Genomic DNA, 66,475 nt, shown 5'->3' with positions numbered 1-66,475 from the left:
GTCCATAGATTTATATATTGCTTTTGTTCTTTCAAAATTCATCCTCTTGGTTAATTTAAAGAAAGCTTTTAAACACCTCCCACTCCTCTGCCTGCAGAACTGCAGTTAAAATGTTTCTAATACAATAATTTGGCTGCATCAAGAGGCTACATTTCTTATTCTTATATTTGGCTATAATTATATCTCATGAGATATTTTGGTTTCTTCTATCTTAAAGCATCACAGTTTCCTTACCCTTTATATATTAAAAAGTGTAAGTACAGATCTTGAAATATTTAAATAATTGAATTTTTACAAATCTTGGAAATAAAGGTAACACTGGGGAACAATTTTTTTTTTTTTCATTTTCTGTTGCATGAGGTTTTAGAACTATTTCTATATATTTCTGCATCACTGATTCCAAATCTGAAATCCGTTTTTTGGTGCATGCTCTAGTTTTTATGCAATTTTAATTTCTTTTTGTTACAGTTAATGGCAATCATTGGTTTTTAAATTGGAGTTAAATGGCAACAACTCTTGGATTGAACATAACCACAGGCAATTAATGTTTTACAAACATCACTTTTACATAATTCTAGTTGTTTTTTTGTTTTGTTTTTGTTTTTTGTATTTTTCTGAAGTTGGAAATGGAGGGGGGGAGAGGGGGGGGACATGAGCCCCACCGGGATCCACTCGGTATGCCCACCAGGTGGCGATGCTCTGTCGCAACCAGAGCCATTCTAGCACCTGAGGCAGAAGCCATAGAGCCATCCTCAGTGCTGGGGCCAACTTTGCTCCAATGGAGCCTTGGCTGCAGGAGGGGAAGAGAGAGACAGAGAGGAAGGAGAGGGGGAGGGGTGGAGAAGCAGATGGGCGCCTCTCCTGTGTGCCCTGGCCGAGAATCGAACCTGGGACTCCTGCACACCAGGCCGACGCTCTACCACTGAGCCAACCGGCCAGGGCCTGTAGTTGTTTTTAAATGTAAAAAATTATTATCTGATAAAAACACCCTCTTACTTTGTTTTAAGATTCAATCATGGCTTCTTCGAGTAGGCGTAAATGTAAGTATAGTCCTGACACCTTCTGTTATATATGTGGCTCTTACTTCATCAGAGGCGCAATATTTCATCATTTGTGATATGTGCATATATTGCCTATTTTCAAGTTCCCCTTGGCGATCAAGATAAGAATTGGGCTCTTCATATTGTGTGTCATAATTGTGAGGATATGCTTCGTGACTGGGCGAAAGGAAACCACAAAGGAATGCCTTTTGGTATTCCCATGGTTTGGCGTGAACCTAAGGACCACAGCAGTGACTGTTACTTCTGTCTGATCCATACAAAGGGCATCTGCAAGAAAAAACGGCATATGATCACATATCCTAATATTCCTTCAGCAATATGAGCTATCCCACACTCTGAGACACTCCCGGTTCCAGTTTTCAATGGTTATATTTCTTCTAAGGATGAAGAAAGTGAACATGGTGGTCAAGTGTATTTTGATAAGATGCATAAAGGAAATGGTTGTAGAATCTGAAGGGTCTTCTTCTGATGCCAAGCAGTCGTTAACCCCTCAGCAGTTTAGCCAACCTGAACTGAATGACTTAGTAAGAGATTTGGGCCTGTCAAAGAAAGCAGCTGAGTTATTCGCCTCTAGGCTTCAAGAAAAGAATGTACTTCACCAGTCAGCTACAGCAGTGGTCTCCAACCTGTTTTGGGCCACGGACCGGTTTAATGTCAGAAAATATTTTCACGGACTGGCCTTCAGGGTGGGACGGATAAAAGCACAAAATAAAATTTTGCGACCGGCGTAAAAACTGGTATTTTTAAATATAATTGTCGAACTTACGAGATAAGCATCAAGAGTGAGTCTTAGATGGATGTAACAGAGGAAATCTGGTCATTTTTTAAAAATAAACATCGTTCAGACTTAAATATAAATAAAATGGTAATAATGTAAGTTACTTATTCTTTCTCTGCGGACCAGTACCAAATGGCCCACAGACCAGTACCAGTCCGCGGCCCAGGGGTTGAGGACCACTGAGCTACAGTATCCCATTTCAGGAAGTGTGAACAAATTTTTGTGGACTTTTTGTCCGAAGACAAACACTTTGTTTACTGTCATGATATCAGTAGTCTTCTTAGCCAGCTAGGTGTTACCACTTACAGTCCAACAGAATGGCAGCTATTTCTTGACAGCTCTAAACGGAGTCTGAAATGTGTTCTACACAACGGTAATGTTTATGCTGCGGTTTCAATTGGTTATTCAACTCATCTGCGAGATTATAATGACATAATGACATAAAAATTGTCCTTGACTTTCTGAATATGAGGAGCAGAACTGGATCATTTGTGTGGATTTTTTTTTTTTTTTTTTTTACAGAGACAGAGTCAGAGAGAGGGATAGACAGGGACAGACAGGAACGGAGAGATGACAAGCATCATTAGTTTTTCGTTGCGTGTTGCGACACCTTAGTTGTTCATTGATTGCTCTCTCATATATGCCTTGACTGTGGGCCTTCAGCAGACTGAGTAACCCCCTTGCTCGAGCCAGTAACCTTGGGTCCAAGCTGGTGAGCTTTTGCTCAAACCAGATGGGCCCGCGCTCAAGCTGGTGACCGCGGGTTCTTGAACCTGGGTCCTCCCGCATCCCAGTCCAACGCTCTATTCAATGCGCCACCGCCTGGTCAGGCCATTTGTGTGGATCTTAAAATGGTAAATTTCCGCCCTGGCCGGTTGGCTCAGCTGTAGAGAGTCAGCCTGGCGTGCAGGGGACCCGGGTTCAATTCCCGGCCAGGGCACATAGGAGAAGCACCCATTTGCTTCTCCACCCTACCCCCTCCTTCCTCTCTGTCTCTCTCTTCCCCTCCCGCAGCCAAGGCTCCATTGGAGCAAAGACGGCCTGGGCGCTGGGGATGGCTCCTTGGCCTCTGCCCCAGGCACTAGAGTGGCTCTGGTCACGGCAGAGCGACGCCCCGGAGGGGGCAGAGCATCGCCCCCTGGTGGGCAGAGCATCGCCCCTGGTGGGTGTGCCGGGTGGATCCCGGTCGGGCACATGCGGAAGTCTGTCTGACTGTCTCTCCCCGTTTACAGCTTCAGAAAAATACAAAAAAAAAAAAAAAAGGTAAATTTCCTGGTAGGACAACAGAGAGGTTTCACGAAGTATCCTTGCTTTCTGTGTTTGTTTCTTGCTTTCAGCCAAGCTCGGGAGAAACATTGGACACAGAAGGAGTGGCCGAAACGTGAAGCTCGGGAAGTAGGGATGCAAAATATTGTGAATGAACCTGTAGTTAATCGAGACAGGATCATTTTCCCCCCACTTTACATATATCAAACTTGGCTTAACGAAGCAGTTCAGGCTTTGAATAGAGAAAGTGAATTCTTTCAACATATTATTTCTGCTTTTCCTGCCTTGTCTTTTGAGAAGATAAAAGCAGGTGTATTCAATGGACCTCAAATTCGAACCCTCATACATGACGAAGAATTTGCCAGGAAGATGAATAAGGAGGAGAAAGCAGCACGGCAGTCTTTTGTGGCAGTTACAAAGGACTTCCTTGGCAACAAAAAAGCAGAAAACTATAAACTTCTGGTTCAAAGGATGCTGTTGGCTTTTCGCGACATTGGATGTAACATGAGCGTTAAGATTCACTTCCTGAACAGTCAGTCACCTTAATAAGTTTTCCGAAAATCTTGGAGCTGTTAGTGATGGCAGACTACTGCTGAAGCATCAAGCAAGATTGTCCTCAACAAGTACACAAACACAAATTTTTGCCTGAACAGAATTTAAATAAGTTTTGTGTAAATTTTGGATTAAAATAAGTGTTTTAATATGTTCTATTTTGAAATTGTAGACAAATTCTGATGTAATATCTTTTAGTGTATTAGAGTATTTATTGCATTATATAAATTATATTTTCACAAAGATGATGCCCAAGAGGACATTCTACTTCATTATGTTAAACTAAATGTTGAAATTTTTACAATAAGATGAAAACAAAGTCTTGAATTGCAAAAAAACTGTAGCTTACAGAGAAAAGCTAATGTCACACTTGAGATCAGCACACTTGAAATAGGTAAGAACAAGTGTTTTTGTGTATGCAACAAAAAAGTTTTGAGTATATTAATAAGTACAATTAACTATTTTATTTCACTTATATAAACTAGCCAAATTGGAATTATATATGATTCTTGTCCATTGGTTCTTTCCTGACTAAACTGCTTGTGTCATGCACAAACAGAATAATTATTTCATTAGTCACAAGTTGTGTTCTCATTTGAAAAATCAGTAATTGTCAGCTAGTACTTTACATTGATAGCAAAGATCTGCTTTTGTTTTCTTACCAAATACTTTACTGTTTGCATACTTTTTACTCTTTCCAATAGGAATATTTTATTTTTTCTTTCTCTTTTTTTTTTTTTTTTTTTTGTATTTTTCTGAAGTTGGAAACGGGGAGGCAGTCAGACAGACTCTCTCATGCGCCCGACTGGGATCCACCTGGCATGCCTACCAGGGTGCGATGCTCTGCCCATCTGGGGCATCGCTCTCTTGCAACCAGAGCCATTTTAGTGCCTGAGGCAGAGGCCACAGAGCCATCCTCAGCGCCCGGGCCAACTTTGCTCCAATGGAGCCTTGGCTGCGGGAGTGGAAGAGAGAGACAAAGAGGAAGGAGAGGGGGAGGGGTGGAGAAGCAGATGGGCGCTTCTGTGTGCCCTGGCCAGTAATCAAACCTGGGACTCCTGCACACCAGGCCGACACTCTACCACTGAGCCAACCGGCCAGGGCCCAATAGGAATATTTTCAATAAAATATAGTGTCAACTGACATAGCATATAATCTATTGTATATGAAAGCTTTTGCCTTGAAACCTTTGCTAAGTCTTTTAGCAAGCCAAAATTAAGTGAACAGTGGTAGTCACTAGCTCTTTTACCAAGTGTTTAGCAGCCAACATTTTACCAAATTTCAAGTCTTTGAATACTATTACCGTCATTAATGAACAATTTTAAACCACATGCAAAAATAGGTTTACCATGAGATATGCGTCTGAGGAAGTAAATTTAAATTAATTAAAATTAAGTTGTGCCTGACCAGGTGGTGGCGCAGTGGATAGAGCGTCAGACTGGGATGCGGAAGGACCCAGGTTCGAGACCCCGAGGTCGCCAGCTTGAGCGCGGGCTCATCTGGCTTGAGCAAAGAGCTCATCAGCTTAGACCCAAGGTCGCTGGCTCCAGCAGGGGGTTACTCGGTCTGCTGAAGGCCCGCGGTCAAGGCACATGTGAGAAAGCAATCAATGAACAACTAAAAAGTCGCAACGTGCAACGAGAAACTGATGATTGATGCTTCTCATCTCTCTCCATTCCTGTCTGTCTGTCCCTGTCTATCTCTGCCTCTGTAAAAAAAAAAAAAAAAATTAAGTTGTAGTAGGCACATTGCAAATGCTTAGTAACCACAAGTAACTAGTGACTACCATTTTGAACAGTGCAGATAAAGAATATTTCTATTGTTGCTGAAAGCTCTGTGAAATAGATTAGATCTAGAATATTGGACTGTCAATATTGCAACAATATCAAAAGTTTTATTTCCTTAAAAATGAAGCCATGTAAAGGATAGAAAAGATAATAGAGCCAGGGTGCAAATGATAACTTGTTAATCACCTAAAATGATATGTTGAGTCATAATTTCAAGCCCTGTTCATCTTATTGCTTGACTGCCTTAAAAAACAAAAGGCACAGTGCAGTTCCCTTCCCAACCAGAGGCTGAAATTCTTCCCAAGGTCAAGGGTACAGGGTTATAAAAGCAAAGTCTCAGACATCAATCACTGTTAACTAGTGGTCAGACTACATCTAATTAGGGGGGAAATTACTGACAAAACAGCAAGCATCCATATATAATGATAAAGTAGGATACTTTTTTAAATACTGGTGATTTTATATGAAACAGGACTAGCAAAGGTAAGACAAAATTTAACAAAGGCTAGAGATGGTATATTTACAGAGAATCACAGATTAATGTTGGTTCTTACATGAAGTACACACATACTTTAAATAGTTTGCCTTTATTGAAAAAAACTGGTTGGTTGAGGTAGAAACTTAGAAGCAAGTATGGATTACAAGTGTTGACCTTACCCCACCCTCCTCACTCAAATTTTATCTAAATGGCCTTTAGAAGAAGAACTTCAAACCATGTATTGGAAACAGGGTTTTCTTCCAGATACAATGCTGAAGATATATAGTGTGGTGTAATCTACTATACATCCCGAGAGAGGGCAACTTGATCAGTAAATAAGGATACACTAGCAGAACCTAATTTCTATCCCACATCTTAAAGGGAAGGAGCCATTTGGAGACACACCATTTCTTTTCCTGGCAAAGGATAATCTCAGGATGTCCCTTTATGGAACTTAATTCTTTGGTTTTTCCCTCTTCTTTACTTTTTTCCTCTATATTGACTCATTCACACCAATATTTAAGTGGACTTAAGTTTCTCCCATCTTTGAAAAACTATCAGTCACATATTTACCTCTACCCACTACCATATTTTGCCCTGAATCACCATACTCCAAAGGATTCCCCAAACTTTTCACTTCAAAAGCCTTTCACAGCTCAACTTCACTAAAACTTCCTGAGACTTTTGCTAAATCCTATAGGTACCATGTTTTTGGATTTAGTTTTTGTCTTTTTTTAATTCAGTGAGAGGAGGGGAGGCAGAGACAGACTCCTGCATGCACCCGGAATCCACCTAGCAAGCCCATTAGTGGTTGATGCTCTGCCCATCTGGATCATTGCTCTATTGCTCAGTAACCAAGCCCTTCTTAGTACCAGAGGTGGAGGCCATGGAGCCATCCTCAGCGCCTGGGGCCAACTCGCTGAATCTAGCGATGGCAGCAGAGGGGTAAGAGAGAGAGAAGTGAGAGGGGGAGGAGTGGGGAAGCAGACAGGCGCTTCTCCTGTGTGTCCTGACCAGCAATCGAACCCAGGACATCTGCATGCTGGGCCAACGCTCTGCCACTGAGCCAACCAGCCAGGGCCTAGGGTATTTTTTAAAACATTTTGTTGGCCCTGGCCGGTTGGCTCAGCGGTAGAGCGTCGGCCTAGCGTGCGGAGGACCCGGGTTCGATTCCCGGCCAGGGCACACAGGAGAAGCGCCCATTTGCTTCTCCACCCCTCTGCCGCACTTTCCTCTCTGTCTCTCTCTTCCCCTCCCGCAGCCAAGGCTCCATTGGAGCAAAGATGGCCCGGGCGCTGGGGATGGCTCTGTGGCCTCTGCCCCAGGCGCTAGAGTGGCTCTGGTCGCAATATGGCGACGCCCAGGATGGGCAGAGCATCGCCCCCTGGTGGGCAGAGTGTGGCCCCTGGTGGGCGTGCCGGGTGGATCCCGGTCGGGCGCATGCGGGAGTCTGTCTGACTGTCTCTCCCCGTTTCCAGCTTCAGAAAAATGGAAAAAATAAAAAAATAAAAAAAAATAAAATAAAACATTTTGTTAATTAGAAAATTAAACATTTCTACAGCAATTGAACTATGGATTGTGTTGTGTGCCCATCACTCAAAGTCAAGTCATTTTCCATCACCATATATTGGGGTGTTTCTTTTTTTCACTTCTTTTAACATTTAAAATTAATCACTTTTGTTCCCCTTTAAAAAGCAGCCTTCTGTTAAACTTTTTTGATATCACACTCTCCAGTTTTCCTTCTGTTTTCTGGCCACTGACCAGTCTCCTTTTGGGGCTCTTCCTCTATCTCCAGGCCCTTTTCAGTCCTGAGCTTGCACCAAGCTATCTCATGCACTCGCAGGCTTCAAATGAACATCTCTATTCTGATTATTCCTTTTTCTGTAGCATAGCACCAGCCTAAATCTGAGTTCCAGAAACACATCGAGTTGGCATCTCCTCTTGGTGTTCAAAATGGCACCTCAAAATAGCATGTTCTGATCTGAATGTATCTCTTTCCCCAGAATTTATCTTACATCCTTTATCTTAGCAAATGATATACCATCTACCTAGTTTCAAAAACCAGAAACCTGGATGTTGTTCCTGAGTCTTCTAATCCCTTCATCTCTGCATCCATAAAGCACCACGTTTTTCTAGTTCCACCAACTATTTCTCAAATTTAAGCACTTTCTATCAAACCTATTGATACCATTCTAGTACAGGCCACTGTTATTTCAATCTACATTATTGTATCAGCCTCTTATATTCCCCAGTCAAGTCTCTACTCAAAGTGTTCTCTGAACAAACTCAAATCTGTTCTCTCCCATCCTTAAAGCCTCAAAGGCTTCCTATTGCCTTTGTTTCAGGATAACTGTCACAGTTTACAGGTCTATTCTAGCCTTGTCTCTTCATTTCCACTCCTTGTTCCCTAAGTGGCTGCCATACTTTTAGTTCTCTGCATAGCTCATCCTCACCCTTGCACGTGTAGCCTCCTCTGCCTCCACAATTTCTTCCACCACAAATGTCACCCCATTTCACCTTGCTAATGTCTACTCATCCTTAAGGTCTTGTTTGAACATCATTTCCTTCTGGAAACTTCTCTTGACAAACCTCCCCCTCAAAACCTGTTAGGTACCAGTGTGTAGCCTTCCCCTATCAATGCATGTTCACACTGTTTACTTGTTTGTATCCCTCAGTGGCCAGCAGTCTACTCAAGAGCAGGCATGTCTTTTTCACTGATTAATACTGTGGTACACAGGTGTGCAATAAATGTTAGTGTGAATAATTGCATTAATCATGCCTTTTCATTTACTTTTCTGATACTTTTGACACCTGGTGTCTTGGGAGAGGGCCTTTCAATTGGCATCCTATATCCTGCAACCACCTTCTTTACAGAACTCTCAAAAGCCAGGCAACATTCCTCTGCCCTATTCCAGGGCTAGGTACAAACAACTCTGAACAGCCCCTACTTCCGTAAACCGGCTGAAACTATTCAAACTTGCCAATCATTTAAAGAAAGAGGAAGAAGAGGAGGGGGAGGGGGAGGGGGAAGAGAAGAAACACCTGCTTACCTGCCTCTCCCTTTCCTTCTTGCAAAAGCCACAATGAAGTCTATTACCCATGCTTTCCCCTCGCTCCCGCTGCCTCCTGACCCCTACCCTGCTGCTTCCCCATGTGGACTTAAACTGCTTGTGAATGCTATACTTAGAGTTCGTTTGATAAGAAATATTTTGTGCATGTGGAAAAGAACTGGAAAGAAAAAGGGGGTGGGGGAGGGTGAAAATTTTGTTAGGGTGGTGGGTATATGGGGTTTTCCAGATTTATAATTACATCACTTAGCACCCTTTAATGCCTATCGTAAACACAAAAGCCACAACGAAAATGGAGCTGAAAGTTATTACCAGAGGTAATAACTTACATCTCCTCGGCATCTCGAAACTCTCAGGTGGTCGCATAATTCTAGGCTGGCTTAGCGCAGCCTTACTTCTTTTGAAGCGGAACCTTTGCGAGTAGTTTCGACGTTTTCCAGTCGGTAGTGAAAAGCGCAGTTCCAGCCCTCCCGGAAGTTGCTACACAATCGTTTCCGGGCGGTGTGCGGTATAGGAGCACCCCGAATGGGTCGCAGCCGCAGCCGCTCCCCGAGGAGGGGTGAGTCCAGAAGCAATTCGGAGGGTCTGGGGGTCGGTTGGAGGCGCAGCCCTTCTCTTTTTCCTCCCTCTACTACGAGGGCCTTGTGCTCCTGAGGAGAAGAGCGGGGTGAGGGTAGGGGTGGGGTGGGGATGGGGAAGACCTGGGCCCTCCGGTTTGAAAGCAGATTTTCTCTTCTTCTAAGTTGGGGTTTCGCTGACTCTTTGTCAGCCTCCTATAGTAACTTTTGTTATTCTTGTGACTGGGTAATTTAGAATCAGACCATGTTTCCCTCATTTAATTTCTGAGCGGCCCAGTGCAAATCATCTAACCTAAGTCCGAATTCCCGTAATTAGACATTGTAATATTACCTACCTTTAAAAACTGACGTAAGAATTAATGTCACAGTTCATAACAGTTAGCTTGTGATATATTCCTTGGATCGTAAGTGCTCAATGTTAGGTTCCGCCACAGTTTAGGGGTTCACCTTGTTAAGGTCTTCCTATAAATGAAGGAGTGCGATGTAAATAACACAGGACGTCGATCAGGACCGAGGCCCTCGGTTCTGCCCCCTGGTTAGTTTTTACCACCTCCAACTACTCAAGACTTGATTTTCTTAAAAGTTAAATGAAGCTGCAGTTCACATAGGCTCATGAGCACTTAAGATGTGTTCAGAATTAAGAAGGGCTGTTTTAGTACAAAAAATAAAAATCTCAATGTTTTATATTGAGTATGTATTACAATGATAATAGTTTGGAAACACATATATTTAGTCGAATAACATTCCGTTAAAATCAATTTCTTTTTTTATTTTTGTATTTTTTAACGTGACTACTAGAAATGGCTCGCATTATATTTGTATTGGACAGCGCAGCTCTGAATATTTGAGGTAATTTTCGGCTCTGCAATTCTGTGTGTTTGTATTAGAGCGGAGGCGGTCCCGGTCCACTTCCCGGGAGAGAGAACGGAGGCGCAGAGAAAGATCCAGGTCCCGGGACAGAGATCGGAGAAGGAGCCGCTCCCGATCCCCACACCGGAGACGCTCCAGGTAAGTGCAGAAAATAACCAAAGGTTTTACCACAAGTTCCAATGAAACTGGTCATTGCCCTGAGCTTTGTTTTTTTTTTTTTTTTTAATTTTTATTTATTTATTTTTTTTGTATTTTTCCGAAGCTGGAAACGGGGAGAGACAGTCAGACAGACTCCCGCATGCGCCCGACCGGGATCCACCCGGCACGCCCACCAGGGGCAACGCTCTGCCCACCAGGGGGCGATGCTCTGCCCCTCCGGGGCATCGCTCTGCCGCGACCAGAGCCACTCTAGCGCCTGGGGCAGAGGCCAAGGAGCCATCCCCAGCGCCCGGGCTATCTTTGCTCCAATGGAGCCTTGGCTGCAGGAGGGGAAGAGAGAGACAGAGAGGAAGGAGAGGGGGAGGGGTGGAGAAGCAAATGGGCGCTTCTCCTATGTGCCCTGGCCGGGAATCGGACCCGGGTCCCCCGCACGCCAGGCCGACGCTCTACTGCTGAGCCAACCGGCCAGGGCCACCCTGAGCTTTGTTTTTATCACTTAAAAGACGATTTACAATGTCATGAAATGAGGAACTGAAGCCCACTTTATTCCAAACCTAACATTTCCATTGGTAAATGGGGTTAATAAGTCTCTACTCCCAGTTGCCTTTAAGAGTAAATGAGAAATAATACAGGAAAAGCGCTTATCACAGTACTTGCAAGAGTAAGAAATAAGTGTTTCTTTCTTATTAACTTTTTTGTGATAATGATTTATTCAAGTATATAAATAAAAATGTGAGATCTTAGAAAAACCTTAGAATGGACTCTTGATTCTTAATTATCAATTGCTGCTTATGTCTTTTTGTGTGTTTATGCATAATTGTAGAAACTGTGGTTAACTTTTTTCTGCCTTACAAAAAATGTTTTAGCCCTAGCTGTACTAAAACTATATTTGGGTTTTTTGTTGTTGTTGTTAACAATCAGGGCTTAGGCTGAACCTTCTAACTTACTCTTCTACAGGGAATGTACTTCTTGTTTTTTGGAGCCTGGCTTTTGTTCAGCGGTTAACTTTTCAGGCACTCATGTATATCTGCTGATTGACAGACGTGGCCAGGTGTGTCTCTGTTTCTGACATCTTTATTTATTAAATATTAGATCCCCAAGACGACATAGATCCACATCTCCTTCCCCTTCTCGACTGAAAGAAAGAAGAGATGAGGAAAAGAAAGAAACAAAAGAAACAAAGAGCAAAGAACGTCAGATTACTGGTAATGTCATTAGATAAGTAATGGTGGGAAGAGTAAAGTCTTCTTTAGATAATGTCAGTCATGATAAAATTGTGAAAGTAATTTTTGAACATTGAAATATATCGGGCTTTTTTAGTGTTTCTTTCATATGATTTTGAGCTTTTGTTTTAATTGTACCTAAGTGAATAAATACCTGGTATCTTTGGTGCCCCTGATAAAGGAAGCGTAGTTAAAAATACGAGTATGTTCTGTTTTGAAAGTACCTTCAAAACAAGTGTTTTCTCTGATATTAAAGATAGTTTTCCCTAAAGGCTTCAAGTGTGTTCTTTTAAGCAGTCTCTTCTGATGGAAGGTGGAGAGCACATTCCTTCCTTGCATCTTAAGTTATTTCCTTCCCTAATTGAAGAGGAATTTTTTTGTTTGTTTGTTAGACTCAAGTCTTTACCTAATTGTTTTATATGTTCTCTGCTGGTAGGGTGAAATTACTATTGATCTCTTGCCACCTTTCCTTTTCTATTTATAAAATGATAGTTTTTAATATTATGACTTATTTTTTCAGAGGAAGACTTAGAGGGCAAAACAGAAGAAGAAATAGAAATGATGAAGTTGATGGGATTTGCCTCCTTTGACTCCACAAAAGTAAGTAAAACATGCAGCCTGTTAAGCATTCTGATTTGAATTACATAATCCATTATGACTGACTGTCCCATTTTTTATAGTCTCTTATTGTTGCTTATGTAATTTCTTCCATTGCTACAAGTTTATTCAGTTAAACGACAGTAACTATCTGTGTGAAGAGCTTTGAGAACAAGAGAAGGAAGCAGTGAGGTGCCATTAGAATCTAGGGAATGTTTGTGTGTGATGATGTTAAGTTCAATCTTTTTTTTTTTTTTTAAGTGAGAAGAGAGGAGATAGAGAGACAGACTCTTGCATGTGCCCTGTCTGGGATCCACCTGGTAACCCCATCTGGGACTGAGGCTCAGACCAACCATGCTGTCCTCAGCACTGGGCCATGCTTCAACCTTGAGCCACTGGCTGTGGGAAGAGAAGAGGGAGAAAAGATGGGGGAGAAGATATTCACTTCTCTGTGCCCTGACTGGAAATTGAACCAGGGATGTCCATACTCAGGTCAACACTCTATCCACTGAGCACTGGCCAGGGCCAGTACAAAGAAGAGGAAGACGATCACTTGAAGTAGAAGGAGAAGCTCATGAAAATACCATGTAGGCATGAAGGAGCATAGTGTATTGTGGGAATATCAAATTCAGTGACTGCGAAAAGTATGCTGATGGGCTAGTGACTACAGTGAGGCTGGAAATAGTGGTAGGAAGCAAATCACAGAGGGCTTTTGCTACCCTTAGCCATGCTAAGGAATTCAGAGTTAATTGTTTAGCTGTTGAGCAGAGAAGCAATGATTTTTAAGAAAGGAGTGATAAGATTGTAGGGATGTTTTAGAAAGATGACTCAGGGCAGCATTGGAGCACAGATGGGGAGAACTGCTGAATTGTGCAAATGAAAGATGATGAAGGCCTGAACTGAAAGGAGGGGCCAGAATATTGAGAACCATTCAGGAGCCAGAGTTAGTGGTGGTGGGAAGTGGGAGTGAGAGGTCAGTGATGACTCTGAGGTGACAGGCTGAAAGATTGGGTGGTAGGGTTAACCAAGAAAGGGTTCTGGGAAAGGAAAGTACTGTCAAGCGGAAGAAGGAAATTCAGCTGCCAGATAAAGATGACATTGGGTAGCTGCACACATATCTCATGGCTCAGAGGGTTGGATTGGAGATTGATGCTGTCTGTCATAATACTGTAGAGAATGAGGAAATGGGGAAGAAAAATGGTGGAGAGGGAGATGAAGTCTGGGATTATAAGGAGGGAGCTAGGAGTAAAGTGAGAATAGGGAACGGGGAGTTAGAAGAAGTGGAAAGGGGAGGGGGATAGAGGGAGCTAGTAAGATGGACAGAGGGTGAGTGTGGAGAGAGTATATTTTAAAAACTTTCTTTTCTAGAATTTTAAGTCAGTATAGTTTTGTAAATAGAAATTGAAATTTTTGAGAAAAATAATTTACTTCCCTTAATCTTATATTCTGTTGTGAATGGAGTAGGGTAATTTCACATGCTGTAAGCGTTTCTAACTGATGGGATTGTGTAGGACTCACGTGTTTTTTAAATGGTGACGTATAAATGAAGAGGTGTACTCAGGCATAACTGTTTGAAGTGAGAACATTAAGGAGCTCTTATTCTCACAAATGGTTATGTGAACCTCATTTTGGAATTTGGAATTTAATGCAGTTTATGTATCAGCTTTTTTTCTTGAATATTTGTTTTCCAAAGAGTATTTTATAAATGAAATGATTTTCTAATATATATGTAGAGTAAATAAAAATGTCTCCAAAGTAAAGCAACTATAATTTTATTGTGTTTAGAAGAATAAAGAGGGAACTTACCAGAATTATTGGGGGGTACTCTTGCCCAGTGTTGTTGAAATTCCTGGGAATTAGATGTAAAGGTGAAGTTTAACTTTGCTTTTATTTTATTTTTGGGGGTTTTTTTTTTGTTTGTTTTGTATTTTTCTGAAGTTGGAAACGGGAAGGCAGTCAGACAGACTCCCGCATGCACCCGACCGGGATCCACCCGGCATGTCCACCAGGGGGCGATGCTCTGCCCATCTGGGGTGTTGCTCCGTTGCAACCAGAGCCATTCTAGCGCCTGAGACAGAGGCCATAGAGCCACCCCCAGCGCCCGGGCCACCTTTGCTCCAATGGAGCCCTGGCTGCAGGAGGGGAAGAGAGAGACAGAGAGGAACGAGAGGGGGAGGGGTGGAGAAGCAGATGGGCGCGTCTTCTGTGTTCCCTGGCCGGGAATTGAACCTGGGACTCCTGCACGCCAAGCCAACACTCTACTGAGCCAACCGGCCAGGGCTCACTTTGCTTTTAAATGTAGTCTATGCTGAAGATGGTTGTTTATAAAGGAAAAATTAGATGAAAATTCATAGACCCCATAAAAATTATGGAGTACCATCAGAACAAATGGTGTCAGTTTGTATACAGCTAGCTTCATAGGACTCAGTTAGAAGCTCACTTGTGTTTTGCAGTAATGTGTATCTTGTGTTATTTCTTCATTGATCTGTGATGGGACTTTTTCATATGCCAATATAGTCACTTATTTTCCATTTTAACATTTTAGAAAAATTCAAAGTTTATTTATTTTTTTTATTTTTTTTTTATTTTTCCGAAGCTGGAAACAGGGAGGCAGTCAGACTCCCGCATGCACCTGACGGGGATCCACCCGGCATGCCCACCAGGGGTGATGCTCTGCCCATTTGGGGCGTCGCTCTGCCGCAGTCAGAACCATTCTAGTGCCTGAGGCAGCAGCCACAGAGCCATCCTCAGCGCCCGGGCAAACTTTGCTCCAGTGGAGCCTTGGCTGCGGGAAGGTAAGAGAGAGACAGAGAGGAAGAAGAGAGGGAGGGGTGGAGAAGCAGATGGGCGCCTCTCCTGTGTGCCCTGGCTGGGAATCAAACCCGGGACTCCTGCACGCCAGGCCAATGCTCTACCACTGAGCCAACCGACCATAGTTTATTAATGGATAATTTTCCATTCCATCATGCAAATGAAAATACAGTGTGTCCGTAAAATCATGGTGCACTTTTGACCAGTCACAGGAAAGCAACAAAAGATGATAGAAATGTGAAATCAAATAAAAGGAAAACCCTCCCAGTTTCTGTAGGATGATGTGGCAGCATGTGCGCATGATCAGATGATGATGTAACACCATATATACAGCGGAGCAGCCCACGGCCATGCCAGTCGAGATGGGGACGGTACAGAGGAAAGTTCAGTGTGTTCTGTGGCTCGTTAAATTCGAATTCATGACCAAAGTGCAATGTGAATATCGGCGTGTTTATAATGAAGCGCCACCACATAGGAATAACATTACTTAGTGGGATAAGCAGTTGAAGGAATCTGGCAGTTTGGTGGATAAACCCTGTTCTGGTAGGCCATCAATCAGTGACGAGTCTGTAGAGGCTATACGGGATAGCTACCTAAGGAGCCCTAAAAAAATCTGTGCTTGAGCCTACATTGAACTGCACTGAATAGGTATGAAACTGGGAGAGTTTTCCTTTTATTTGGTGCAGATTTCACATTTCTATCGTCTTTTGTTGCTTTCCTGTGACCGGTCAAAAGTGCACCATGACTTTACGGACACACTGTATGTAGAGCTATTAATATACAACTCCACAAATAGTTTTCAAAAATCATTAAGCCTTGCCCTAGCCCGTTCGCTCAGTGGTAGGGCATCAGCCCCTCATGTGGATGTCCCAGCTTTAATTCCTGGTCAGCGCACACAGGAGAAGCGAAGAAGTGACCATCTGCTTCTCCACCCCTCCCCCTCTCGCTTCTCTCTCTCTCTCTCTCTCTCTCTCTCTCTCTCTCTTTCTCTCTTCCCCTCCTGCAGCCATGGCTAAATTGGAGTGAGTTGGCCCAGGGCACTGAGGATGGTTCCACGGCCTCCACCTCGGACACTAAAAGGAGGTCGGTTGCTGAGCAATGGAGCAATGCCCCAGATAGAGCATCGCCCTCGAGCAGGCTTGCTGGGTGGATCCCAGTTGGGGTGCATGTGGGAGTCTGTCTCTCTGCCTCCCCTCCTCTCACTGAATAAAAAGTACATATCATTAAACCTTTAGGAATTGAACTTAGTAAAAAGATTAGCATTATTTACCTTTTCCCCAAGCCACTTTTTCCAATCATGCCTACCTCCTATTGAGAAGTCAAAAATCATATACCTAATTTACCCAGTATTCTCCCCTCCCCCAAAATATAGTGAAAACAGGAATAGACAAGTAAGACCAGCGTGACCAGGCAGTGGTGCAGTGGATAGTGTCAGACTGGGATGCAGAGGACCCAGATCAAAACCCCAAAGGTCGCTGGCTTGAGCAAGGAGTCACTCGCTCTGCCATAGCCCCGGTCAGGCACATAAGAGAAAGCAGTCAATGAACAACTAAGGTGCTGCAACGAAGAATTGATGCTTCTCATCTCTCTCCCTTCCTGTCTGTCCCTTTTACTGTCTCTCTCTGTCTCTGTCAAAAAAAATAAAAGATCAAATATATTTATTTTTGCTCCACTTCCAGTATGTACTTTATTTGTACATCTCTTTAGGCTAGTTGCCCTGGTCGGCAAACTGTGGCTCGCGAGCCACATGTAGCTCTTTGGCCCCTTGAATGTGGCTCTTTCACAAAATACCACATGTGGGCGCTACCTTGATAATGTACCTACCTGTATAGTTTAAGTTTAAAAAATTTGGCTCTCAAAAGAAATTTCAGTCATTGTATTGTTGATATTTGACTCTGTTGACTAATGAGTTTGCTGACCACTGCGAGAATCCTTTTTTGCCCTAACACAGATGTCCAAGAAGTATGCTACACAGATAGAATACACTCCCATGAGTAATAATAGGAGAAGGTGGATGTTGAATAGTGTGTGTGTGTGCACGTGTGAGAGAGAGAGAGAACGAAAGCAAGTATTAACCCTTGATGTTCATACATTTAACAGTCATTTTCTGAGCACCTACAATTGCAGTGGCCCAGGATGTGAGAACGCAAAGGTAACTCACAGTCAAAGCCCTCCGTCAAGAAGCTTGTAGTCTCATAGGGAAAAGAACATCAAGTGAATACATTATGACAATGCAGGTTGGGTGGAGGGTATTGTAAGGAAAGCCCAGTTAACATTCTATGGGAATTAGAGAAGAGGGCACTTCCTGCCAGCTGGATCACTTGAATTGGGCCTTGAACAATGTATAAAAATCAGATAGTTGGCCCTGGCCGGTTGGCTCAGTGGTAGAGCGTCGGCCTGGCATGCGGGGGACCCGGGTTCGATTCCTGGCCAGGGCACATAGGAGAAGCGCCCCTTTGCTTCTCCACCCCCCTCCCTCCTTCTCTGTCTCTCTCTTCCCCTCCTGCAGCCAAGGCTCCATTGGAGCAAAGATGGCCTGGGCACTGGGGATGGCTCCTTGGCCTCTGTCCCAGGCGCTAGAGTGGCTCTGGTCTCGGCAGAGCAACCCCCCCCCCAGGGGCAGAGCATCGCCCCTGGTGGGCGTGCTGGGTGGATCCCGGTCGGGCGCATGCGGGAGTCTGTCTGACTGTCTCTCCCCGTTTCCAGCTTCAGAAAAATACAAAAAAAAAAAAAAAAAAAAAATCAGTTGATGATTGGGTGGAAGTTAGGACCATAATTCAGGCATGAGGAACAGCAAGGGTTGAGTTAACTTGGCTGAATCAAAAGATCCATGAAGGAATTAATGAAAAAGAGGGTAGATGCCACGTGAGAAAAGGCCAAGATAACAAGTGACATTCAACATTAGCCTCTGTTATTCTATATTCTGATTATTGATTTAAAATCCAAATTGCAAAACTTGTGCAAGAAATTGGATTTAGATGAATGGTGACTGATCCAGCCATGATTTGAGAATGTGAATTTTTCTAGATAAAATATTCTTAACTTATATATGGTTTTAAAGATTTATTTGACCAAGAAAAGCTATTTCCCTGCATGCCTTACACATAATGCAGAAACCGTGAATGATTGTTGGTTTGAATATTGTACTAATTTGCTTATGTGTGACTATAAAAAGGTGAACAGGGTTGTAAATAGGATATTACCAGGATCTGAAAATTTCTCTCATTGAGTTACCTCATTCTTAGATAGATCTTGCCATTTAAGTGTGTCCATAGGATCCGGCTCTGTTGATCAAGGCATTTAATGTATCCTTCCTGCTTTTTATATTTGTTTATTGCTTTTCCCCAGGGAAAAAAGGTGGATGGCTCTGTAAATGCCTATGCCATAAATGTGTCTCAGAAGAGGAAGTACAGGTACACATAACCCCAATTATTATGTTTGTACCAATGATATAAATTATGTGCTTGGGAAAGAATTTATGAAATAATTGTGTTTGTAGGAAATGTAGCAGTTTTCCTTACAGTCCCTTGTTTTAATCTTCCTTGCTTATATTCTGTTGTGTTAATTTCCAATTTACACATGAACTAATAATTATTTTAGAGAAGAGTAGTTGGTTTAAATGTTTCAGGACTGTATAAATAGTTCTTTCTTCAGAGCACCATTTTAAAAAGTCCTTAGGCTTTAATTTTATTATAATTATAGATTTAAAATAGATCCCTCCTAAATTATTTACCTAGATTGATTACCGTATTTCCCCATGTATAAGATGCTTCCATGTATAAGATGAACCTTAATTTGGGGGCCCAAAATTTGGGGAAAAAATGTATTACATCAAGTTATTGAACTCAAGTTTTATTCATCATAAAATTCATACAACTCAAAGAGCATGAAAACGCGGGTAACGCAAGTAAAAAAGTCTACAACCACTGTATAAGATGCACCCAGTTTTTAGACCCCACATTTTTCAGGAAAGGTGCATCTTATACATGGGGAAATACAGTATGTAAGGATTTCAACTATAAATATATTTTGTTAAGTATAGACATTTTATTAATACCACAGACAAACCAATTTATACTTGAAACCCCACTGAATTCCTAATTGATGGAAAAGTTAAGACATCTTCAAACATTGCCTTTCTCTCTGCCTTTATCACTGATAAAAGACTTAACATTCCACTTAATTTAGAATATGAATGTGATTTGAGAATGCTGTGAGTTAAGGAACTAGAGTCATCATTGACATTCCTTTGTCAAGTTACTTTCTTTTTTTCTTTTTTTAATTGAGAGGCAGAGAGGCAGAGACACTCCCGCATGCACACTGGGCAAGCCCCCTACCTGGTGATGCTTGCCCATCTGGGGCCCCTGTTCCATTGCTTGGCAACTGAGCTATTTTAGCGCTGAGGCCATGGAGCCATCCTGGGAGTGGGGGGACAGACATGACAACACTTACTCAAACTGAGTCATGGCTGCAGTAAAAGAAAAGAGAGAGAGAAGGGGGGGGGGGAAGCAGATGGCCACTTCTCCTGTGTGCCTTAACTGGGAATTGAACTGGGATTTCCACACACTGGGTCGATGCTCTACTGCTGAGCCAACTGGCCAGGACAGATTACTTTCAAAATAATATTTCATGGAGAAAACTAGCACAGCATGCAGTTGTATTTACTTGATGAGTACCTATTTTGGAACTCTGCTCTATTTTTTTGAACCTAGGTATTTAATATTACCTAAAATAAATTTGAATTTTTTTTAAATTATTTTTTAGTGAGAGGAGGGAAGGGAGAGAGACAGACTCCCGCATGCACCCAGACCAGGATACACCGGACAAGCCCACTAGGAGGTGATGCTCTGCTCATCTGGAGCCATGCTTACAACAGCAATGTTCTAGTGCCTGAGGTAGAGGCTCCGTGGAGCCATCCCCAGCGCCGGAGGCTAACTTGCTCAAATAGAGCCATGGCTGCAGGAGGGGATGTAAGGGGTAGAGAAACAGATGGGCACTTCTCCTATGTGCCCTGACTGGAATCAAACCCGGGACATCCAGAAGCCAACACTTTACCACAGCCAATCCGCCAGGGCCAAAAATTTGAATTTTCAATTGATTATTTTTTTAAGTCTGGAATCTTCCCAAATAATTTTGGAAGTATATTTTTATACTTCTGTTTGGATTTAACAGAAATCTAAAATGCTTTAGCTTATTTTGAAAGTGAGACTGTGCCATCTTAAATGTGATTAGAACCTCAGGCACTAGAACATTAAATACCTAGTTCAAAAAAATAGAGCAGAGTTCCAAAATAGGTACTCATCAAGTAAATACAAGGTTTAATCTCTGAAGAATGTGAATATTTTTTTATAAGAGGAGTCTGAATTTTTTTTAAATAAACATCAAATTTTTTCTTCTTGTCATAGGCAGTACATGAATCGAAAAGGTGGATTCAACAGACCTTTGGATTTCATTGCATGAGAATTGAAATGTTGAAGAAGGATTCTTTTTCCCTTATCTTGATCAGAAGAATAGATTTTTTATATTTTGTATTTCATATGCATCAAAACAGGATCACAGAACTTTCTCCTTGTAAAGTAAGAAAATTTTATTTATGATGTGTGCAGTTCAATTACCCTGCCTCAAAAGAAGAAAGGTTTTTTTTCTTTTAGGAAATATTATTTGGGGCAATCATCAACCCTTTTAAATTTTTGGTCCTTATTCCTGTGGAAGCTGTTTGTTTTCTTCTTAGATGCTCATTAGGACTTTTTAAAACACATGAAAGTAATTCGGATGTAAATTTCTCAAATAAAGCACTATTTTTACCCCTTTGTATTTGATAAATATTTTATTACTATATAAAGAAGAATGAAAAAGTATAATTGGATTTTCCTATCTTCTGAGGGGTTTTTTCCTTAGTACCTTTTATTACTTTCCTCCCATTTTAAAAGCAATACATGCTTATTATTTAAAGAACTTAGGAGAGACCAAAAAGTAAAATAAAAACTAAAATCACCTATTATCTACCCCCAGGAATAATCAGTGTTAATATTTCTGTAAATGTCTTTCCAGGTTCCTATGGGTATATACTATATTTCTCCCTCCCACCATAAGATTAGAATCCATTTTTTTGTTTAGATTTATTGAGGTTTAATTGACATAAAATTGTAAGGTATTTCAAGTATGCATCGTAGTGATCTGGTGTATGTTGAAACTGACCACTTTGCACTACCTATGCTAACCTTAACCTAAGCCATTGCTCTTGCCTGGACAACTATAATAGCCCCCTGATACCTCTCCTTCCTTCTCTTGCTGCCTCAGTTTATTCTCCATTTAACAGCAGAATTGAACCTTTTAAAATGTGGGTCAAATCACATAGCTTTTGCCTCTACTATTTTTCTGTCATTTAGAATAAAGTCCAGGCCTTACTGTGGTCCACAAGCCTGAACAGCCTAGACCCTGATATCCCACAGCCTCACCCCCTTGCTACTACACACAGCCACACTGCTGGCCTTGCTGTTCCTTGAGAACAGGTATGCATCTACCTTGAGTTTTCCCACTTTCTCTTCCTCCTAGAATGTTCCTCCTCCACCACAAACACCCCCCACTCGCAGTTCTGCATGGGTAGCTTCTTTATGTTGTTCAACTCAGCTCAAAATATGGCAACTCCTACACACCTTATCTAAAATATTAGAAGCCCTTTCCTCTCTGTCCCTTAATCCTGCTTTACCCTCTTTTTTAACATTTAAAAAATTGAGATAAAATTCTCTCATTTATGGTAAATTTATAATTTATCAGTTGATGGGCATTTGGGTTGTTCCATAGTTTGTCTATTATAATAATGCTGCTATGAACATTCATATATAAGTTTTTGTATGAACATATGTTTTTAATTCTCTTGGGTATTTAATGAGTAGTGGAATTGCAGCGGGTCGTATAATTTCTCGTTTAACTTTTTGAGGCACCGTCAAACTTTTCCAGAGCAGCTGCATTTTTTTCCATTCCCACCAGCAATGTATGAGGGTTCCAGTTTTTCCACATGCTCTGTAAAGTTTCCTTTTTCTTATAGCTTATCACTGCCTGACACACTCTATATCCATTTATTACTTTCTGGATCTTCCACTAGACAAGAAGAAATGGGGCTTCTGTCTTGTTTGCTGATGTAGTCTTAGCACCACAGTGCCTAGCACAGAGTAAAGCAGTCAATAAATATCTGTTGATTTTGTGAATATTGTTCAGTGACCTTTTTCACTTAGCCACTTCCCTTGATTTTTATGTTAACTTTTAGTTACCCAAGTAATAAATAGACACATTTTCCCTGTAAAAATTTTAAAACATTATGACAGCTAAATCCCATTTGAACAGTACCCCTCAATCATGGTCCTGTTATTGCCCCTTCTCTGCACTGTATTCTTCCAGATCTTTTTGTCTATGCATGCTTGTAACAGAGTTAGAGTTAGAAATGAAAAATACATTGTTTGGGATTTAAAAATTCAAATAACATGCTGTAGTGATCATTCTACAACTAACTTCCTTGGAAATCTTTCTTTGCCAGTTTAATGTATCCCTACCTTATTTTTAGCTGTTACATTGCTCTGTTTTTAAAATCACAAATACTTGTGGAGTAACTCATTTTTGCAAAGCAGTATTCTTAAAGGTTTTTAAAACTTAATATCATATTAGATGTTGTGATATTGGAGTGTGCAAAGTAGACACAAAGGAAGAGGTTGATATTAATGAAGCAGGAAATTTCGGTCCTGATTTTTACACTTTGAAGAACAAAATCAGTTTCTGAAATTTTTATTGTAAAATATTTAGTGTCACAGTGGTTAGGAAGTATCAAATTCAGTTACAAATAAGATGTTTGGCTTCCAGTTTGGGAACTTTTTATTTTTATTTTTTGTCTTTTTTTTCAAATAGCATTTTATTTATTTATTCATTTATTTTTAGAGAGGAGAGAGAGAGAGACAGACAGAGAGAGAGAAGGGGGAGGAGCTAGAAGCATCAACTCCCATATGTGCCTTGACCAGGCAAGCCCAGGGTTTCGAACCGGCAACCTCAGCATTTCCAGGTCGACGCTTTATCCACTGTGCTACCACAGGTCGGGCCAGTTTGGGAACTTTTTAGACATTTAAGGATTGTTCTCTTTTCCCTGCCACTCTGTGAGGTACCTCTCTGTCAGAACTCCCATAGCATTTAATGAGCCTGCTGCACACTCAGCATTTACATAGTATCCTGTGCCCATCTGGAGTGCATAAGCCCCTCAAGAGCAGAAACCTGAGTCCTGGCTTCCTAAAAGATGCAGTATAGATTATCTGGTGGGTAATATAGTTTATTTCTTTGTGCTTTCCTATTTTCAACATTTTCTTTTTACTTTCCAGTTCTATTAGTTGATCTTAATGCCTGCTCAGAGATATGTATACTATTGCCACCCCATATTTATGGTATCATACATAACCTTATTTAAAAGTCTGGTCATAAAATTCAGGTTCAGCCTGACCTGTGGTGGTGCAGTGGGTAAAGCGCCGACCTGGAATGCTGAGATTGTGGGTTTGAAACCCTGGCTTCCCTGGTTAAGGCACATGTAGGAGTTGATGCTTCCTGCTCCTCCCGCCTTCTCTCTCTTTCTCTCTCTCTTTAAAATCAATAAATAAAATCTTTTAATATATATTTTTAAAAATTCAGGTTAAAACATTCTGTAATTCTCAACTTTTATTTTTGGGGTTGTACTTACCAGTCAATGCTTCTAGGTGCTGGGAGTCACCTCTTCTATTTTATTTTAGTATTTATAGTTTTGTTTTGTTTTTCAAAACCTGCACCTTCAGATTATCTTATTTAACTGGTCATTGTATACATTTGTGTAAAATAATTTCTAGAAAAATAAAACCAAACTTTTGTTTTATACTTACTGCTTGATTTCCAGTAGATGGCACCAAATACTCTTTGAAGTTCTTAATGATACTAGTTCCCAGTTGATGTTGCTGACTTATTTGATTATTTCTTCTGCCACCAGCAGGGAACAGTAATGGTCCATTCTTTGATCTAATTCTCTGATTGTTATATAACTTTGTGTTTTTGTGTGGAGACCTGTTGGTGTTCAAATTATTAATTTGCTATTTCTGACTCAGATTTCAACCTTTTTTATTTTTTATAAGTATGATCTTCAATCAGGGTGATTCTGGAGGAGGGATCAAGATACTGAAATTAAACTGGATTTTTAAAAAAGCTGAGGGTAAGAGAGGAAGAATAAAGAGATATGTTGAATGTTCATAATAAAATCAAAGAGAAAATGTAAAAATACACAAAATCCAAAATTAAGATAGTTAAAATCAAAGCATTCTTTACTATTATCAGTTTTGGCGTGTTAATAGAATTGTATTCATTAGGGTTTACAAATTTGTTTTACAAATAACTTGCAATTTAAAAAAATAGTTCTTGCCCTGACTAGATTGCTTGTTTTAGCACATGATGCCGATACGCCAGGGTTGCGGGTTCAATCCCCAGTCAGGGCACATACAAGAATCATTGAATGCATGAGTAAGTGGAACAACAAATCAGTGTTTCTCTCCCTTTCTCTCTCTCTGAAGTAAAGAAATTAAAAAAAAAAATTTTAATAAAAGCAGTCCTTTTTTTTCAATTAGACAAAAACGGTTTATTCACAAGAAATGTGTTTTTTTTTTATTAGATTTATAGGCATGACATTGGTTAGTAGGATCAATAGATTTCAAGTGTACATTTCTTTGACACATGATCTGTATTGCATTGTGTGCTCACCTCCCGAAGTCAAATCACTTCCATCACCATATATCTGGCTCCCTTTCCCGGCAACCTTCTTTCCTCTGGTAACTGCCATACTATTTTCTGTGTCTATGAGTTTCAGTTTTGTATCCGACACGAGTGAAATCATACAGTTCTTAGCTTTTTCTGACTAACTCATTTCACAACACCAACTAGGAACTAATATCATTAAGAACCTCTATCCTTAGCAGATAATAGTCTTTAAACTTGTTATATCCCCCTTCTCATTTGCAATTTTTTGTGCTTTCTTGAAAATCTTGCCTTCAGAATGAGTATTTACTAGTGTGTTGTTGTTTTTTAATAATCAGCTTCTAGATCAAATGAACCATTAAAGCCAGAAAGTGTGTCCTATATTTTAGGCATGGTTTACATTTATTCTTACTAATTCTATCAAGTTTATTTAATTTTAATAGATTTGTCAACCATTAAAAAGAACCCATTAAAAATTTCTCATCATAATTTCCTTTAAATGGAATTTCTTTTCTCCCAGTGTTTAAGTGTCAGTGTTTTGTGACTCCGTCTAGAAATCTACTTCTTGTCTCATCTTTAGAAGTATCAATGGGAGTATTGGGAGCATGGGCTCTGGGTGATGAAACAGATTAAGGTTCAGTCCATCCCTGGCTAGATGAGGAAAATCATTTAGCTTTTGTGAACCTCATTTTCAAATGTAGATCATTAACCTACCTGATGGTTAAGGATTAGAGATAATGTATATAAACTACTTGACACAAAGTAAGCTATGTTTTCATATATTGGCAACAGTTACAAACTTTATTTTGAAAGCTTTGCAGAATATGTTTATGCTTCACTCATTTCTATATTCAGGTCTCTCAACTTACTAAGTTTTATTTCTACTTTTTAAAATGGAGGTGTCAGCTTGACCTGTGGTGGCGCAGTGGATAAAGCGTCAACCCGGAATGCTGAGGTCGCTGGTTAAAATGGAGATGCCAGGCCTGACCAGGCGGTGGTGCAGTGGATAGAGCATCTGACTGGGATGTGGAGGACCCAGGTTCGAGACCCCAAGGTTTTCAGCTTGAGCGCGAGCTTAACTGGTTTGAGCAAGGCTCACCAGCTTGAGCCCAAGGTCGCTGGCTTGAGCAAGGGGTCACTCAGTCTGCTGTAGCTGATTTTTAATATGAGAAGGCACATATGAGAAAGCAAACAATGAACAACCTAGGAACCGCAATGAAGAATTGATGTTTCTCATCTCTCCCTTCCTGTCTGTCCCTATCTGTCCCTCTCTGACTCTGTCTCTGCCACAAAAAAAAAAAAAAAAAAAAAAAGATGTCAGTGTATTAATAGTGTAATTTGGTTCTCGAAATAACATTCATCTCAGAAATCTTGACAGGCTTATGGAACAATTCTTAATAAACTTTTTAGCTCTATTTATATTGGTACCAACACACACACACACACACACACACACACACACACACACTATAGCCATCTTGAAAAAAAATTTTTTTTAATGTTTTCATCTAGAATCAAAAGGAAAGGGAAACCGTAAAAGAGATTTAGGTCAAAGAATCTCGGGATTCAACATCATTCTGTAGATACTGGAAGTTTCAGAGCTCTTAAACCCCATTCGTGTGAGGGAGGAATTATGCCAGCACTTGGGGTGGTGGAAAGCGCCTTTGGAGAGTTCGGTCAGTGCTGACTACAGCCGCCCGATTCTGGCACTTCCTGAGAGAAGAAAAAACACTAGGAGGCAAGCATTCAACACAACTAAAAGCCAGGCTTTTTCCCTTAAACCCCACAGCGAGGTGGCGCCCGTCGGAACCCTTCGGGCACTTGGGCTGCCAGAGGGATTCACTGAGGGGCCCTCCGCTGCCCAGATCCCGGGAAGCCTTGGAACCTCCGGAACCGCAGCCGCCAGACCCCGAAACCAAGCGGGACAGAATGATTAGGCGAGGCGCGTTTCCAGCCTCTTACTCTAGGGAAGTCTGGCAGGTCCCCGGAACTTTCCCCCTGGGACAGCAGGTCCGGGCAACAGGTCCTAGAAGAGTCCGGGAGGGGTCGAGCTCCGCGACGGGGGCGTGAATCAGCGCCGCCCGGCGCCCGGGTTGCCGTACCAGCAGATGCCAGATCTGGGGAGGAGAAGCGGGGGCCGCTGACCACCAGCCACACAGGGATCGCCCGGCGTGGGGAAGGGTGACATCATCGTTTTGGGGAGGTTTCGGAATGTTTCGCCAATGGGAGACAAGCGAAGTCGCTAGCTTTCTGTAGCTTTGGCCAATACTAGCAAAGTAAAAGGGGGCCCCGGTTGTCGGTATAGAACCAATGGAAAACAGGGAAGGAGCACGAGGCGGAGTTGCAAATCCTGTCACCAATTGAAAAAAGGGGGTGGAGCCTGGGCCTTGTCAAGCATGACCAACCAGTGAAAGGAGCGGACTTCATGGGGCGGAGCCGTAATGCCCTTCCCCAATCCGACAAAGCCAAGGGCGGGGCAGTCTTTGGGGTACCAATGAGGTACGCAGCCGAAGCGGGCCTGTCAAGAGTAGGGTTTGGGGGCGGGGGGATGGTGAGTCTGAGATAAACACTCCGCGGCGGGGGCGGCTACTGCTCTTCGCATTCTGTCACGGTGTTGACGGTGCTCGGCTCACCGGCCCCCTCCCCCTTCCGGCGATCGTGGTGGTCAGAGAGGATCTCTCAACCCTGCTCTGCCGAGTCCACAGCGGGTCGTGGGTGTCCGACGGCGGCGGCGGCGGCGGCGGCGAGCCCGTGGGTAGTGGGGGTTGGTCCCGTGGCTCCGGCCCCCGGTGCAGAATGGCGGCGGCGGTTCGGATGAACATCCAGATGCTGCTGGAAGCGGCTGACTACCTGGAGCGGCGGGAGAGAGGTGCACGGGGACGGAAGGGGTCTGGCCCAAACAGGGGTCGTGGGCTCTGAGGGTCCCCGCTGAGGGTCCGGGCACCTAGCTGCGGCGAGGGTAGTTGGAGCCGCGGAGAGCGCGACCGCGAGCGCTCCCAACCCCTCCAGCTCTCCCTACGCTAGGTCCTCAGGGAGGCCGCCCGCTGCCCCAAATACAATAAATGGGGGTGGAAAGGGGGCCGCTGCACCCCGGGGTCCCGAATGTCGTTCCCTCTCCACACCGTCGTGAATGGGGTGCCGGGGGCCCCTCAGCCAGGCCCTTGGTTTATATACCTCACCGGGGCTTTAACCAGCTGGCCCCCAAGTGGGCTGGGCACCCCGTCTCTTAGCCGGTGGAGCAGCGCCTCCCCTGTCCCCCATACCGGCTCCGGGGTTTGCCCTGCACCTTAGCCTGAGGCTGGCCCCACTTAACACACCTGCTGGACGTTGCGGGTGGCCTGCCCAAGCTCCATGCGCTTAGCGACTTACTGGGTCTTTCTCAACAATGAGCAGCTGGAATGCTCCTTACACCTGCTCCGAACTGAGGATATTCATATATTTAAAAAACAATCATTGTTCTAAGGATTCCTCCTTGCTCCGTTTAATTATTTCCTCAATATTCTTTTAGTGAAAAATAAGTAAATTTTTAAAAGGAAATATTGTGGAGGGGAGAGAGTATTGAATGTTCTAGGCTCATTCATTAACTGGGTCCGCCGGTTTTCTAGAAGCTGAACATGGTTATGCCTCCATGTTACCATACAATAACAAGGACAGAGATGCCTTAAAACGGAGGAACAAATCTAAGAAGAATAACAGCAGTAACAGGTAATTTAGTAAATATTTCTCATTTCCTTTAAGATTATACTATAGATGACACAAATTTGCAGAATGGAAGTTACTGTCGTGATTATAATCCAGTAAATTAAGTGGTGATCATGATTCAGTAATGCACACATGGTCTTAAGCCATTGGGGGAAGCAGCCCTTCTTTTTGGGTGATAGGATTGAAAAGAGAAATGGCCATTATCCATTTCTTTTATTTTTCATTTAAAAAATTGTATAAATATGTTTAACGTATCTGACTTGGCATAGGCAGTCGGATTTCATATATGACATGTAAATTAAATACATGGTTTGTCTGATAATCTAATTTGTCACATCTGTAATGGCAAATTGAAATGAGTGAGATTAAAATCTGCCTTTCTGGCGATGGAGGAACATATAGTATTAAAATATTAATATGCCACAACCCTTTTATCTTAGCCTTATAGTTCTTAATATCTGTGAATCTCAATAGGAAGTATTTGGTTAATGGTCAGTGAAATCACATATTAAAGCCCTGAACATAGTTCCTGGTACATATGAGTACTCCATTAATACTATTGCCCTTTTTTCCCTCTTTGCTCTTAAAATATAAGTAAGCTAGGAAATCTGTTGTATTAGATCCATTCAATTTACCTTTCATTCCAGTAAATTAAAACATTAACATTTTCATCACTGATTTAGAATCTTTATTCCTTTCCCATCCTCATAAATAACCGCCTGCAAGTAACTGTATATTTGGTTAGCCTCTGTGGCATAATACAGACCACTAAAAACCAGAAGATTCCTGCTTAAAGCTAACTCACTTGTTCTTGCTGCCTCTTCTGTCCTTGATTCACCCCATTATCCTTACTGTTGGTAGAACCATAGGCTGTGAGCAGCACACATGTGCTGAATAGGAAGGCATGTGAAGTATGAAGCTGGTAATTAATTACCTGGTGGTTTTTCCTTGCCCATATTCAGCATTCCCTGAAAGTTGTGGCAAAATAGATCTGTGTACAGATGACTTGGATTATGCAATGATATAAAACAACTTAGTTTTTTGCATTTTGTTACAGTATTCTTAAAATTTTGTTTGGAAGAACTTTGAAACCACTTTTGGTTTATTTTTCTGGAAAAAGGTAGTTTATTGCTTTTATTCTTGTCTACTCATGATTTGAGATGAATTGTCCATATGAATAGTCAAGGCTTAATCCTTAGTACTTTATATTTTCTCCTGAGTTTCACAGAGGATGTTCAGTGGTAGGGAGAGGAAAAGAAGAGGATGTTGATGAAGAAAAGTGGCTTGGTCCCAGATGGTGATGAGGAAAGAAAAATAATGATAGTTGAGAATTTCAAACCAAGAAACAGTTGTTCTCTTCTCTTTAATATGAAGCAGTATTCCTAAAAAATGGCTGCAACTCCTGATTTTTGGAAAAGCCCTATTCTATTAATGGGTTTGGTTTGCTTTCCATGATTAGAGATAGGATATCACACTTGCCCATATTCTTGACTAGTAATGAATTAGTGTAATATCTTCAATGCAAGGATCTCTGAGAGGCCATGATTAAACCTAGAGAAGGCACCAAGCAATCATATGAAGCAGGAGCAGGTTGTTTTGTTTAAATGTGATCATTTCCTTCTGTATCATCAGGATTTTGAACTGAGGTAAAGGCTATGGAGAGATTGCTGCTGGTTTACATAACCATTGGATAACAGTTTGTTCTTTTTTTTGTTTTTTGTTTTACAGTTTATTCTTGTTAATTCAGGTTGAGATGCTGTGCTCTTTACAGGTAGAGTCTGGGGGATACTTTTCCTTGGACAATATAAAATAAGATTTAGCCACATATCAAACTTCTTGGGAACTGAAAATGCAGATCTTAAGTTTTTCTAATTGCTTGTTTAAAGAACCAAAGACAAATGAAATTGTGAATATTGATTGTTTTGGAATCATCCAGAGAATTAACTAGAATACAGGGAGATGGAATCTTATTTTCCATTTAACTGATGTTTGAAATCAGTTACTAAAAATTGAAATCCGGAGTTTTTAAAAGTATATTAAATTGGTAAAGCAGGCTTTGGCACTCATTTGAAAGAGGAAGTTCAGGACTTGCCACCCAGTTGTTTTATGAAACTGGCTATCTAGCTGACCTGATATGGTGAGTCTTTTCGAACCAAAGACTTTTCTCATTCTCAAATACTCTGTAGTTTGGCTTAATTATCTTTTTGTTAGAATATATTTTTAAATGGTTACATATGCCCTTCATTAGTGATTCCAGAGTTATCAAATATTTACAGTAATCACGGAAAATAATTTTAATAAAAAGTACCTATATCTCTTACAGTGCTGTAATTAAAAATATAAATATTGATCCATCAATAGAGTTGTCAGGCAGTCTCTGAACTAATTATTTTTAAAAGGTCTGCTTTTTATTAAAGACAAACTCAGTTTCAGTAAACCAAATGCATTTCAATAATGCCCTAGCCATTAGGTAAAAGCTTCCTTGTAAAAAAAATCACAATGTGTCCAACACAATTAAATAAGATTTGTAGTTTCCAAATTGTTGAAAGTTTAGAAAGAGTTGTATTTCCTATGAAATCTATTTAAAATTTTTGAGGATTTAGAATTTTTTATATGTATCTTCAAAGAATCCAGAAATTTTGGGTGAGAGTGCCTGGTGTGCTGTTCCTTACTTTAGTCAGAGACCATGTTCTTTTCAAACATCCACCTTCCTCTCCTCCACCACCTTCTGAGGATGGTACTTGAGGATGGTGCTTATCTGTGGTTAAACAGGGAAATCTTGACCAGTTGTTGTCATATACTTTCATCCATTAAAAAATCTGTGTCAGACTTTGAACTTGTTATTCCCAATTAAAACTAAAATGCCACGTGCTTTTAAGCCAAGGGTTTGCATTGTAGTCAGATTCTGTTCATTGAGGTATCCTGCTGGCCAGTGCTAGAAGTAAACCTTCAGGAAAATGTGGTTGAAGAACTCTGAGAGATAACCAAGTGAATCAATTTAAAGCTTTTAAGTTAACCAGTTTTAAAGTTTACATATCCTTTATCTAGAAAACAAATAGTCTAAAACTGAAAGTACTGTCATTTTCCTGTTTTTTCCTTGTGAATAATACTTGGTATCCCAAGAGCCTGGTGGAAGAGGAATTGTAGGGGCAGATTGGAAATTTCCCATTTCAAGACCCCCCACACACACACACCCCACTCCATCCTATGCCACTCCTAGTCTCTGGTTGAACAAACTTGGTGGTGTCCCCCCATGTAAATGAATGGCTGAACATTCATGAAATAGTGATTTCCCCCCCATGATTGCTATGAGAATTTAGCTTCTAGGCCCAGTAGGGTCCTGATTTTGGCCCCACGGAATTTCATGACCTGAACCAGGGCATAAACTCCTGAACTGGTTAGAGTCCAGATAATTTCCATAAGAAAGGTCAGGATTTAGTGCCTTTGTAACACTGGAGGGTTCCTCAAGTTTACTTATTACTAGCCAGAGAGGAATTGTGTGAGCTGAACACTAATGTGACCACACTGACTTGACTGACTTGTGACTTTTGTGAAAACCTGTCCATAACTTCTTAGACCAGACCTTGTATTCAAGGTCAGCAGTAAAAACACTAATAACATGATTTCACATCCACCACAGCTCTCATCCAAGGCTCTCTAATCACTTTTACAGATGATCCATGCTTATTCAGTAAATAATTGACAATAAGTTTTATTCCCATTTTACAGAGGGGTTAAAGGACAGGATGGTAAAAGTTTTTATTTCTCCCATAGTACCAGTCAGTGGCAAAGCTGGACTTCACATTTCACCCTGGCCAGGTAGCTCATTGGGTAAAACGTCCTCTCAGAGCACCAAGGTCATAGGTTCAGTCCCTGGTCATGGCACATATGAGAAGCAGCCAATGAGTGCACAACCAAGTGGAACAATACATTGATGCCTCTCTCTCTCTCTCTCTCTCTCTCATAAATGGAAATTTTTAAAAAAAATATTCACTCAGCCTAACTTGTGGTGGCGCAGTGGATAAACCATCAACCTGGAACACTGAGGTCGCCAGTTCAAAACCCTGGGCTTGCCTGGTCAAGGCACATACAGGAAGCAACTGTAGTACTATGAGTTGATGCTTCCCTCTTCTCCTCTCTTTCTTTCTCTCTCTCTCCTTCTCCCTCTCTCTCTCTCTAAAAAAGTCAACTAAAAAAAAAGGAAAAGCTTTAAAATATTCACCCAAACTGCTCCTTTAACCAGTCTACCATCTTTATGTTGAAATGAGTTTTAGAAATTCCTTCCTAAAATAGTTTCATAGTTGTTCAATAGTTGCATCTTTCAGGAGGTTGTACATAATAAAATAATTACGTACTTCAGGGAATAGAAAGATTGAGGGAAGAGGGGTTATTTTTACCCATTTAAAACTGTATCCTGTAGTCAAAAAACTTAGCATAAAGTTTTGGTGTATATTACACCTTGAAAAACTGGCAGCTGGGGTCGGGATGCCCCCTCCACTGTTGTACTCTCAGCTAAAGAAAGCTTTGTGGAATGATATAGCCCAAATTCACATCACGTTGTGCAACTGTTTTTCTCTTTGTATCAATGGACTCCTTTTATTTTCTTTTTTAAAATGGATTACTTTTCCACTAGGGAACTCATGTCTCAGTTTGTCACTTCTCCTTTTAGATATTTATATTTATCTGAGTCCCCAAAGGGACTAATTTCTTTAAAAGTGCCCACTGAGTTTTTCTTCCTTTCTGTCTTCTACAAACTTTGGAAAGAAAGAAGTTAAAATAATTCTGTTGGTGTTGAAGTAGTCCTTTAAGACAAAAATAATCCCTCCCTCTTTTTGTTCCCTCTTTCAGATCAACTCACAATGAAATGGAGAAGAATCGGTGAGTTGGGGATTTGGGGGATAGAATGGGGTCAGTTTTGATGTATTTTCTATTCATTAAATTGAGAATTGTTTGATCTGCCTGACTCCTCCCACAAGTAACACCTGATTTAAGAGTTCACTCTGAGCCCTCTAAGCGCACTACCCAGAAATCACTTAAGTAGATGATGGGCTTGCCAGTTCTCAAGACCACACCCGTGCCACCCTCACTGCTGTGGCCGCCTGAGAAGTGCCTTTCTGTGTGACTCTTCCACAGGCCAGAGCATTTGAGGTCCTAGGCAATGTTTCTACAAATGGTATTTTATAAAAATTACATGGTACTGAATATAATTGGCAGTGCTTTCTTAAGTCATGTAGACACACAGGTATATATACAAACACATATGTATATGTGTACTTACAATTTACTTGTGAACGAAGATTCTCAAACTTCAGACAAATATATATATGCATAGCAGAAATCGGAGATAGCGACCCAGTCGAGGAGGCCTGGCCTACCGTCCTCGCTGGGCTCCATCCTGCTACAAGGTTAGTTCATCTCTCTCACCTGGATTGCCTCTTGCTGCTTATTTAAGTCTTGATTTTCCCAGTTAAGTTTGCCCTTCCTTCAGTGATGTGGCCTGGTGGTTCTCAACTCTCGCTGCACATTTGAATCACTTGCAAAGCTTTTATTGTAGTTATTTTTATTATTTTTAATGTTAAATACATCATACATCTACACTTCTACATTTGGGAGGAAGAGAACAAAATTTTATTTCTGCTGATTTTATAAAGTAACTTTTTATTATAAACTTTTCCAAATATATAGAAGTAGATTGAATAATGTAATCAAATCCTGTGTATCCATCACCCACCTTCAACAATTATCAACATTTTGCCAATCTTGTATAATTAAAACCACGCCTTTACATGAGATATTTTTAAGCAAATCTTCCATCTCTAGTACTTTTTTTTTTTTTTTTTTTTTGACAGAGACAGGGAGTCAGAGAGGACAGAGAAGGACAGACAGACAGGAAGGGAGAGAGATGAGAAGCATCAATTCTTTGTTGCGGCTCCTTAGTTGTTAATTGACTGCGTTTTCATATGTGCCTTGACTGGGGGCTACAGCAGAGCGAGTGACCCCTTGCTCAAGCCAGTGGGCTTCAAGCCAGTGACCATGGGGTCATGTCTATGATCCCATGCTTAAGCCAACAACACTGCGCTCAAGCTGGTGAGCCCACACTCAAGCCGGCGACCTCGGGGTTTCAAACCTGGATCTTCCACATCCCAGTCCAATGCTCTATCCACTGCGCCACTGCCTGGTCAGGCTAGATTTTTTTATTTAAAAATGTAACCACTTGGTTTTACTATGTTGAAAAATCTTTTTATAATTTTTTGTGGAGCTTAAAAAAAAGCCAATACCCAGATGTCAGCCCTAGTAACTCTGATTTAATTGTACACTGGTACTTTTTCTGAAGCTCCCCAGGTGATTCTCCTGTACATCCAGTGCTGAGATTCTCTAAACAAGCGTCATCCTGGTCTCGGAGCTCCCTTCCGTTTGAAGCACGGCTCCCTGTCCAGACTGACTGGCTCTCTTGGCGCCCTGCATGTACGAGATGATGCTGTATAACCTTTGAGTAGTGAGTTTTCTTCATGCTCACTGACCCCTAGGAGTTTTTTTTCAAAAAATTGAAATTTATTCCAGTTACAGTTTTATTAACTTAAAATCATGTTTGATAACCAATTTATGGAAACAACATACATTTGCCTTTTTTTAATGTTGCCTTACACATTTTTTAAATAAAAATTTTAAAAATGGATGGTCAGGAGGCACGAGGACGTACGTGAACGTTTGTGCTACTCAAAGGGATAATATGTCTCGGTAAATATACTTGGTTATATCATGCATACCGTCTTTGATGCGGGAGGCTGACTCTGAAAGTCAGGATCTGAATGACACGATTTTTTCAATGAAGGGTAGACCAGACCCTTACCAGGAAGGTGAATCTTGGAACAGGGCAAACATTCAGTGTTATTTGCTGTGGAGCTGTGTGTCTGGGTGTGAGGAGAGACGGACAGCACGACAGCGGGTGTGTCTTGCTGCATCTGTGCTTCTCCCCATCCCCTTTTCTTCCCTTTTAATTTCTCTGTGACTATAACAGGCCACGTTTTAAGTCAGAGCTTTCTTTATGCGTTAGGGATTTATATACCATGAACTGGGAACACAAAAGTATCTCTTCTTAAGGTAGAGAGTCAGTGTGACTTGTATTTTGCATCTTTAGATTCTCTTCTATCTTCCTACCTTTGGGGTGAACTGGGTAAACTGGGAATTTTTCTGCTGAAAATTCTTCATGTTCTCTTTCTCCTAACACTTTACTTAGGCATTTAATTTAATTATTAAAATTTCATCCCTCCACATAGGGCTCTTAGGCTAACTATAGCATTGTGCCTTTCACCTCTGTAGGAATGCCACAGAATGTCAATTTTATCATTTATTACAGCAGTTCAAAAATGTTTGTTTTCTATCTACAGTGGCCCAGGAACTGGTGCTTAGTTCTGGGCATTAGATGAGTTCATACTGGAGTATGGAATCAGCCTGGTCCCCGTCTTAGAGAAATGTATTTTGTCACTGAGAAAGACACAGAATTCCAGTTAATAGACCGAGAGCTAAGATTCAGGTATGCACAGGTGACTATGGAGGCCAAGATTCTAGAAAACTGGATTTGAAGTCACCACTGGGCAAGCTGCTTATAATTCAGACTGCTTCTCTATGACTAGTCAACTTCTGCTGGTCAAAGGGTTGCTTATCTAGTTTCCTTATTGTCCTTTCTTTTTTGGAATTTGGTCCTTTAAGGTCTTGATAATTCTTCGTCCAGCCTAGAGCATGTGAACACGAGAGAAGGAAGTAAGAACTCAAATTTACTTACTTTAACATGGTTTGGTTCTGCAGTCCAGGAGAGGAGATTAAAGTTGTCAGGCACTTCTCCCTTATTAGTGTGACTACTTAAGATTTTACAGTTTTGAGGTCAGTTGAACAGTGGCTCTTATAGTTTCCTTGGTTTTCGTAGCTGAATGCCAATAAGAGAGCCTTTTTTTTTTTTACCTTAATATCACATAAAAAGGTTAGCATAGTTTTCAGAAAACAAAAAAAGGTAGCAACTTAGGGAAAAACTGAACAGTGGGTTTTTTTTGCCTTCGATATCACAGAATTGATTATACTTGGGTTAGGTTTGTTGTTTTTTACACAGAAATCTTTTCTGTGGCACTTTAAAGATTCTGAATAATTTGTGTTCATCAGGACTCCACTCTGAGGATATTATACTAAACAGGACCACTTAAATAATCCTGGCATTGGTGAGAAGAGAACAAAGTAGACTTCTAGAGTGGTGGGGGGAGGTGGGAGTTGGTGTTGGTGGCGGCAGTGGTCTGTTCCATCGGGTAGACTGGGTAGGGCCGTGACCACAGGGAGGCTGGTATCAGGTGCTGAGAACAGAGTCAAGACCTGGCCTCTGGGGTGGGGTCTCGGTGTAGTATCACTCCACTTCTCTGCATTTAAGCTATTTTTGTGGGTCTAGCCTCCTAAGGAAATGCCCTTGGTGAGTGTATGATGTGTTTCTTAAAAAAAAAAAAAAAAACTAGTAGAAATTTCTGAGAAATAAAAAAAATTATACTAAAAAGTTAAAACATCCATTATCCTAGCAGCTGGAGGAGACCAAGAGACCTTTGAAATGTATCTTTCCAATTGATTTTGGAAAAATAACTTAAAAAGTATAGTTTATTGTAGAAAATTGGAAAGTTCAGAAAAGTATGAATAATATAAACACCTGTAACAGATCTGGCAGCAATAGCAACTGGTAACATTCCTACTAATTCTGTCTTTGTTTAGACTTTTGTGCATACTTTTCCAAATCAATATCAGATCGTGTAGTAAATTCTTTGTATCTTCTTTTTAAGCTGCTTATAAACATTTTCCAGTATTGCTAAATCTCGTTTTCTGACATTACTTTAGTGAATGGCCATCGAATGGATGCCCATAACTCACATAACCAATCTCCTATTTTAGGTTCTTCCCAGTATTTTGCTAATGTAAGCAATGCTTCTTTAATCTACTTTGTAGCTAAATTGCTGTCCAACATCATAAATATTACCCTGGGCTAAATTTATAGTTGTGGAATTAACGGTATATGCGTTGTTACGGGCTTTGATCTTGACTGCTGGCTTGCCCACCAAGTAGGTTATAGTCTATTATTTTCATTATACTTTCAAAAGTTTATAATTTAAAACTTTCATGAATTTGATAAGTAAAAAACAAATTGTTTAAAATTTGTATGTCTTATATTACTAACACAGTTTAACAATTTTGACGTGGTTAACTGTGTGCGTGTGAGAGAATTGCCCGTTAAACCTTTGCCCAATTTTATACTGAGTTTATCTTTTCATTTATTTTGAAAAGATTCTATAATATAAAGGATATATCTGAAAGAGATTGCCTTTTTGTGCATTGTGTAACTTGTCCAGTTTACCGTTTACCTTTACAGAATCAGTCTTCTCTCACTATTTGAAGTGACTGCCTCTATTATATACTAAATTTCTGTATAGCTAAGTCTGTTTCAAGACTTCTGTTCCACTGGTCCAGCTGCTCTTCCTGTGCCAGTGTCCATTGTTGTAATCACTGAGGTTTCATCATGAGCTTCAATATCTGATAAAGCAACTCTCTCTTCTTCTCCCCTTCTTTCTTTATTTTACCATATTCTTAGCTATTTTACCATATTCTTAGCTATTTTCAATAGTTTATTTTTCCTGATGATTTTTATACTCAGTCTATCAGTTCCTTATCCCCAAAATTCTTTTGGGATTTTCAAAATCAAAATGAAATAATTCTAATACAAATTCCAATATATATAAATTATTTAAAAGTTTATATTTATATATTATATTTCTCCATCCAGGATTTGGTGTGTGTCTTCGTTTATTCAGATCTCTTTGCTGCCTCTAAGTTTTGTAGTGTTTCTGTGTAGATCCTTGCACATTTCCTGTAAAAGGTATTCCTAGGTTTACATTTTTAATTGCATTTTAATTTACATTTTTAATTTAAAAGGAAATATTTTAACCTTTTCTTGTTGTTGTATACCCTTTATTGATGACAATTCTGCTGTTTCCTTCCCTTCACTGGGAATTCCTCTGGTTTGAATGCCTCTCAATAAGCCCTTTACAAAGGGGGCTGAGTGAATGCATATAAGCTGCAGCCAGTGGGTCAGGAGTCAGGTGATAGAATGGATTCTTTTTTTTTTCTTTTCTTTTTTTATCTAAAAGAAGCCTCTAGCATCTCGTTTAATAGGAGACACTTGTTTTTCTGGAATGGAACATGTGCAGGCCTTGCTGGAATTAGGCAGCTGGTCTAAAGAGATTACCTCTACCAGAGTCTTCTGAACCCCATGACAAAAGATTTTTGTGTGTTCTCCGTGGGTAGGATTCAGCAGCCTGATGTAAGCTGTTATTTTCATTTGGTCAAACAGTATTTCATTGGCATCTGGTTTAGTCAGGTCTCTCTGGCTGGTATTCTAATTCATGGCAGGTCCCTGTAGTTGTTACTTTGGGGCTTTGGCTTGGCAAATAGCTCCTTCTATCAAAGGGATAAGGACCTGAATTTTGTATTGGGTCTGAGTAGTGATATGCATTGAACCACCCTTATTGCTTTCAAACTCAGGCATTTTCAGATTTCACTTTAGTACATTGTAACAAATAAATCCACCTTGCTTTGTTGCCTCCTGAGGCTCAGGGTAAGGCCTGGTTATTACCAAGGAAGAACACAGGCATCAGTGTGCAAATGTGGTCTGTGCTGATAGTGTGGAGGAGCACTCAGATTTGTACCACTGGAGTCCCTCTTTCCTCTAGAGTAGGTTGCATCTACCATTGGAAGAACTTGGAGAGGAGATATATATATATTCTGGTTATTCAACCAACTTCCAATCCCCTACCTGGAACACTGGGGGGATTCCCCGACTTTTTGTCATAGACATATATAGTCAAAGGGTGAGACGGAGCTAGCAAGTACTAATTATCATGTATATATTGTATTTTTTAATTGAGCTCTAGAAAGGAAATATTAATGAGGCATATTTATGTATTTCATACTTTTAATAGAGAAGCTATTTTATAACTTACATGTAGCCACCATGAATTGCTATTTATGCATTATTCACTGAGTGCCATGTTCCCATACAGCTAACATATATAACTACCTTTGTATTTTTATAACAATTGCTATCATAAATCTGAAAAATCCTCCACACCTTCCAAAGATTTAATTAAGTTGGTATTAATGATGTAATTTTTTATATAGAGATAATTTTAGAAAAAGGAGGAGAGTACTTTTTTCTCAAAGCATGACTTGTAGCCTTAATCAGGATTTTTTTTAACCCAGTAAGGCTTTGTTCTAAACCCAAAATCTGGAGAAGGACAGGACCTATAATCACTTTAAGGGAGTAATTTTTGACCCCTTAAGATTTGTTTCTTCTTTATACTAAATAACCTCTTTTTCTCACTATACAGCTTGTATATACCCATATCTGAAATTATTTTATTCACCTGCAATTATTCGATAAGATTTATAAATATATTTAATTAGCTAAGTCTGTGTCCACACAAAGGCATAAAATAAAATGGTGAAACCTTAGAGTTAAATAGGCTATTGTTTATGTAACTCTTTTTTTCCTTCTATGGTTAATAATCTTAGGCCCACTTTTAATGAAAACGTACTCAGTGAGGTCCAGTGTTGCCGTGTTTATTTAGGAGGGCTTTCCTCAAAGAGAAGAGGTATGAATGACCAAAGATGCACATATCTACTCCTAGGTCAATGTTTGCAGATACATTATTATGTCCATTATTTAATATAAAGGGGAAGACTTGGTTTCCTCCATTATCTGGTAATGAAAGAAACAGAGCAGATGCATACGAGGTCTCTAGCATGTGAATAAATGAATGTGATCTATTTGGAAAGGGCGAAAAAAACTTACGGTAGGCTATAAATGCTTGAAAACTTTTATGGAGAAGTCAAACTAGATATGGTTGAAACAAGTATGTTTGGGGCCCTGTCCAGGTAGATCAGTTGGTTAGAGTGTCATCTCCATATGCCAAAGTTATAGGTTTGATCACTGGTCATGGCACATACAAGAATCAACTAATGAGTACATAAATAAATGGAACAACAAATCAATGTTTCTCCCTCCCTCCCTCCTTTCCTCTCTCTGTTTCTTTCAAATCAATTTTTAAAAAAGGAAGAAGATCCACCTGTGAACCTAATATCTATTCTCTTCACTCACTGGCTTCCATCCTGTTTGCTGTGCCCTGACCTTATAGTTTTTTTTTGTATCTTTTTTCACTTTACTATGAAAATCTGAGGGAGAGACTCAATGACACCCTCAATAAAGACTACTCTCCCATAACAATGGCTCCTTCACAACACAGACGCACACCTGATTTGATACCGTTCCCATTTTGACTATACCACATCAGGAAGAACTTCAGGGTTAACACAGTAAATTCAGCAGCACTCCCTGCAGACAGCACAATCTACCTATATAGTCTTACTCTTTGTTGCATCCGTTCCCCAGCTTTCCAAAGCTGCTGGCCTGAGAGAGACATGGGTAGAATCAAGGAAGCTTGAGTCCGGGGGCAGAAATAAAAAAGCTGCATTGAGGATTGTCTAGGAGCACGCTGGTTAGTTAGCCCAGGTGCCCCCGTCAGTGCCAGAGCTCGGACAGCCCAGGGCCTCTTCTTTCATGACTTCCTCCACTTGCATGTTTAGTTTTCTATAATTCGTGGCTGACAAGCATTAAGAGAAACTAATAACAGAACTGTGTGGCATCCAAATACATTTTATACTTAAATCTTAATGTATTTGAAATTTATTTTGATGTTAATCCCCACTCTCTTGCCATTTTCTGACTAATCCATTCTTCCCCAGGGATTTGCAGTGTTAACCCATATATGCTAAATTTATATCTATTCTTAGGTCTGTTCTTGGGAATTTATTCTGATCACTTATTTGTCCATCTTTTCTTACATTAGTATGTACTGTTTTTAGTTATTGAAGCTTTATAATACAATTTGATATTTAATACAACACATTCCTCCTCATTCTTCTTCTTCAAGAAAGTTGGCAGTCTTTCCCACATTTATTCTTCTCAGTGAAGTTTAGACTAATTTCCCAATATTACAGAGAATACTGTTAGGATTTCTTTTCTTGGAATTGTTAAATTTATAGACAAACTTAGTTAGATTGACATTTTCACTTTGAGGATTCATAGCAAGTAATGTGCTATTTTTTTCCATTTGAATTTTCTTATGTTTCTTAGTTTCCTTCTCAGAGATCCTTCCCCAGCTGTTTTAAGTTTGTTCTTAAGTATGCTATCCTTTCTTCTTGCGCCTGTACATGAGATATCTTAGGGTCCCTGGATTTGGATACATATCTAGAGATCGGTTTGGATTTTCAAGATCAACACTTTTGCCCCTATTTTTACTTTCCTTTGGCCATTGCAGTAGAGCTGTAAGAGGGAGGCCCAGGGCACCCTTGGAGTCCCTCCTCCCTGCCTCGACTGATGCGGGTGGCCACAAAGGAGTCTTTTTTTTTTTTTGAGAGAGAGATGAGAAGCATCAACTTGTAGTTGCGTCATTTTAACTGTTCATTGATTGCTCTCATGTGTGCCTTGATGGGGGGGGTGTTCAAGCCAAACCATTGACTTTGGAATCATATTGATGATGCCATGCTCATGTGAGTGACCCCACACGAAAGCTGGCAACCTCAGGGGTTTCGAACCCGGGGTCTGTGTCCCCAGGTTGACGCTCTATCCACTTGCCACCACCAGTCAGGAAGAGCCTTTTTTTTTTACCATGCAATAGCTTTATAAGTGCCTTGCTAATTTTTTTGATTAAAAAAAAAAATAGAATCTTTAGCATAGTAAGCAAGGTGTTTCCATAGAAAATGGGTTAGTCTTTTTATGAAATCTTTTAATGACAAAAGATGCCTGTTTTCTTTAAGGAAGAGTTTAGTGATTGGATCTTGCCAGATAGCCTCTGTTTACCTGGTGTGACACTGGGATTCCCTGCTGACTTTGAAAGGAATACTATAGTGTTATAATTATCCATGTTTGCTCCGGGAATTATCCTTCCACAGAGGAAGCTAGGATTGAAGGAATACCTGCTGCCCCTCATGGCAGACCCTGGCCCGGGGCCTCCCACCTTGTTTCAGTTCAGCTAGCAGCCCTCCCAGGTGGGCACTGCTACCCTCCGCCTGCTGCTGAGGAGACAGATGTGACATGAAATAAAGAAATTTGCTCAAGGTCACACAGGGAGTAAGTGGCAAAATCAGGATCCCAAACCTTTATTCTTAATCACTATACTAATATTTGGTTGTATACAGATTGACATATTCAGAATTAAAAATAATTAAAAAGAAATAAAATTTGAAATATTAAAAAAAAACTGAAGAGAAACTGTAGTTTATGTCTCATTAGTTACAGGCCACTTTATTCTGAGTACTACTGATTATAGCTCCAAGATTGGTTTCTTTATGCTACTGTAGACCAAAGGGATCTCAGCCCATTTAGAATAATTAAAGCAATATTTCTGAAGTCAGCAGGTGAAATTTGTCACAGTTCATAGCCTAAGTACAAAGCGGTTGGATCATCACAAAAATGAGAGGCAGTCAGGGACAGGAGGGAGCCGGAATCTGGCAAAGCCCTTCTCTGCCGGGGAGCTGGGCGGCAGCTCTTGGCAGCGGCAGGAGGACTGTCTGAAGAAGATATGATGGGAGGAGGCCCGAGGAGGGGTCAGATCGAGGTATCTTGTGGCTTCCTGTTGAGGGTATGTGGCAAAACCCCTGCCTATTCCCCAAAGGGGAGTTAGACCTGGTTCAAAACAGGACACCAGGCCCCTCCTATAGGACCAGAGTCCTGGGCAGGAGATAAGTCAGGACTGAGGAGGAAGAGCTGAGACCAGTGCTTGTTCTACTTGCTTTGGATCTGAGAGCTCCAAGGGTGCTCAGGGCTGGCTGAGGAGTCCAGGTCCCAGGGCAGAGAGTGTGTGTTTGCATGTCTGGGTCTCAGGGTTGAGGACCCCCAGTGGGAGCTGGCACAGAGGTGTCTGTTTTTTGTCTGGCTCAGGAATTGACTTTCACTCTGTGATGGAATCGAACCTGTTTCACAAACCTCACCCTTTCCCTGTGGCGGCCGAGGCACCAGCCCAGGGCTGTGTCCACAGGCAGGTGGGCAGGCAGCCGTCGGGCTGGGGGAGTGGGGCTTGGAGCAGGCACTGCCCGGACGGAAGCTCCCGCTGGATCTGGACAAAAATCCAGAAAGCACTTCGGTCCCACTTTCATAGAACGAGGCCAGAAAACACTGAATGAACATGTATTATCCTCAGCTAAAATTAGTCAAGTTGCTTATTTCTAGTTTCACAACAGGGAGTGTTCTTTGGAAACCCGCATTTGGGTAGTGAAAACCATACTTTCTGGGCTGGACTCCCTGAGCAACTAGAAATGACGATGCAGGGAGAGATGACTTTATTATTGTATTTTTATCAGTAGACAAACTTCCTAAAAAATTTACATACTCATATCTGTAGATAACCCCCATCATAAAAAGACTAATATAACACTGTTCTGAATCATGCAGTCTTTGCAAATAACAAGCAGCCTGAAAAGTGTCCAAATCTAATTTTAATTTTTGAGCTTTTTTTCCTAACTCGACAATTAGTCTTGTAAACTTTGTAGTAAGAAATATTGTAAGTTGGATAACCATATAAGTAACATTATACTTTCTCAGTGTTCCTAGTAACCTGATTTTCACCGCTCTTTTTGAAAACCTCTATTATCCACGGCAAACAAGTACATTTTACACATGGCTTCTGCCCCACCACAACCCCAATACAGTCGTGGAAGGAACAGATCTCTAATGTGAGTCTACATGTGACCATAACACATGGACAGTTTACAGAGCAAGTGGAAGTCTAAGAAAATAGTAAGGCATTTGTCCCACTATGTCTCCCTCGTTGAGGAGTGAGTGCTGTTCTCTTCAGGCTTGTTACGGCTTCGAGGCCCTTGGAGAGGCTAGGACAGCTCCTTCAAGATCAGACGAGGAAGGCTGCTCAGAAGCAGATGAGGCGGGGCTCAAAGGATGTCAATACCGCACTCGTCAGATGTGCCTTGGCGGGGGGGCATCTGAAGTCTTGATATGAAGGGTGTGAATCAACTTCCTTGGTCAACATGTTGACCTGTTGTTGAGCTTTCTGAAGCAGTTTTCTTCTTTTGGTCTGCATTCCCAGCTTTCATTAATGCAGTAAAAATTTTAAGACGGAGTAAAGGGCAAATTAAGCTTTAAGGTTTCTTCAAGTTCAGCTGAGGTTAGCCTCCCAGGCTCCCAGGAGCTCTGCTGAGGTCATTGTTGTGGGCGGTGGCCCTGTGTCTAAAACGCCAGGACCCTGAGCATTGCTGAAGGTGCAAAGATGTAGTAAAGATGGACTCTGTCCTTGAGAAGCTTAAAGTCTAGTTGACTAGATGGCATAATCCAATCAGCAAACATTTATTAAGCGGGGGGGGGGGGGGGGGGGGGGCACTGTGGCAACACAGCAATGATTAAGCTGCAGTCCCAACTTTCTAAGGAGTTTGTAATGAATGGTTAAGTAACAATGCCAAACACTTCAGGCAGAACAGTGAATTTCCCGATAAATATACTGCTCACAAAAATTAGGGGATATTTTATAACTTCCTATTCATTTTGAAATAGCCCTAATTTTTGTGAGCTGTATAGTATAAACAAATAAGTACTCAGAAAATGGAATCTCCAGGAGCAGGAGTGGCCTGTGAAGGCCTTAAGGAGGTGGTGGGCGGAAGCAAAAACTCTGAATCTCGGCCATTTCTCACATTCATAGAACCTGCCAACATCTAGAATAATATACAAACCAAGTGTTAATTTCCAAAAATTCAGGAGCTTTTGTGTTTCTGGTCAGCCCGTGCCCGCGGGCCCTCTCTCCAGTGGGTGTCTGTGGCGCCCGCCCCGTCCAGCCTCGCTCCTGTCCCATTCTGACCCATCTCTGCGCTGCAGCATGCTGGTCAGTGTCTCAGTGCCAGCGGTGTGCTATTTTACCAAAAAATATATTTAACTTTTGAATAGCAATAGTTTACATGGTTGAAAAACCAAAAAATAAAAACATAAATAACACATTCAGTAAAAATTACACCTCTTTCCTTGTCCCAGTCTCACTGTTCCCCAAGTTCTGTCTACCCAGCTCCTGTTACTGGTTTCTTATGTATCATTCTAGACTTGATGTCCATACAAGAAAACACAAATACAATTTTTCCTCTATTTTTCCAGAGATAGCATGTTATATTCACAGTTGGCTTTTCTTCACTTACTGTATCTGAGAGTTCTCTCCTTATAGCACACAGAGCACATACTGATCCTCTTTTAATGGCTGCATGGTACCCCACTGCATGCACATACCAGAAGTTATTATCAGTTCCCTGTCGATGGTCATTTGGGTTGTTTCAGTCTTTGCTATTTCAAATAAAGCTGTAATGAATAATCATACACATTTTATTCACACGTGTAAATACTATCTACAGCAGTGACATAGATGTGATTTAGTAGTCCTGAGTGGGGAAAGGGAAGTATGGTTTAAAAGGGTTTTTATCCTGGCATATCTTTATTTACTGAATTTGGGTATTTTCTGTGGGTCATATCATTACCCAGAAACCTGGGGATAACCTGATAAATGTGCCTGATAATGGCAAATATTAGTTTCTATCCTGATACATGTAGATTTAACTGTAGAAAACCTTGGATTTTGCTTCTCCTTGGTTTTCACCAGAGTTGTCTGGTTTCAAAAGATGTATATTTGGCAAGAGGTCGTCACCAGTGGCACATGCCATCTCTGGGCCTGGGCAACATCATACTCTTTTAGAATTTGTTCTTTAGGGGTATCTTCTAGCCCACCGTGAAATTCTCAGACCCTACTGTGATCTTATTTTTTCAGACGGGCCCATCTTCGCTTGTGCCTGGAGAAGTTGAAGGGACTGGTGCCACTTGGGCCTGAATCAAATCGACACACTACACTGAGTTTATTAACAAAAGCCAAACTGCACATAAAGGTAAGTGTATTTGAGGCGGCTTTTAACTTGACCTGTCCGGCAAGGGTTTACTGTCGTTAGGACGGCATATGCCCAGCTGCACAGCAGTTCTCTCCTCTGAGCCCTTCCATCCTGCCTCTTGGTGAATCTCAGGCACCCCTACACTCCGAAGATTCAGAACCATTATCTGAGTTTTTCTCACCCCTCGGCACCAGAAATTAAGAGGTCCACTCGATGATACAAGCCAGAAACTCAGGGTCATTCTCGTTAGCTCTTGCTTCTTAGCCGCGCATCTAAGCCATCGCCAAGATCTAAGTATTTCACACCTTGTCTCCTTCCCTTTTTGCCCTCTCATCATCTACTGTAAGAAATTCCTCAAGACCTTCCTCTGACCTGATCTCCATGCTTCCCAAGAACAACCCTTCTTGAGCTCAAGTCAACGTGTCACCCTGTTTAGAATTTTCTGTGGTTCAGGACATGGTCTGTCACCAGGCCTGCCCTCACCTGTGTGCAGCATCACCATGTGCCATTACACTACCTGTCTGCTTCAGCCCTTCTTTCAGTCCTAATACTTACAATGTTCTTTAACCACAGGACCTTTGCACATGCTGTTCCCTATTTGGTATGCTTTCCCCTCCTTTCTTTACCTAGTTAACCTTCTCAGCACAGCTATTGCTAGCTTAGGGAAACTTTCCCTGACCTAGTTACCTTCTTCCTGTGTCAGGAGGTCCTATTATTGGGTGTTTCTCTCTCACTCTCGCTCTCTCTCAGTACTTGTCACAGTTGGCCTCCAACAGTGGTTTATGTGAGTATTTGGCTCTCTCCATCTCTAGAATATAGACTCCACAGGGAGGGTATGGGGTCTTTGTGTTCACCTGTCTTCCCAGCACTTCCCAGAGCACAGAGGTGACTTCAGTACACAGCTGTAATAGCAAAGGGTGACTTGTATTCAGGCTTTTGACAACCCCAGCCCAAATCACTGCAGCATATTTTTATAGTCGTGATTAGACAACTGTCACTTTAATTATGATTAGTAGCCTGCATGCATGACAGTTCTGGGGGGGGGGGGGGAAGAATCTCTGTTTAGAGCAAAACAATCACAATTAAACAATCTTCTTAATTATCTGAAGAATATGAAAAGCTAGCAGATGGATTTGTAAAAGCAAGTGGTCTATCAAAATGTGTTTTCTACGCTCTTATGTTGGATAATTTGGAATCAGGACTTCAAAAGGGACTGTTATTTCCTGCTAACAAACAGAAGTTAATTGAAACTTGGCATGACACAAAAAAATGCTTCTGCAATTGGAATGTGTACTTGAATGAGCACACATTTAAGTGGAAGTCTGTTTGCTAAGCTGCCATCGCATGCAGGGCTCCGGTGCCATGGTTAGGAGGTCAGAGGTCACGGCAGACAAGGGAGACCAGGCCAGGGCTCCTGCCTGCAGTCTTTTCAGTATTAAAACTGAGGGATAACGGGATGCTAGAGTGTCAGAGCTCACCCCAGAATCCCCGTGACAGCACAAGTAGACTATTGTCAGTGCTGAAGGTGTTAGATGAAGACAGGAGTCATTAGCCAGTCAACTTGCTATCTCTGTGAGAAGCTAGACAAGTGATACACCAAATGGCTTCTGAGAAAATTGGCAGATTTCACTGCTAGCAAGGAAGAGGCAGGGCCATTGCCAACTTTGAAATCTGCCTATGAACTCCAACAACTACCCCTTTGACTTGCAGAAACTTGAAGATTGTGATAGAAAAGCCATTCACCAAATAGACCAGCTTCAGCGAGAGCAGCGACACCTGAAGAGGCAGCTGGAGAAACTGGGCATCGAGCGGATACGGATGGACAGCATCGGCTCCACGGTCTCCTCGGAGCGCTCGGACTCCGACAGGGGTAAGCCCCTGCCCTGCGTCCTCACCACCACCCCCCTTTCCTCGCCCACCCGCCAGAGCGGAACAGAGCGGGAACTAAGAGCCTGCAGTGCTATACAGAAGCTGAGTAGTGTGACCTTCAGGAACAAGCCCCTCTTACCTTTTAGCAGTTAGGCACCCATGTCCAAAGAAGGGCTTGACAGGAGTCGCGTTGATCTTTCAGCCTGAGTTTTCTGAGGCGTGCCTTCACCACTGTCTCTCTTTCCTCCCACAGAAGAAATCGACGTGGACGTTGAAAGCACAGACTTTCTCACGGGGGAGTTGGACTGGAGCAGCAGCAGCGTGAGCGATTCTGACGAGCGGGGAAGCATGCAGAGCCTGGGCAGTGACGAGGGCTACTCCAGCTCCAGCATCAAGAGAATAAAGCTCCAGGACAATCGCAAGACGTGTCTTGGTCTATAAGAGCGGTCACTTCGGCTGGCCCGGATGGTTCTCCCTGTCGGATCGGATTAGGTAGTGTATTGGACCTGCCCACAGTTCCCTTGCACGTTCACTTCAGTGTACCACCTCTACCAAAATCAGCTTTGTAAACGTTTTCAAGGAAGTGCTTAGAAGTGTGGGTTTCTGATTTCATCCACTAGCTTCTCTCCATAAAAATTCGTCTCTGAGAGACTGTACATTCCAATCAATTTGAAGCACCTAAGAATTCTTAGAGTGAATAAGCAACTTTCACATCTCAGCAAATTCCCCCTTATTTACTGTCCCCAGGTAGCCTCCCAGACTTTTTCAAGTTTTCTGGCTTTACTGTGTGTTACTTGCCTAGCAAAAATGTATGAATGTGTCTTGTGCTTAGGAAACTGAAGGAAACAAGCTTCTGAAGTTGAGATCCTGATCTCAGAACTCCAAAGTAAGCTTTGAAAATGGCATTTAAGAGCACTTACCCACGGACCTCACCCCCGTGAGGAGTCAGGAATATCTCCAGACAACACCCTCACCCCGTGCTCACTGCCCCGCCCGCGTGTGGATGGGGCAGTGTTTCTCACTCTGAAACGGACAGCTGGAGAGCGTGGCTTTGGGGTTGCACAGCTTATAGAAGTTCCACTGTCGTTTGTTCTTACAGAATGGTACAATCTATTTTTGTGCGATGTTTTCGGGACCGTGCTGTGTGTTGCTATCCCCAAGGCACATTTCTTCTCGAAGTTTGTTATGCTACTTGTCTCTGGAACATTTTTTTTTCCTACCTCAGAGATGAATGAGATCTCCATTTCCCACTTAACACAAAGTGATTATGCCTCTTTTTTCCCCCGAATAAGTGACATTTGGTCCAGTTCTAATCTATTTTCCTAATTAACTTTCAGCAATAACTGAGCGTTGGCGCTAGCTGAGCTAGTGCCCGTCAGTGAAAGGAAAAGTCCACGTTCCTACTGTGTTGCAGGTGAACAGGAGGGGTGGGGCCGTGTCACCAGAAGTCCTCTCATTATTTTTGGACACACCCAGAAACTTCTTTATGGAGGCTTTTGGGTTGATAGTTTAAAAGGCTGATTTTTTTTCTTTTTGGTTATGATTTGTCCTTTAAGTGGTCTCCTACTTTGTAGCATTTTTATTTAAGCTAAAACAGAGCACATGTATATGTACATAAGACATGAAATCTATAAATACTATTTATTCATTTTATATAAACTAATGTAATGGAAAATAAATTCTTATGACTTTGTGCTTTTATAGATGTTCTAGAAACTTTGTATGTAGGTATCTACCAAATTGGTTCATTCCCCTTAATATTTTTGCATTCATATTTTTGAGGTCTTGATGTTTTCAGCCTCTGGCAAATCTTTTTCATTGAATTTAAACCATTTGTAAAAATCTGTAATGCTGAAACAGAGTGTATGTCACAAAGTGATGAGAACATTCCTACAACCCACAGACACACTGCAACCTAAGGGCTGACCGGCTGAGCCAGCGGCGGGGCCGCCGGCCTGCAGTCTCCAGCACGCCACAGCCTCACGCCCCGGCGCCTCCACCTTCCACACGACGAAATGTTCAAACACACTCAACACAAGCGTATTCTAGACATGAAGAGCAGTGTAAACAAAGCAAGATTACTTTTGTTGTTTCCTTTTAATCATTCTTTAATGTATTAAAAAATTTTAAATTGGAAGTCGTGGATTGCTAAATGATCCCACAGTCATGTGTAACTCCTGTTTTTGTTTTGTTCTGGTTTTTCTTTCATTTCAGTTTTGGGAGGGGGGAGGGCAGGTGACACATAGGATTTTTTTATTGTTGGAATCTTTTCCAATAACCAGCTGAAGATTTGCACTGAAATACAACTCGTATGCCTTTTGCATTTTTAAAGCCTGCTTCCTGAATTTAAGCAGAGTGATAGTGTTCAAAGAGCCAGCTCAGCCTGAAACATATTTGAAAAAGATATATCTGCACTTTGAGGTCCCTTTCGAATGCCATTCGCTAGACCTCTCGAGCATTTTGTTTAATTGCTACGTTCAAGCGCCTCACAAGTCCACGATGCTGGGTGGCATCAAAAACTCAAGATTTTGGGAAAAGCCTATGGGCTTGCACTGGGGGAGGGAAGGGAACAAAATTTGTGTATTTGTTTAATTTAGAAATAAGGTATCTTAGAGATGCCATTATTTTCTGTGTTTTAATTGTTGTGCCTTTGAGTTAAACTGCATTTTTGTCTTTTGATTGAAATATGAAATGTACTGTCCCAATATAAAACAGTAATTATTTGACCTTTGCACTGTTTGTCTGGTCCTTTTCAATTTGACTGCCATAGAAATGTGGAGCTTGATAGATCGCTGTGTTTCTAATGCACTTGTGATAACTGACACCAGGGTTAGACATTACTTTCGAAACTCGGTAGACAGAAACAGCATGTTAGACGGGCCTCTCTCTCTGACCAAAACTGTAACCTTCAGGACCAGCAAACTCCGCCCATGGCAGCTAATCCCTCCCCCTACATGGCTGATGGGCAGCCCTGATTCGCCAGTCTGTCCTCTCATTCACTGATCCACCAGCTTGATTCCTAAGAGCTATTAGTCTTTTGGGTTGTTTTGGGTATTTTGATTTTTAAGCAAAATAAAACCCTTTCTATTAGGGTTGTTGGGGGGAGGGGATGGGCAAATCTTAAACCCCAGCCTTTAAGATTTTGACAATTGTACGTAGAGATGTGTATAACTATAGGCACATGCATATTTTTATGTGAAATTGATTTTAAAAATGAAAAATCTGAACTACATTCTTATTGATACCATTGCAATGCAAATGGGAAAGTAAGTATGTAGTCCAATTTAATTTTATGCAAATGAGAAAATATATATGTGTGCTTCTGTTAACATCCCAGAGAACAATTGTCCGTGCCTGTTGGATCAGAATGGCACCGAGCACCCAGGGAGTTACTGTTTGCGTTTTCTTTTGCTAAGCAGAGATGTTGAGTTCTTCCAGGTGCTGATAGTGACTGCTGGCACCTTGCTCTAGTCACAGACCTAATGCTAGTTAGTAATTCAAAAAACATCACATTTTTTGAGCAGGACCTGGATTCTTTTCCCTGTCAACCCAGGTCAGTGTCTGTCCAGAACTGAGCACCAAGTAGGCCCTGACCCTGTCATTGCCCACTTGAGTGGGTTTTGATTTTTTAAGGTGGGCATTTTCCTTGAACCTCTACTTTTTTTTTTTTCCAAAAGAAACAAAGGGATCTTCCCTGGTTCCCATGGGCCTCTCTTCTTCATCTCTGCACTGGCCAGGAGCAACTCCTAGGGCGTGAGGGGAAAGGTGTAAACTGGGTAGGATTGTGATGTTCAGAATAACTGTCTAGCACTATCTTGGGGCTTGCTAACAGATTTTTTGGGCTTTTTGTCTGCTTGCTTTTCCCTATCCTTTAGAGAGAAAACTTATTTTTGCAAAGTATATATACACATTATTATTTAGGTTTTTATACCATACTGTGTGGGCAAGAACATCACTTTCACTGTGCTTTATTATCTATCTATTCCCCCAAATCTCAGACTGTACCTGTTTCCCCATCTTCCTTTGTCTTCCCCTTGACCTGCCCTGTGTGTTGAGCACCCGGAAGTCAAAGGCTGCAAGGCCATTTCCTGTGTGGCAATCTGTTGTTTTTCTATGTCTAACTCTTGGATGCAGTATGTTGAGGTAGCTGGCTACTCATGATTTTAAAAACTCTTCCTGGGAGAAGACAACCCAAAAGCCCTTTTAGATGAGGTGGTATTTCTCATTCTACATATCAGATTTGTTTTTTAAGATACCTGGGAGTCGGGGGAAGGGGTATGATATATGATTTATCATGATTTTTTAAAAATTAATGTTACATGGATTATTTTCTTAGATTCTTCTGAAGAAGAAATAATTGCCTGGTATGGCTGCTAGTCAACTATTGAATGGCTATAGAAATCAAGTATCTTTGTTTTCTCTCAAAAATCATAAAATGAGAATTAGTAAGACACCCGATTCTAACCTTTATCCAGATGTTTTGAGTTCTCATTCTCTCTAGGGGGGATGAGGGTTGAGGGGGCATTTTTTATTTTACCTGAAAACCAAACTTGCCTTTACTCCTTGTCCCTAGAATTGGTGCTCTGGGAATGTTGCTGTTAACCATCAGTGTTGGGGGCCTTCTTCCTAGTGGTGAGCACAGCCTAAACAGGGAGCAGCAGATGAGAGTATGCAATTCTGTTTCCAGATGTTTCTTTATGTAAATACGACGCCAATGTAAATCCTGTGTCAAGACATAGAGGATGGTGCTTTTTACTACAGTTAGCACATGCATTTTTAGAACTACATGTTTGAGAGAACCTTTGCTGTGTATATGTAAACGTCTGTATTGTTCAATCATTAACAAATAATAAATTATTTCATTATTAAAGAAATCTTGGTCTTCCTGATGTTTTGTATTCCAGTTTAACCTTTCATGCTTTTTACTTACAAAACTGAATTAATCAGATTTCTTTTTTAATTTCATGGAAAATTCACTGCCTAAAAGTCTTCAGCCCTTGAATCCTGTGATAAGAGTTTCAATTGTGTGGCTTCAATAGAGCTCATTTGTTGATCAGAATTAGTAACAGCACCGCCTGCCCCACTTCCCACGTCCCCTGCACTGATGCTCGCTCTCTCGGCTCCCTCATTGTGACCCGCCCAACTCGGGCAGCGTGCTGCGAGACAGACAAGACTTCCTCGTCCTTCCCCCTCAGTCTGATGGAAACAGAACACCAATATAGTTAGTTGTACAGGGCCGTGCTATGAGAAGTCACAGAGATGGTGGCCCCAGAGAGAGGGCATTGGCTAGGAAAGGAGTCTTGCAGAGAAAGAAGACACCCAATAAGGATGAGGCAGGTGTTTTGGAAGGAATCGCCCCTAGGGGCTTGGGTGTGGCCTGGAGGCTGGGAGCACGTGCAGGGCGATGGGCCTTGCAGGCAGGATGCCATGCTGTGAAAGACCTGTCTATTGCACAATTCACTGAGCGGAGGAAAGGTACCCAGTTTAGGAGGTTAGTTCTTTTACATATTAACCCCTTCGGTTAATTTAAATTTATTAACTCACTTAACAAAAAGGGATTTGAACAGCTACTCTGCACCAAGCTCAGTCATATAGCGAAGACATACCAATGAACAAATCATAAAACCCTGCCCTCTGGAGCTGTCATCCTAGTGTGACTGATGGCATTGGCACTCCTGTCCTTGGCCTGGCAATTTTGTTGAGCTGAGAGCACCCTCCTGACCTGACTCTTCTTACTCCCACACGAGAGCACTTGGGTAGAGTCAGGAGGAAAGACACAGGTGTCTTTCTCCTTCTTGACCAGTGGCTTCTTATTCTAAAAATCGCCTAAAATTTTTGAAAGGTTTTTATGGTACCTTCGAAGTTACCTACATGGCATGCACCCCGTGGTCTGATGGAAAAGGACCTTTCCGGTACTTCTACTTGGGGAACGGGGCCTAGATCTTCTGCTTTCTCCAAAAAGCAGAGCCCATGTGCTGGGCCTGCCTAGGATGTGATTCTAGGATCCACCTCCAGATAGGCTTCACCTTGAACCCACCAAAGAATGTATTGTCAGCAACACTGAAGAAAGCTATGTTCTGTCACGGTGTCAGGACCCCTGTTCACTGTGGCCGAGGAGAGGAAGCTTCAAACCACAGATAAGGAGGAACACAGCTCTCACAGAAAGATAGTCTCCCCACAAGATGACAAATCTTATTCCAGGGCTTCCTGACTTTGTTTGTCCACAGTAGCCTGATGACAAGTATCCTTCATTATGCTGTGTAGGTCTGTGTCATGATAATGGTCAACTCACATGAACTGAGTGTTCTCGCTATAGTGTCTCCATGACCTCTCACCTCAACCGGGTGTCATGATCCCAGTTTCATAGATGATGAGGCAGGAAGAGAGAGGCAAGGCATTTTGCTCCAAGTCCACAGAGCTATTGAGCTCTGACTGCAGAGTCCCACTTCTTTGTCTCCATTTTTGCCAGAGCTGTGCCCAACTGCAACCAATTTTCCATGTACAGCAAGTTTTCTTTTCTAAGCCTTTGAATGCGGCTACTCATTTTCCATAGAGAGAGAGGCCATGGGTTTCAGTTCATGGGGCAGACTTTGGGAATGTACAAGACAATTGTGGACTGTCATTGCTAAGTCATCATGCTTCCCTCTCTGCCTCCAGTGAGGAAAACCCAGACTCCTGAACCTTCTGGGGGGTCTTGGGCAATCACCCACCAAGCCCCGGGAGGAGGACATCCTGTCCAGGGATTGAAGACATTCTTTCTACACCACATCTTTTTGGTTGTGGACTCCATGACATCACTTAACTTATTCAATCAGTATTTACTAAACTCACTTCCACTTAGGCCTTGGAGTCCCCATTATCAAGTGCCACTTTGATCTGTTTCTCAGATGTGACTGGGACCTAGATGAGGAGGGACCCGCCAAGGCTCTCTGCCAAGAGCCTCTGGAATAGCAGCTCCTTATTCCCATTGCTTTCTTGGGCCTTCCCATTAGTTACGGACCTCCAGCTCCCAGTGACCAAGGGCCTCACAGGCTGGGGCTCCATAGGAAGCACTGCTCAGGCCTTGGCACTGACTGTGGGCCAAGATCTCTGTGTACTCTGCTCCTCATGGAGTTCTCAGAGCATCCCTGTGAAGACCAGTCAAGGCGAATGGGGCTGCTGGCTGCTGACTAGAGGGGAACATACTGCCCAGAGGGAGAAAGGCTGCGTGGTGGGAGACTGACTGGCCTCCTTTCGGCAGATAGCAGGGCAGGTTAGGGCAGGCTGGAGCTCCTGGGAGCGTCCCTGGATGTGCATGAAGGCAGGCTCAGGATTTAGCGGAACAACAGAGGCAAGAGCCAGCGCAGAAGCAAAGGGTATGGCCCCAAGGACTGGGGGCTGAAAAGGTTCAATGAGGCCCTGGAAGGAGGAGGAGGATCCTTTTTAGGATGCTTTTGGCCACAGCTGGAGGCAGAAGTGCTTAATGAGAATCAAGGTAGAAAGCTCTGGTTTGAATATGTCCACCTTTAAGGAATCCACAGACCTGGGAGAGAAGCCACCTGGGAGGGCCTATGGGACAGGGGAAAGGGAGAAACACACCAGCTCACCAACACACCAGGCTGCTGGCCACTCAGATGGCCAGGCTGAGTAATACCTGGGGCCGTCCCCAGCTCTGTAGAGTGGCCAGTGGGGGTGGGAGACCCAACATCCAGCTGCTAGAATGGTCATTTGGTTAAAAGGAGAATGTCTGACAGACTCTTGCCTTGCCGATACTTCTACCCCACTCCCACCCCACTCCCACCCCACTCCCACCCCACTCCCACCCCACTCCCACCCCACTCCCACCCCACTCCCAGAAGGTAGAAGTTGCTGTTACCATAAAGTGGGGAGCGGTTTCCGGTCAACAAAGATGAGCGGGCAGCCAAGAGGAATGAGAGGCCCTGGAGGGAGGGGTGCCAGGGTCGCCATGCCCTTTAGTTGCCTGGAAGGGGGTTCTGGGGCACCGGTAAGTCAGCTGGATCCAAGAACCAATTCCAGCTCTACCCTTTACACTCTGGATGACCTGGGCAGATGTCTTGGGCTCCATTTTCCAAGTCTATAAAGTGAGGATTACAGTCGGCCCTCAGTGTCAGATGGGAACTGTTTCCAGGATACTTCCCCTTGGATACCAAAATCCAAAAACGCTTGTCCCTCATATAAAATGCCTTAGTATTTACATCTAAACTTGATTTGCATAGAGGCTGCAGCAGGGCGTGCCTACCCAACACTTCTTCCAGGGTGGGTTCAATGCAGTGCTCAGCACATGCAAATGAAATGTTTGCTCTTTAGAACTTTCCAGAATTTTTTTTTCCTTCTTCTTCTTCTTCTTCTTCTTGTCCTCTTTTGGTCCCTGGCAGTTCAAGATCCCCAGGATTTTTTTAAAGAATATTTTTACAATCGTTGGTTCAATTCCTGGATGTATAACCTGTGCATACAGGGGGCTAAGTGTACTTACTTCCCAGGGCTGTTGGGGGGACCAAGTAAAATAAGAGATTAAAAAGAGCCTAGCCATGTGCCTGACGTTCAGGATGCATTCAAAACATAGGAGCAATTATGATTTTACTGCCAAGGAGCAAAGTTGGAGTACTGTCAGGAGTGTAACTTAACTTTTCAGAAGACAAAGTTCTGACAGAAGAGTAATCAGCCAGGCAGGGACAGTGACTGTCGATGGCCGGTGTGTTTAAATGTGTCATTCTGACTGTGCTGTTCAGACGGCGAAGAGTGGGCAGGAAGTGGTTAAACTGAAAGGGAGAATGAAGAAGAAAGTGACTCGGGGATAGAATGTGGCCAACAGTGGGGAAGGGCACTTTCCAGGTGCCACTTCATCTAGGTACTGTTCAGAAAATCAAAACAAACCCTAAAACCCCTCCAACCCTGCAGGGCAGCGCGGGGCCCCTCAAAGAAGAACCAGGCGGTGCAGGGCGGCTCAGAGCGAGAGCCTTGCTTAAATGCCCACATTTTGCAAGTATTTCATCAGAAGTGTGGGAGATGTTTGAAGTCCCAGCATTTGCATGAATCTTTCCAACAGAAAGGAAATTCAGAACAATAGCAGCTAAAGTCCTAGCCAGGCAATCAATAAAGACACCACACTTCGAGTGTAAATTCTCAGTAACTGCAGAAGTGGTGACAAGTCTCTGTAACTTCGCAGTGAAAAGGTTTGGTCAGAGTAGCTGCCAGTCAAGTCCAGACCAACACAGGGCATGGAACAACATGGGGCCCACAAGAGGCGTCAGTGGCAACAGATGGTCAGGACAGGACCTGGGTGAGGCTCTGCTTTCTCTCCATCACACTGAGCTCCTTTAATGTTGGGCAAAACAACCTCTCAGAACTCAGTCCAGCCATCCCATCGCTTTCCCTGAAGAACGGGTGTGTGTTTCCTCAGGGAAACAGTGAATCATTAAATGCATCATTTTTCTCTTCTTGCTTTGGCTGCCAGGAAGCTCAGAGCCAAATTCACACTTCACCTTTAGTAATTAAGTGAGACCCTGTGATGTGTATATTTGTGTCCTAAATTCCCCCAAGCCTTTTCTTTGACCTTGATTTTCATTTAAATTTTTCCCCCTATTTTAATATATGTAATATTGGAAGTCATTTCAAATCCACTTTTGTAGAGGACAAGGAAGACGTGCCTGTATAAGACGTGCCTGTGTATAATGAAAACCGCTCTGGTCTTTTCTTTTGCAAGCATAGGAAGTGAGGCTGACTAAACAAGAGTGAGTTTATCGGAGTTGACAGTGTGGATAGGAAAGGAGTGTGGGTTCTTTTTAAGTCCTGGAGACAAACTTGCCAAAGAATAGAAAGGAGCTGCCTCAGGGCTGAAGGAAATCCCGACTGGACAGTGAACCAGGACTCTCTGGGGGTTTCCACAGAGGCCAGACAGCAGCAGGGTCTGAGTCACCTGTCAGAAGCAGAAGGAACACCACCCTTTCTCCCCAACTTAAGAAAGTGCACTGGATTACAAATTAATGCAAATAACGTTTTTACAGATTACAGCTCTAGCCTGGAATCTGCTCTGTTACATATTTTTAAAAAGACATTGACTTGAAAATTTCAGCATTAACAAATTACTCATGGCCCCACCAAAAAATTAAATTAGTGGATGCAGACAGACATGCAAGAAGGTGTCCAGTGGCAGGAATGCGACACTGTCCCCACCCCTGTCCCGTTTGATATGAATACAATTATTTGGAGTCAGTTATGGATGGCACATTTCCCATATCTGTGGTGATCCCAAGGTGGCAAGGTGGCATTGGAGTCGCCTGACAGAATCAGGACCCCAAATGTGATTGGTGGGCGAGGTGTGGGGGCATATAGGACAGAGATAAGAGCAGACTCCTGCACTGGCCATGAATGAGAGCAGGGAAACCCTGTTTACAGCCAGCAGGCCAAAGAGAAAAAGAGCTCAATGCCAAGTCTCTAGAGTGAAGGGACCAGTGCAGAGGGAAGCCCCTCTGTGTCACAGGAAGAGTCCGAGAGCAAATCAGAGTAAAAGGGGCCACCAGACAGAGCTCAGGGCAGCCCTGGGCTGCAGCAGAGCCGGAGCTGGTCCCCTGCTTCCTCCCTGACTCTGCTCCCCACCCGACTCTCCCCAAACGCTGCAAGATCCTTTTAAAACAGACATCAGGTTCCAGGCTTCCTTGACACAAAACTGCCCTGTGGAACTCCATCCTGCTCAGCAGAACATCCAAGCCTCTCCAGTGGCAAGTCCCCACCGGATGGGCCCGGCTGCCCCTCCTGACTCAGTGTCCTGTCACCCCCGCCCCCACCCTCACAGGCGCCCCACCCACCCTGGCCTGTGGGCTGTTCCCTGAACACCCAGAGCCTCTGCACTTAGTTACTCCTTCCACCTGGAATGCCCTCCTCATGACACCTGGACGGCTTGTTCCCTCACTTCCCTCAGGTCTCACGTGAATGCCACCTTACCCACGAGGCCCCACAAGTCCCTTTGGATAACATTGTAAGTTACTCATCACTCTCTACCTGCTATTCTCCTTGTCCTGATTAATTTCTTCTTATCAGCCAAAGACACACCGTGTTTCTCCATGTATAAGACTCACCCTTTTTCAAAAAACTTGAGGTCTAGAAAGTGGGTGCATTTTATACAGTGGTTGTAGATTTTTTTACTTGCCTTTCCCATAGATGGAACTGAGGACAAGGCACTATATGAAGACAGTAGCCTGACCAGGCAGTGGTGCAGTGGATAGAGCATTGGACTGGGATGTGGAGGACCCAGATTTGAAACCCTGAGGTCGCCAGTTTGAGCGCGGGCTCATCTGGTTTGAGCAAGGCTCACCAGCTTGAGCCCAAGGTTGCTGGCTTGAGCAAGGGGTCACTCTGTCTGCTGTAGCCCCTTGGTCAATGCACATATGAGAAAGCAATCAATGAACAATTAAGGTGCCGCAACAAAGAATTGATGCTTCCCATCTCTCTCCCTTCCTGTCTGTATGTCCTTATCTGTCCCTCTCTCTGTCTCTGTCACACATACAAAAAAACAGTGATTCATCAACATTCTCTTCTTGCTTTGGCTGCCAGGAAGCTCAGAGCCAAATTCACACTTCACCTTTAGTAATTAAGTGAGACCCTGTGATGTGTATATTTGTGTCCTAAATTCCCCCAAGCCTTTTCTTTGACCTTGATTTTCATTTAATTTTTCCCCTATTTTAATATATGTAATATTGGAAGTCATTTCAAATCCACTTTTGTAGAGGACAAGGAAGATGTGCCTGTATAAGACGTACCTGTGTATAATGAAAACCGCTCTGGTCTTTTCTTTTGCAAGCATAGGAAGTGAGGCTGACTAAACAAGAGTGAGTTTATCGGAGTTGAGAGTGTGGATAGGACAGATGAGGACAAGCTAATGGATGGGAGTTTTGACAGTGATGAGGAGTTGTATGAATTTTATGATGAATAAAACTTAAATTCAATAACTTTATGTAATATTTTTATTTCAAATTTTGGGCCCCAAAATTAAGGTGCGTCTTATACATGGGGGAACCGGTAAATGTGTCTGTCCGATGTGACAATGGGGCTCATCTGCTGGAGCAGAGCCTGAGCTGGCCATGGTGGCTGTCCCGGCACCTAGAACAGTGGGCGCATCGTGGGTGCTCAGGGATGCACATTTGTGGATGGGTGGGTGAGACGCAGAGAAAACTTCAGGCTAAGTGCCTGATGCAGAACAAGAGTCCCCAGTGTCACCTGCCTCAAGGGAAGATGGTAAACGAAGTGAGGTTTTTACTGCAAATTAAGGACTTTATATCATAGGGTTGTGGGAAAGCACCACAGTGAGGGCCTGGAACAGGCTGAGTCATTAGCGTAATCTAGATGACCTGGTCAAAAACAAAAGCAATCTGATAGAAAACAATCTGGCTGAGAACAATTTGTGGGGGAAACAATTCGGCCAGAGGCAATTTGGTGTAAAAGAATTCCCCAGATTATTTTTTCAGTTGGGGTTCTGATGTAGCATGGAAGTGGAGTGCATCCTCTCCTGCTTTTTTAAGTAGTTTGCTTAAATTAGTTTTACCCTCTGCTTTAAGTTTCTAGTGAATATTTCAGCGAACCATTTGAATTCTGGTCATTTCTTAAAATGTACTGTGACACATCACGCACATAGAAAAATATGCATACAACATAAATGTGCTGCTTAGTGGATTATTACAAACACCAAGGGAACACCACCCAGGCAGAAGGGAGACACTGCCGGAACCCCCGGGGTCCCCAGACGCCCTTCCGGACACAGCGTCTCAGCTGCCTTCCTGTATAATTCTGCCTCCTGAGCATGCATTTCTGTGCACCATGGTTTAGTTTTGCCTATGTGTTTCAGAATCTTATATAAATGGGGCCCTGCCATGCTTGTCGGCCACTGGGAGATGTGAGCATGTTGTACATACGCAGCCCTTTCCTACCGTGGCTGGGAGGAGACGCTTCCAACAGCAAAACGGTGGGAATGAGCTAAACGTCAAAAAAATGGGGGATTGGCTCAGTCAGGTTACGTGTGTTAACAAAACAGAAAATACTACATCATCCTATGTTTGCTAAAAGAGAAGAAATAAAAAATGATAACAGGAGAGTGAAAGAGAAAGAAGGAAGGAAAATACATCCATGGGAATGTTTAAAGAGAAAGGTCTGGAAAAATATGCCACATTTGACCTAAGGAGGGTGAGTGGGTGTAAGGTTCTTCATCAAGTTTATTTGTATCTGTAATAGGATTGACCTCATTTTCTGGTTTTCCTATAATGAGCACTCATTACTTCTGTAGAAAAAAGAACAAAACAACAACAAAAAGACACTAAAAGGAATTTAGATGATGAAAAAATTAAGCAAGCAACAATAAGTAACCATCAAAGAAAAGGATCTGGAAATTTGTGGAAGTTTTAGGGTTTTTTCCTCCCAGTTTGTTTTCAGCCAACTATGTCTCCTCTACTTGGTTGATGATTTTTAAGAACTTTTTATTTTCACAAAGTGATCAAATGACAATGAATGTTTTCATGTTCATGAGTTTGTTTGTTTGTTTTTGTTTTGTTTTTTTGTATTTTTCTGAAGCTGGAAACGGGGAGAGACAGTCAGACAGACTCCCGCATGTGCCCGACCGGGATCCACCCGGCACGCCCACCAGGGGCGACGCTCTGCCCACCAGGGGGCGATGCTCTGCCCCTCCGGGGCGACACTCTGCCGCGACCAGAGCCACTCTAGCGCCTGGGGCAGAGGCCAAGGAGCCATCCCCAGCGCCCAAGCCATCTTTGCTCCAATGGAGCCTTGGCTGCGGGAGGGGAAGAGAGAGACAGAGAGGAAGGAGGGGTGGGGGGAGTGGAGAAGAGAAGCAAATGGGCGCTTCTCCTATGTGCCCTGGCCGGGAATCGAACCCGGGTCCCCCGCATGCCAGGCCAACGCTCTACCGCTGAGCCAACCGGCCAGGGCCTGTTCATGAATTTTATAAGTACCTTACACACTGTTTGGTTACACAAGACCTAGTTGTTAGCTACTTCAGCCTTCAAATCCATTTCTTCCTACTTTGTCTTGCCCTGCTCCACTTATAATAGATGAAAACAACCTAGATTCGTTTTGACCAGATCTCTGTCCAGGCGGCTCAGCAGACTACCTGGAACATTCTAAGTCAGGTCGGCTTAAACTCCAACCTCACTTGAGCACTGGCCATTTGAGCCATTGACCATTGGGCAGACTAACTTCCCCTCATTTCCATTTCCCCATCCGTTAAATGGGGATAAAACTGATATTGCAGGAGTTCTGTGAGCCTTAGAACTTGCCAAATCAGCAACCTGCCTGTCACCGCAGGCCAGTTTCTCAGCCTCTGCACTCTTGGCATTCGGGGCTGGAGAAGTCTGTGTTGGGGGAGGGGCACCCTGTGCATTGTGGGGGAACCAGCAGCATCCTGGCCTGGACCTACCAGATGCCGACAGCATTGCCCTGTTAAGTTGTGACAACCAAAAATGTCTCCGGATATTGCTAAAAACGTCCCCAGCCAGAACGGTGCCTTAGACCCGTCTCTCTCACGTCCCAGAGCCGATGTCCCCAGGTCCTGTTGGTGTCTCTTCCCATTACCTCCAGAATCGATCCCTCTTCCCCAAGGAGCCTCCTCAGCCTGCCCCTGGGCACAGCAGAATCCTCACCACCCCCCTCCATCTGGCGCATTCCCAGTGCCCCGTCCCCAGCTGTGGCACATGACAATCCTGGGTGTGATTTTGCTCTCAATCCTTCCATCTCACTAAGTAGCCAGGCCTTTTAGGGTTTGTAATGCCTCTGGCCGAGGCCAGGCAGGTCCACAATGGATTCGGGCAGATGGTAGAAAAACTGCGGAGCCAGAAAGGTTTGGGCCATTCCGTTTAATAAAGTCTCACAACAGCGGACAAGCACACAAGCAGGGGAAACGGTTTCTCAGGCAAACAAACAGCAGAGTGGCCCCTCACAGTGGCGGCAGGCAATCTGTGCATCCGCAGTCCCCCTGAGCGCAAGCACCCATAGCCTTATACAGGCCATACACACATGGTGCTGCCACGTGCTCATGCACCAATCAGGCAAAGGGCTTGCAGCTGGTAAACCAGTGAGCAAGCCTAACACAGCTGCCCCACACTCCAGCCCTTTCGGGTTGCTCACTTCACAATCTACATGACAGGAAGCAGAGACTACAGCAACAGCACAAGTTACACAATAATTACAAAGGTGCCCTCACAGCGTCTCCCTGAGCACTCTGCCCAGGTGTCACCTGGAGGCCCACCTCTAACTCCCTACCCCATCCTAGATAGGAGGGCCTGTATAGTCCAGGGCTGTGTCCATGGAAACCATAAATTGCCCTTGGAGCACCTCTGCAACTGGATGAGAACCAGTGCAGGAGGGCCTCCACAGCTGCTGCACCCCCCAATCAGGGTCTCTCATACTGTTCACAAGCGATGTGTCCATCTATCAAGGAAGCTGGTGCCCCCCTCGGGTCACAGTCCAAGAGTCAGTCCACAATAGACAGCCCAGCTGTCTGTGCAAATCACCGAGATAAAGGTCCATTACAGGCAACTAGCCCTACAGCTCTTTATTAACAGACCTCAGCACATTTCCAGTGTGCTGTCCATTGCCACAAGCCCCTTCCCAACCCTCAACAAGCTCACAGGGCCTGGAGGGGTCAAACACATTCAAGGCCTGTATCACCCTAACAGTTTTCTTAGCTGCTGCTGAAAAAAAAAAAAAAGCACCTATTACTTTCTAATGCCAACACCTGCTGCACACTAGAAGGGGACCAGTGGATTGCCAATTTCACATGGGGCCTCTGGCCCCTGCCTGTCCCTGTTGGATAGGTCCCTCTTCCTTCCCCCTATTCAAAATGGGACAATGAGTCTTGGGGATCCTGTAATCTGAACACCAGCCATTTTTCTGGCAGATGATAGGGCCACCTGTTTCCCCCACTTTTTCAGTAGCTAGAACCTCTGTTCTGATTCAAGCTGCCACCAAAGCTCCAACAAGACTTTATTAGGCTTGCTATCTAATTTCTCTCTATCTATCCTGGCCACAATAAAATCTACCCACATCTATGTTCGGGCAACCTTTACAGGCCCATTTCTCTTGTTAGTCGGGGGGCAGGACGGGCAGTGCCCCTCACAGCCTTATGGTCCATCTCTGTTCCAGACAGCATGATGCCCTCCACCCCTCTGTCCCACAGCTGCACCAAGCAGGCTGCCAGGGGCTCAGTGGGTTTCTGCCTGAATTGTGCCCCCAACTCCATCAGCTCTGTCTGGGTGTAGGTCCAGACCCCAGAGTGCTCCACTACCTGGGGAGGGGGTTGTGGCTGCCCCTGAGGGACTCTCAGCTTCTTGGTGACCACCAGTTGGGCTTAGAGTCTGCAGATGGCAGTTGCAGCCGGAGCCTCCCCCTCAGAAGGGTTGGAAACCCCTGCTCCTGCTGACTCAGAGCCCCTCCACCAGCAGGAAAGCAGCTCTGTCTCCCACATCCTCTTCGGCTCCTGTGGCTGCCAGCTCTCAGCCTGAAGCTGTCTCTCTAGCTCCTGAACCCACAGTTGTTTCTCCAAGAGCCATCACTGCCAACATTCAGCTTCCAGGGCAAACTTGCGAACCTGTAAATCTTTCTCCAGCGACCACTCCAGTTCCAGGCGCCCTTGGCACTCAGCCTGCACCTCACACTGCAACTCTCGGACCGGTCGGCCTTCTCTCCAGCACTTGCTCCAGTTCACACCGTCACAGGCGCTCAGTATGTAGCTCATCCTGGAGCTTTCGACCTTGCTCAGCTTCTTGCACAGAGCTCTTGGTTTCTTCTCACAGGATTGCAAAAAACACCCAGCCCACGGTCCCCACCAGGAGAGCCACTGGGAACAGGCACTCCTCTATTCCACCCCTCAAAGGTGTCAGCAGCTTCATACCAATCTGCTCCGAATCCTGCCTACTATGCCAGATGTAATGCCAGTGGCCGGGGCCAGGCAGGTTCACACTGGATTCGGGCAGATGATAGAAAAACTGCAGAGCGGGAAAAGGGTTGGGCCATTCCATTTATTGGAGGCTCACAAGGACAGGTGAGCAAATAAACAACAAAAGGGATAAAGCTAATAAACAAAGGAAAATTTGCTATTCTCAGTAAGGGCAAGGGAGCAAGGAAAACCGTACCTTACCGTGGCGGGAGAGCGATCTGGGAGAATCGCCACCCAGGGGCAGCACCCACAGCCTTATCTAGGCCATGCACACGTGCCTCTGCCACGTGCTCACAAACTAATCAAGCAAGGTGCTTGCAGCTGGTGAACCCGCAGGGAAGCCTAACACAGCTGCCCCACAGATATCACCCAGGCCGAAAGCCAGTGCTGCTGTAAGTTATGACACTTTCCTTTTCCAGATTTTGTTCCTGCCTAAAGCCATGGATGAGAATCTGCTTGAGGGCCCAGGACAGGGAGCTGCGGGGCGGCCTTAGGGTGCATTAGAGAAGAGATGTGGGCTTCTAATGCTCTGCCCACCCCACATGGCCTAAAGGGGTCATGTGGACAGGAAAGGGGCCTCTCCATGGTCAGAGTGCACCTGGGCATCCATGACTTGCTGCCCCTAGGGCTTCAGAGCTGCATAAGGTTCTGGGACCTCTCCCCAATCCAGAGCAGGGAGTGCCCCCAGAAAGACTGAGAGTGACTATCTCAATAGGCTGGCTGGATGGGGACTCAGAGTTGGACTTAATTAGCTTTAATTTTGAAAAATAATTTTAAAATCACATTCCTCATACCTCATTGAGCATGTGAACTAAGGCTCAGAAGCATTGCAAAAGCAGATGTCAACATGTTACTTCCCTGCCTATAACCCTGCCATGGCTCCCCATTATCTAAGGATGAAGGCCTGATTACACATAGCAGAGGAAGCAGGGGCTCACTGTCCATGCTGCTCCCAAGGCAGACATCACCAATCAATCACGGCATCTCTCT

The 66,475-nt window shown here is 42.9% G+C and overlaps 2 protein-coding genes and 1 long non-coding RNA gene across 5 annotated transcripts; 2 read left to right on the top strand and 1 right to left on the bottom strand.

Moving 5' to 3' along the window:
* Positions 1 to 9,449: 9,449 nt before the first annotated feature.
* SNRNP27 (small nuclear ribonucleoprotein U4/U6.U5 subunit 27) lies at positions 9,450 to 22,436 on the top strand. 2 transcript variants are annotated; one of them, XM_066378058.1, is made up of 6 exons: positions 9,450 to 9,549; positions 10,456 to 10,576; positions 11,690 to 11,802; positions 12,341 to 12,420; positions 18,577 to 18,641; positions 20,634 to 22,436. In XM_066378058.1, exons 1-6 carry the CDS (start codon positions 9,516 to 9,518, stop codon positions 20,686 to 20,688), a joined length of 468 nt encoding a protein of 155 aa, XP_066234155.1. In that variant the 5' UTR covers positions 9,450 to 9,515; the 3' UTR covers positions 20,689 to 22,436. The 2 variants fall into 2 exon arrangements, with proteins under 2 accessions (XP_066234155.1, XP_066234156.1); XM_066378059.1 differs by lacking the exon at positions 20,634 to 22,436 and adding an exon at positions 16,235 to 16,311.
* A 4,055-nt stretch (positions 22,437 to 26,491) lies between these two features.
* On the bottom strand, positions 26,492 to 27,232 carry LOC136397891 (uncharacterized). The gene is made up of 2 exons (XR_010749931.1): positions 26,938 to 27,232; positions 26,492 to 26,688 (listed from the first exon to the last, which is right to left on the bottom strand). It is a non-coding gene; the product is annotated as an uncharacterized lncRNA (long non-coding RNA).
* A 275-nt stretch (positions 27,233 to 27,507) lies between these two features.
* Positions 27,508 to 53,423, top strand: MXD1 (MAX dimerization protein 1). Of its 2 annotated transcripts, XR_010750404.1 has the most exons (7): positions 27,508 to 27,844; positions 28,581 to 28,680; positions 33,526 to 33,555; positions 46,566 to 46,680; positions 48,391 to 48,550; positions 48,803 to 49,041; positions 49,382 to 53,423. XR_010750404.1 is itself a non-coding variant. In XM_066378057.1 (6 exons), the coding sequence occupies exons 1-6, from the start codon at positions 27,772 to 27,774 to the stop codon at positions 48,988 to 48,990; spliced, it is 666 nt and encodes a 221-aa protein (XP_066234154.1). In that variant the 5' UTR covers positions 27,509 to 27,771; the 3' UTR covers positions 48,991 to 53,423. The 2 variants fall into 2 exon arrangements, 1 of the variants encoding a protein (XP_066234154.1); XM_066378057.1 differs by having other exon boundaries at positions 27,509 to 27,844; positions 48,803 to 53,423.
* Positions 53,424 to 66,475: the final 13,052 nt, after the last annotated feature.

Source organism: Saccopteryx leptura, chromosome 3 (genome assembly GCF_036850995.1).
Source record: "Saccopteryx leptura isolate mSacLep1 chromosome 3, mSacLep1_pri_phased_curated, whole genome shotgun sequence".
In the NCBI taxonomy this organism is placed as follows: domain Eukaryota; kingdom Metazoa; phylum Chordata; class Mammalia; order Chiroptera; family Emballonuridae; genus Saccopteryx; species Saccopteryx leptura.
The sequence above is the reverse complement of the archived record's forward strand: the minus strand, read 5'-3'. Positions and strand labels throughout refer to the sequence as shown.

What these genes read in the sequence shown, in the direction of transcription:
- SNRNP27 (XM_066378058.1), top strand. Translation starts at nt 9,516, where the DNA reads ATGGGTCGCAGCCGCAGCCGCTCCCCGAGGAGGG. An exon ending in CAGCCGCTCCCCGAGGAGGG is followed by an intron (nt 9,550 to 10,455) that starts GTGAGTCCAGAA and finishes TGTTTGTATTAG; the next exon opens with AGCGGAGGCGGTCCCGGTCC. An exon ending in CCTCCTTTGACTCCACAAAA is followed by an intron (nt 12,421 to 18,576) that starts GTAAGTAAAACA and finishes GCTTTTCCCCAG; the next exon opens with GGAAAAAAGGTGGATGGCTC.
- MXD1 (XM_066378057.1), top strand. Translation starts at nt 27,772, where the DNA reads ATGGCGGCGGCGGTTCGGATGAACATCCAGATGCTGCTGGAAGCGGCT. An exon ending in CCTGGAGCGGCGGGAGAGAG is followed by an intron (nt 27,845 to 28,580) that starts GTGCACGGGGAC and finishes CCGGTTTTCTAG; the next exon opens with AAGCTGAACATGGTTATGCC. An exon ending in GCGCTCGGACTCCGACAGGG is followed by an intron (nt 48,551 to 48,802) that starts GTAAGCCCCTGC and finishes TTCCTCCCACAG; the next exon opens with AAGAAATCGACGTGGACGTT.